This window comes from Lathyrus oleraceus, chromosome 5, assembly GCF_024323335.1.
Source record: "Lathyrus oleraceus cultivar Zhongwan6 chromosome 5, CAAS_Psat_ZW6_1.0, whole genome shotgun sequence".
NCBI classification, from domain to species: domain Eukaryota; kingdom Viridiplantae; phylum Streptophyta; class Magnoliopsida; order Fabales; family Fabaceae; genus Lathyrus; species Lathyrus oleraceus.
Window position 1 is genome coordinate 321,567,632 of NC_066583.1, and position 72,089 is coordinate 321,639,720.

At 36.5% G+C, this 72,089-nt stretch overlaps 4 protein-coding genes and 1 non-coding gene across 5 annotated transcripts; 2 read left to right on the forward strand and 3 right to left on the reverse strand.

Moving 5' to 3' along the window:
• Positions 1-1,237: 1,237 nt before the first annotated feature.
• LOC127090256 (small nucleolar RNA R71) lies at positions 1,238-1,344 on the reverse strand. Its single transcript, XR_007791782.1, has one exon. It is a non-coding gene; the product is annotated as a small nucleolar RNA R71 (small nucleolar RNA).
• A 23,407-nt stretch (positions 1,345-24,751) lies between these two features.
• On the reverse strand, positions 24,752-25,901 carry LOC127084328 (NDR1/HIN1-like protein 6). Its single transcript, XM_051024753.1, has one exon. The coding sequence runs from the start codon at positions 25,741-25,743 to the stop codon at positions 24,994-24,996; it is 750 nt and encodes a 249-aa protein (XP_050880710.1). The 5' UTR covers positions 25,744-25,901; the 3' UTR covers positions 24,752-24,993.
• Positions 25,902-34,592: 8,691 nt separating this feature from the next.
• Positions 34,593-35,752, forward strand: LOC127084329 (NDR1/HIN1-like protein 6). Its single transcript, XM_051024754.1, has one exon. It carries the CDS (start codon positions 34,863-34,865, stop codon positions 35,634-35,636), a length of 774 nt encoding a protein of 257 aa, XP_050880711.1. The 5' UTR covers positions 34,593-34,862; the 3' UTR covers positions 35,637-35,752.
• Positions 35,753-42,541: 6,789 nt separating this feature from the next.
• On the forward strand, positions 42,542-46,609 carry LOC127084334 (WAT1-related protein At3g02690, chloroplastic). Its single transcript, XM_051024759.1, has 7 exons — positions 42,542-43,223; positions 43,314-43,361; positions 43,833-43,955; positions 44,226-44,375; positions 44,869-45,040; positions 45,307-45,367; positions 46,093-46,609. The coding sequence occupies exons 1-7, from the start codon at positions 42,660-42,662 to the stop codon at positions 46,193-46,195; spliced, it is 1,221 nt and encodes a 406-aa protein (XP_050880716.1). The 5' UTR covers positions 42,542-42,659; the 3' UTR covers positions 46,196-46,609.
• Positions 46,610-46,867: 258 nt separating this feature from the next.
• On the reverse strand, positions 46,868-52,538 carry LOC127084333 (protein ROOT PRIMORDIUM DEFECTIVE 1). The gene is made up of 2 exons (XM_051024757.1): positions 50,296-52,538; positions 46,868-50,202 (listed from the first exon to the last, which is right to left on the reverse strand). The coding sequence occupies exon 1, from the start codon at positions 52,214-52,216 to the stop codon at positions 50,942-50,944; it is 1,275 nt and encodes a 424-aa protein (XP_050880714.1). The 5' UTR covers positions 52,217-52,538; the 3' UTR covers positions 46,868-50,202; positions 50,296-50,941.
• Between the last annotated feature and the right edge of the window lie 19,551 nt (positions 52,539-72,089).

Genomic DNA, 72,089 nt, shown 5'->3' on the forward strand with positions numbered 1-72,089 from the left:
TTAATTAAATTCTAATTATTTTCAAAAATTATTTTTAAAAGTTAAATGTGAGGACGAGAGTTAAGCATTTAAGTTTAATCATATAATCTAAGTCAACAGAGCGAGAGTTTGAGACGAGGGCGTTTAAACGGTTAGTATTTTCTCAAAAGGAGTTTCTATAGATTCTATTATTTTCAAAAGTGATTTTAGACTTAACGAAATAGTGAGAGCGTACGTTAAAATATAAAGTCATAGTCTGATTCAACAAAGCGAGAGTTTGAGGAAAAGACTTTTAATTAATAGTGTCTACTGAAAAGACTTATTTTAAAATTAAGAAAAAGACCAACGAAGATTTGATTCCCCAAATACGACGAACTACATACTGATATCCATATTATTTGATATTTTATCTAGATCCAAATTTAGTTTTATTTGCCCCCCCCCCCTAATCATTAAAGTATCATCCGCCTTAGCTTTACGCAGTAACCCTAGAAAAAACGGTAGATCGATTCATTAAGTCCCTGTGGGATCGATATCTTTTAAAACTACGCGATTAGACTGTGCACTTGCAGTTAGTACCCCGATAGACTCATAAAGTCGCGATCAAGTTTTTGGCGCCGTTGCCGGGGACTTTTATTTAGTCGATATCGTAACTCTTCTGTTACGCTGTAGAGACTAAGGCAATTTTTATTTTTTCCCTTTTTCGTTGATTTGTATGCCACACACTCGCTCACAAGGCGAGCCGTATTACTTACGAATCAACGACGTCGAACGATATCTCCGATTATTACGACGAATTCGGGAGTATCGTGCTAGAAACAATCTTCCTCCAATTTAAGTTCCTGATCTCAAAAATTTCCTTCCTTTAACGATACCAGCGATGGCCGAACCAGCTCGTGCTCTTCGAGATTACGCTGCTCCATCGCAGGATGAGCCGCATTCGAGTATTGCTCCACCCGCAATCGAAGTGAACAACTTCGAACTTAAACCTTCGCTGTTGCAGGCAGTGCAACAGAATCAATTTTCTGGAAATCCTACCGAGGATCCAAACCTTCATTTATCCGTATTTGTCCAATACGCTGACACTGTTAAAGCTAATGGTGTCACTTCAGAGGCAATTCGACTTCATCTCTTTCCTTTCTCGTTAAGAGATAAAGCTAGAAGATGGCTTCAGTCTCTTCCTTCCAACTCAGTCACCACATGGAATGAGTTGAAGAAAGTCTTTCTTGCCCGATATTTTCCTCCAAGCAAAACAGCTATGTTGAGAGCCCAGATAAATGGATTTAAGCAAAAAGATAACGAATCTCTTTTCGAAGCATGGGAAAGATACAAGGACATGATGAGACTTTGCCCACACCATGGTTTAGAGGACTGGTTAGTAATTCACACCTTCTACAATGGTCTCTTGTACAACACAAGGTTAACAATAGACGCCGCCGCCGGTGGTGCGCTTATGGATAAACCTTACTCCGACGCTTATCAACTTATCGAGAGCATGGCCCAAAATCATTATCAGTGGGGAAGCGACCGAACAGTGGTAGACAAACCTCAAACAAAAGGTGGCATGTACGAGATAAGTAGCCTTGATCATGTTAATGCAAAAGTGGATGCTCTTGCCCAGAAAATTGAAATTTTAAATGTATCACCTCCAGCCACCGTGGTTGCCGTAACTCAAAATTGCGAGGTCTGTGGAATTCAAGGTCACACTCCTACAAATTGTCAACTCCTAACAGGAATTCAAACAGAACAGGTGAACTATGCTCAAGGAAATCCTTACTCGAATACCTATAACTCAAACTGGAAGAACCATCCTAATTTCTCGTATAAAAGTAACAACGCTTTATACGCACCAGGTCAAGCTCTCAGTCAAGCTCCAACTGTACCACCTGGATATCAAAAGCCGACCCCATCTACACCTAACAATAACGTTCCTAGGAAATCCAACTTGGAAATCATGATGGAGAACTTCATAGCTTCTCAACAGCAAACCAATAAAGAGTTCTTAAACCAGAATGTACACACTAGCGAACAAATTAAACAACTAGCAAGTAAAGTAGATGCCCTGGCTACCCATAACAAAATGCTTGAAACACAAATCTCGCAAGTAGCTCAACAACAAGCGTCTACTGCTGCCCCAACTGGTACATTTCCTGGACAGCCACAACCTAATCCGAAGGGCCACGCTCATGCAATTATATTACGAAGTGGTACAGAGGTAGAAGGACCATCTGACCCAAGGATTGAGAACCAAAACTCTAAAAAGTCAACTGAGGAAGAAGGTAAACCTAAGGAAAAGGAAGAGTGCAATGAGGAAACCGTAGAAAAAAAAGAACCTTATGTACCTCCACCACCTTACAAACCACCTATCCCTTATCCTCAAAGGCTAATTAAAACAAAAAACGCGGGTCAATTTAAAAAATTTGACCTACTGAAACAATTAAACATCACAATTCCTTTTACAGAAGCTATTACACAAATGCCCTCATATGCTAAGTTCTTAAAAGAAATTTTATCTAATAAAAAGAAACTTGAAGATAACGAAACCGTTACACTCACTGCTGAGTGTAGCGCAATAATCCAAAATATGCCTCCTAAACTTAAAGATCCTGGTAGTTTTTCTATACCCTGTCATATAGGAAAATTTGTCATAGACAAAGCTTTATGCGATTTAGGAGCCGGTATCAGTGTTATGCCCTTGTCCATATGCAAGAAACTTGAAATGGGAGAAGTAAGACCAACTAAAATGTTTGTGCAATTAGCAGATCGTTCCGTTAAATATCCCGTAGGAATTCTTGAAAACGTTCCCGTACTCATAGGTCAATTCTACATTCCCACCAATTTTATAATTATGGACATAAGAGAAGATGAAGTTACCCCCATTATATTGGGAAGACCCTTCTTAGCAACTGCCGGTGCTATCATTGACGTAAAACGAGGATGACTCACTTTCGAAGTAGGAGAAGAGAAAATTGAGTTTATTCTTTCCCAATTTTTGAAAGCACCTGCGATAGAAGAAACAAAATTCAAAAATGACGATTTATGCGACTATCGTGTAGAAGACAGACTGAACCAATGTTTAGCAATAACATCAGATCCTACGCAATGCCTTAAGAAACCAACCCTCGACCTGAAAACACTTCCCAAAAATCTGAGATATGAATTCCTAGACTTAGAACTTGAACGACCAGTAATAGTCAATGCAGACCTAGGAAAACTTGAAACCGAAAAACTCCTACATATCTTAAGAAAATATCCAACCGCATTAGGATAAAACATCACCGATCTTAAAGGGATAAGTCCTTCTATTTGTATGCACCGCATCATGCTAGAAGAAGACTGTAAGACTTCTAGGGAACATCAGAGGAGACTAAACCCGATCATGAGTGAGGTAGTGAAGAAGGAAGTAACGAAGTTATTAGAGGCAAGTATAATATATCCTATATCCGATAGCAAATGGGTTAGTCCTGTACACGTAGTACCAAAGAAAGGAGGTATAACAGTGATCGAAAATGAAAAAGGAGAAACTATAACCAAACGAATTGAATCGGGATGGAGAATGTGCATCGATTATAGAAAGCTAAACAAAGCAACCCGAAAAGATCATTTTCCTTTACCATTCATAGACCAGATGTTAGAACGACTAGCCAAGCATTCTTATTTCTGCTATCTGGACGGTTACTCAGGTTTCTTTCAAATACCAATTCATCCTGATGACCAAGAAAAGACAACGTTCACATGTCCTTTTGGTACCTTCGCTTATCGACGAATGCCGTTTGACTTGTGCAATGCTCCTGCAACTTTTCAAAGGTGCATGATGGCAATATTTGCCGATTTTCTCAAAAACATCATGGAAGTCTTTATGGATGACTTTTCCGTATGCGGGCAAAGTTTCGAAGAATGTCTCGAAAACCTAGAAAGAGTTCTAGAACGATGTGTAAAAGTAAACCTAGTACTTAATTGGGAAAAATGTCACTTTATGGTACAAGAAGGAATTGTTTTAGGACACATCATATCAAATAGAGGAATTGAAGTAGACAAAACCAAAATAGAAGTAATCGAAAACCTTCAACCTCCGAAAACCGTGAGGGAAATACGAAGCTTCTTAGGACATGCCGGTTTTTACCGACGATTCATTAAAGATTTCTCTAAAATAACTAAACCTTTAACCTAATTATTAATGAAAGACGCTGAATTCATCTTAGAAGCATTTCAAACACTTAAACAAGCATTGATCTCCGCGTCCATAATGCAGACCCCGGATTGGAATGAACCTTTCGAAATAATGTGTGACGCAAGTGACTACGCCGTAGGCGCTGTTCTAGGACAACGAAAGGATAAAAAACTTCACGTCATATATTATGCGAGTAGAACTCTAGATGAAGCGCAAATGAATTACGCCACGACCGAGAAAGAACTTTTAGCAGTAGTATTTGCACTAGATAAATTTCGTTCCTACTTGGTCGGAGCTAAAATAATCGTTTACACTGATCACGCTGCCATTAAGTACCTCTTAACAAAAAAGGACGCTAAACCTAGACTCCTAAGGTGGATCTTGTTACTACAAGAATTTGATTTGGAAATCAAAGATAAAAAAGGAACTGAAAACGTAGTAGCAAATCACCTCTCTAGACTCGAAAACCTGGAACCGGAAAGAACATCGATCAACGATGATTTCTCGTACGATAAACTTATAGTTAATTTGGAAGAAAATAGAGCTGACAAACAGGTAGAGACCACCTTGGCTGTATGCGTTACACCATGGTACGCTGATTTTGTCAATTATTTAGCCGCCGGAGTGGTTCCACTTGATTTATCCTACCAACAAAAGAAACGATTCTTCCATGACATAAAACATTATTACTGGGACGACCCTTTACTTTTCAAAAGAGGATCCGATGGTATTTTCCATCGCTGTATACCTGAAGAAGAGGTAGAAAGTATAATCCAACATTGTCATTCCGCTCCTTATGGTGGACATGCAAGTACATCCAAAACCTGCTCTAAAATCCTACAAGTCGGTCTTTATTGGCCAAACATATGGAAGGATGTACATACCGCTGTCAAGAAATGCGATAGGTGTCAACGCACAGGAAACATATCTAGACGTGACGAAATGCCACAAAAAGGCATTTTGGAAGTAGAAATTTTCGATGTGTGGGGAATAGATTTCATGGGACCTTTTCCACCTTCTTTTGGTAACAAGTACATACTCGTAGCGGTTGACTACGTATCAAAATGGATTGAGGCTATAGCTTCTCCAACAAACGACACACGAGTAGTAATTAAACTCTTTAAGAATATAATCTTTCCAAGATTTGGTGTCCCAAGAATAGTCATCAGTGACGGTGGATCTCATTTCATATCTAAAATACTCGAAAAATTATTGTTTAAGTATGGTGTAAAACATCGAGTAGCAACACCTTACCATCCTCAAACTAGTGGACAAGTGGAAGTGTCTAATAGAGAAATTAAACAGATATTGGAAAAAACTGCCGCTACATCGAGGAAAGACTGGTCATCAAAATTACCCGAAGCTTTATGGGCATATCGAACCGCTTACAAAACTCCCATAGGAACAACCCCATTTAAGCTTATTTATGGTAAATCGTGTCACCTCCCAGTGGAGTTAGAACATAGGGCCTATTGGGCTATTAAAAATTTAAATTTAAACTATAAGGCCGCCGGTGAAAAGCGAATTCTAGATATAAACGAATTAGAGGAACTTAGACAAGATGCATACGAAAATGCTAAAATCTACAAGGAAAGAACGAAAAAAATGGCATGATAAACGTATATCAAGGAAAACTTTCAAACAAGGCGATGTAGTCCTATTGTTTAACTCTAGACTTAAGTTATTCCCAGGAAAACTACGCTCTAGGTGGTCTGGCCCTTTCAAAGTCACTAATGTCTTTTCTAGTGGGGCTGTAGAAATTAAAGGAAAATCTATTGAATCATTTATCGTAAACGGGCATCGTCTTAAATATTATCATTATGCTGAAAACAATGAAGACTCGCAAGTCCTGCACTTAGACGTATTGTCTCCAAAATTAATAGATTAACATTTAATAGTTTTCTGTCGAGCTTGCGACATTAAACAAAGCGCTTCGTGGGAGACAACCCACAAATTTTTTATTTTTCTTTGATTATTCTTTTGATTTTATTCAGTTCTCATTCTTCATTTTCTTTATTTTATTAAATTTTTCTTCTTTTCTTCTTTCGGCATCTGGCCAAATCCTGACTAAAATTCTTGTTTTTCTTTTCTTTAGATAACACTGACCTGATGGCACATATTGATCACATGGGTATTAATTTCCGAGGGAGAGCTTGTTGGTGTAAGCCCTAGAGGCCAATACTTTTGGTACTTGTATCGAATTATTTAAAGGCATTTTCTTTATTATGGTTGATTAATAAAGTCCCTAGAATAGATAGTCCGTTTAATGTATTAAGTGTGACTTAATCATGAGAACCCATTAAACATAAGGGCACTATTCTTAAAGTATCCGTAGTCGAGCTTTAATGTGAAGTGGGATAACGTTAAAGCATTAAGACTATTATGTTTGTAGACTGATGATCACATCTCATGGATCATGGATAAAGAGTTATCAAGTCTTAAACATAGGTATGAATATTAGGAGTAATATTTATACCGGATTGACCCGCTATGAGAATACTATATAGAAAGTTATGCAAAGTGTCATAAGTTATTCTCATGGTGATAATAGTGTATACCACTCTTCGACCTGAAACCACTATGGATCCTAGATGTAGAGTTGAGTGCCTTATTACTGATCCAACGTTATCCGTAACTGGATGACCATAAAGACAGTTAATGAGTACTCCACGAAGCATGCTGAGGGACATGAGTGTCCTAGATGGAATTTGCCAATCCTGCGTAATAGAATAAATGTCTATGGGCCCAATATTGAACTGGACAAGGGTGACACGGTCTATACCTTGTGTTCAATATAGACATAAGGGCAAAGGGGTAATTATACACATAATTATTATCACAGGAGGTTTTGTCAGATCACATGACATTTTCGTGACTTGGGTAGCAGTGATGTGTTGCTAGATACCGCTCACTGTTTATTATGTTAAATGTGTGATTTAATATAATTGCCAACGTCGCGAAAACCTATAGGGTCACACACAAAGGATGGATTGATGAGAGATAGAATAATTAAGGAACATCGTAAGGTACGGTGCACTTAAGTGGAAACGAAATATGGTAAGGTACCAAATACTTAAGTGATTTTGGCATATTATGAGATATGGGCAAAATACACTTAAGTGGGCTTTTTGGCTTGAAGCCCACACAAGTGGTTCTATAAATAGAACCCCTTGGGTAGAAGCATGGTTACTCCACAAAGACAGAAATTCAAGTAGAGACTTGGAATTTTGTTTCCCTCTTTCTCTCACTCAAAGCCTTCATTCATAACAGCTAGCACTGCGATTGAAGGAATCCGTTCGTGTGGACTGAGTAGAGACGTTGTCATCGTTCAACGTTCGTGATCGCCCCGTGGATCTGTATCAAAGGTTTGATCATTATCAGAGATCTGCACCAAAGGTTTGAATCGCCACAAGAGGTAACGATTCTATCACTGATCATGCCCATTCGTAAGGATCACTAAATGGAGAAATTTTTAAATTCTGCTGCGCCTTGGATGGCTATTCTCCAACAGTGGTATCAGAGCCACTTACGAAACCATGAATCTGATAGCTATTTTTGTTCTGTAATAATATGATTAAAACAGAATGAATCAAAGGTTAAATTGAGATCGATCAAGTTACATATATGTGATATATGTAACCCTGATGCAAAATACATTATATATGATATAATGTTCCTGTTTCGTTCATTCAAAACCTCGATGATTGTTTTCCTTTGAGCGATCAATGGTCGTTTGCTTCTTGATCCGACATTAGTATGGTGAAGCAATGACGTGTTGATCAATCATACTGAATTAACAATCGAGACGTGTTTGACGGTCTGAAATTGGTGCATTAGGGTTAGTGACGGCACAAGGGTTGTGTTGTCAGAGAGTTATGCGATTGGGGTTTGAACGCACAAGAGTTGTGCTTCCTAAACACTTTTTGGAACAGTGTTAACCGGTTAACGCGTATGGTTAACCGGTTAACGGAATGCGAAATAAAATTTTTGAGATTTTTAACAGTGTTAACCGGTTAACGCATATGGTTAACCGGTTAACGCAAGGCGGAAAACAGTTTTCCAAGACATTTTCAAACAGTGTTAACCGGTTAACGCATTTGGTTAACCGGTTAACGCAAGGCAGAAAACAATTTTTCAGATTTCAAAACAGTGTTAATCGGTTAACGCATATGGTTAACCGGTTAACGCAAGGAAATTTTCGCCCATTCGGCTAACTCAGTGCTTTAAAAGTGTCAAGTGTTGATACGAAAAGCGACATCGATTTTAAATGAATTGTTCATTAAAATGTGATGATCGGTCATCGAAATTTAATTTGATTTTAATTAATTAAAGGAATTAATTATAATAATAATAAAGTGTTTATTATTGTCTTGTGGTGATCGGTTATGACCTTAGTTTTCCTTTGTTTTGTTTTGGGTTTTTAAAATACGACCTGCGTGTCGTGCCTCTCTCTTAATCTCCCAAATGTAACTTCTTTTCTCATCTCACTCCCTCGTATGTAAAACGAGTTTCCTTCATGTAATGTAATGATATGAAGAAAGCAAAGAAGTCAGTGCCAAAGGAGGACAACCTTGAAGATCTTGCTTGGAGAAGCTTAGATCGTTGTAGGTTAGCTTAAGTTCTCTCATTGGCTTGGGAGAACAATTGCGCTAGGGGCCATAACTGTTTCATTTTGTATGTATGTATGTTGATGCATGTGAATGTATGTTGATGCATGTGAGAGACAGTTTATATGATAAACAAGCCGGTGAGATCAGAAAAATTGCAATTCCCTCAAAACTAAATATTAAGTTTTAAGCTTTCCAAGTTTTAACACTCATCAAGACTAGTATCGAATAATGTAGGTTTCGCCTACGCGAGGTGCATGTTCTATATTAGTAAGGTGCGATGGGATAATTGTAATATCCAACTATTAAAACAATGGGTCAAACTTAACTAAACAAATTATAATAAGATTATATATATGTTTAGAAGCAAGAGTTGGGAATGATCCATATGATGGATTAGAATAAGGAGTTATTCACCCAACTGAAATTTTCGAGAGTTGTATGAGATACAATTGGAAGGAGTTCCTACCTAAATAACCTAGTTTTGTGTAATCCGCCTACGTGGACTTAGAACGAAGTGAAATATGGATCTCGACCCACTAGAAAATCTTCCAACGGGATTTTTCGAATCAGATGATGAGGGTCATTTGTTTTGAGTAAAATAGTGGGAGCATATTTAATTAAAGGCCTAATTAAATATGTCAATGATACTTATATTTTCATTAATTCTTGTGTAGATTACCATGACAACAAACACCTCTAACAACATATTGCGATCACACCTTGACAAAGAAAAATTGTCTGGGACAAATTTTCTGGATTGGTACCGAGACATGAGGATTGTCCTCAAACATAATAAAGGGAAAGGCAAGGAAGTTGCCAAACCCAAACCCACTAGTGCTGCCTTGAAGCCTAGTGGAAGCATAGAAAAGGAAGGCACCTGCTTCCATTGCGGTAAGACCGCACACTGGAAGAGGAACTGCCCAAAGTACCTGGAAGATAGGAAGAAAGGAGTAGAGACTCCAACTTCAAGTATTTTTGTTATTGAAATTAATTTATCTACTTCTGCATCATGGGTATTAGATACTGGATGCGGTTCTCACATTTTTACAAATGTGCATGGACTGAAAAGGAGTAGAGATTTGGCAAAAGGTGAAGTCGACCTACGAGTTGGCAATGGAGCAAAGGTTGCTGCCTTAGCCGTAGGAACTTATGAATTGACTTTACCTAGTGGTTTAATAATTCAGTTAGAGAACTGTTATTATGTACCAGCAATTAGCAGGAATATTATTTTCGTTTCTTGTTTGGACAAGTTCAGTTTTTCATTCATAATAAAGAACAATTGTTGTTCAATTTATTTGAATGATATATTCTATGCTACTGCTCAAATGAACAATGGATTATATGTCCTTGATCTTGAAGTGCCAATTTATAACATTAATACTAAAAGGATGAAACCTAATGAAGTTAAATCCAACTTACCTTTGGCATTGTCGATTAGGCCACATAAATGAGAAACGCATTTCCAAACTCCATAAAGATGGATTGTTGGACTCTTTTGATTATGAATCATATGAGACATGCAGATCTTGTTTAATTGGAAAGATGACAAAATCTCCATTCACAGGAAAAGGTGAAAGAGCTAATGATCTTTTGGCCCTCATACATACTGATGTATGTGGACCACTGAACATACCAGCCAGAGGAGGTTTTCAGTACTTCATCACATTCACTGATGATTTCAGTAGATATGGTTATGTGTATTTAATGAGACACAAATCAGAGTCCTTTGAAAAGTTCAAGGAATTCAAGAATGAAGTACAAAACCAACTGGGTAAGAATATTAAAACTCTTCGATCAGATCGAGGTGGTGAGTATTTAAGCCTAGAGTTTGATGACCATCTGAAAGAGTGTGGGATCCTATCCCAACTCACTCCTCCTGGAACACCCCAATGGAATGGTGTGTCTGAGAGAAGAAATCGAACCCTGTTGGACATGGTCCGATCCATGATGAGTCAAGCCGATCTTCCAAACTCCTTTTGGGGACATGCGTTGTTGACCGCAGCTTACACACTTAACCGTGTTCCATCCAAAAAGGTTGATAAGACACCATATGAGATATGGAGTGGTAAGAGACCACATATGTCTTACATGAAGATTTGGGGTTGCGAAGTTTATGTGAAACGACAAATTTCAACTAAGCTTGAGCCCAAATCTGACCAATGCTTATTTGTGGGGTATCCTAAAGAAACAAGAGGATATTACTTCTACAATCCTTCTGAGGGCAAAGTGTTTGTCGCTCGAACTGAAGTTTTCCTAGAAAAGGATTTTATTTCCAAAGGAACCAGTGGGAGGAAAGTAGAGCTTGAAGAAATTCAAGAATCACAAAGCATCAATACACCTATGGAGGAATTAGAGCAGGAAACACAAATGGTTGTGGAAGAGCAACCTGCTCAAGTAGAACAAGACCAGCGTAGGTCAGGCAGGATACGTCACCTACCTGAGAGATATGGATATCTCATAACAGATCAAGGTGATGTATTACTCATGGATCAAGATGAGCCTGTGACCTACCAAGAGGCCATAACTGGTCCCGAGTCTGAGAAGTGGCTAGAGGCCATGAAATCCGAAATAGATTCCATGTACACTAACCAAGTTTGGAACTTGGTAGAGCCTCCTGTAGGAGTTAATCCTATAGGATGCAAGTGGGTCTTCAAAAAGAAGACTGACATGGATGGTAAGGTACATACCTATAAAGCAAGACTGGTTGCAAAAGGATATAAACAAATTCATGAGGTTGACTATGATGAAACCTTTTCACCAGTTGCAATGCTTAAATCTGTTCGGATTTTACTTGCTATTGCTGCATATCATGATTATGAAATATGGCAGATGGATGTCAAAACTGCTTTCCTTAACGGGAATCTTCTTGAGGATGTGTACATGACACAGCCTGAAGGATTTGACATACCAGAAGAAGCCCATAATATATGTAAGCTACAAAGATCAATCTATGGATTGAAGTATGCTTCCAGAAGCTGGAATCTTCGTTTTGATGAAACAGTAAAACAATATGGATTCATCAAGAACGAAGATGAGCCTTGTGTCTACAAGAAGGTTAGTGGGAGCATGATCGTGTTCCTGGTGTTATATGTAGATGACATATTACTCATTGGAAACGATATCCCTACCCTGCAACAGGTAAAGACTTGGTTGGGGAAATGCTTTTCTATGAAGGACCTGGGTGAAGCAGCCTATCAGAATCTATAGAGATAGATCATGAAATGCTTGGCCTAAGTCAGAGTACATAGACAAAGTGCTGAGACGCTTTAATATGAATGATTCCAATCTGGTTATGTGTTTTGCTTAAATGGTGGCACTGTGAGCTTGAAAAGTTCAACGCAAGATGCAGTTGCTGATTCTACAACTGAGGCCGAGTATATTGCTGCCTTAAGTGCAGCAAAGGAAGCTGTTTGGATCAATAAACTTGGCATAGTCCCTAGCATTGTGGATCCCATTGGTCTCTATTATGATAACAATGGTGTTATCGCACAAGCTAAGGAGCCTAGATCTCACCAATGATCCAAACACATACTTAGGCGTTGTGCGAAAATATGTAAAGTACCTACACTTGACAATATAGTTGACCCACTGACAAAGCCTCTTGCGCAGCAGAAGCATGATGGCCATACTAGATCAATGGGCATACGGGGTATACCTGATTGGCTCTAGTGCTAGTGGGAGATTGTTGGTGTAAGCCCTAGAGGCCAATACTTTTGGTACTTGTATCGAATTATTTAAAGGCATTTTCTTTATTATGGTTGATTAATAAAGTCCCTAGAATAGATAGTCCGTTTAATGTATTAAGTGTGACTTAATCATGAGAACCCATTAAACATAAGGGCACTATTCTTAAAGTATCCGTAGTCGAGCTTTAATGTGAAGTGGGATAACGTTAAAGCATTAAGACTATTATGTTTGTAGACTGATGATCACATCTCATGGATCATGGATAAAGAGTTATCAAGTCTTAAACATAGGTATGAATATTAGGAGTAATATTTATACCGGATTGACCCGCTATGAGAATACTATATAGAAAGTTATGCAAAGTGTCATAAGTTATTCTCATGGTGATAATAGTGTATACCACTCTTCGACCTGAAACCACTATGGATCCTAGATGTAGAGTTGAGTGCCTTATTACTGATCCAACGTTATCCGTAACTGGATGACCATAAAGACAGTTAATGAGTACTCCACGAAGCATGCTGAGGGACATGAGTGTCCTAGATGGAATTTGCCAATCCTGCGTAATAGAATAAATGTCTATGGGCCCAATATTGAATTGGACAAGGGTGACACGGTCTATACCTTGTGTTCAATATAGACATAAGGGCAAAGGGGTAATTATACACATAATTATTATCACAGGAGGTTTTGTCAGATCACATGACATTTTCGTGACTTGGGTAGCAGTGATGTGTTGCTAGATACCGCTCACTGTTTATTATGTTAAATGTGTGATTTAATATAATTGCCAACGTCGCGAAAACCTATAGGGTCACACACAAAGGATGGATTGATGAGAGATAGAATAATTAAGGAACATCGTAAGGTACGGTGCACTTAAGTGGAAACGAAATATGGTAAGGTACCAAATACTTAAGTGATTTTGGCATATTATGAGATATGGGCAAAATACACTTAAGTGGGCTTTTTGGCTTGAAGCCCACACAAGTGGTTCTATAAATAGAACCCCTTGGGTAGAAGCATGTTTACTCCACAAAGACAGAAATTCAAGTAGAGACTTGGAATTTTGTTTCCCTCTTTCTCTCACTCAAAGCCTTCATTCATAACAGCTAGCACTGCGATTGAAGGAACCCGTTCGTGTGGACTGAGTAGAGACGTTGTCATCGTTCAACGTTCGTGATCGCCCCGTGGATCTGTATCAAAGGTTTGATCATTATCAGAGATCTGCACCAAAGGTTTGAATCGCCACAAGAGGTAACGATTCTATCACTGATCATGCCCATTCGTAAGGATCACTAAATGGAGAAATTTTTAAATTCCGCTGCGCCTTGGATGACTATTCTCCAACAGAGCTCAGAGACAAAAATTTGAAGAACTTGCTGAGAGAGAGATGCACCCAAATTTTTATGCTGATGATTGTCCAATGACCGTACTTGGGCTAAGAGATAGTGTCCTATATCTGCTGAATCAAATAGGGTGGGAAACCACTCCTATTCGGAGACAATTTGTTACTTACCAGAGGCTAACTCTAGAATTCCTTAGCTCCCTGATTTATTTACCAAACCATGGAAAAGGAATAAACCGAGGTTTCATTCAATTCAGGATGTTCAATATGGAGTATCAGTATAACATTAGAGAATTTACTAACCTCTTAGGGTTCCCTACTTCTTTTGACACATTCACCATGAACCAAGAGGACCTCTTTGAATATCGAGAGCTTGAGTATTTTTGGGGAAGTTTGACGGGAAATGACGAACCTGAGGAACATGAGTTTCTTTCTGGAAACATACATAACCCATCTTTTTGTTATTTCCACAAGATCCTAGCACACACTCTTTTTGGGAAAAGTTCAAACATTACCACAGTATCACGTGATGAACTTTTCATAATATTTTGTGCTTCCCATAATCGTCCAGTGAATGGTGCCACTTATATGTTGGCAAATTTTGACCTCCTTATTCAAGATGACCGTGCACCGATTCAAATAGGGGGATTGATAACTATGATTGCTAATGCTATTGGATTGCGCCAACCCATGCTTGATTTGAACCCTTTTTGCGGTATTCAACCTATGAATATAAATTACCTTTTCAACACTATGTTTATAGGAAACCTTGGACCTGAAGAGTTTGAACTATTAATTAACAACCAAGCTTTTTACCTATTTACCATGCCTAGCCCGATGACTAATGTGCATAACCGAAATAATTGGCTCTACAACCTGGATGGAATGTCTTCTCCTGTTAGATCTGTTGAAACCATCCAAGATTATGAGATTCTTGACAGCCAGATTCCTAATGTTGAGTCTGATCCGCAGACACCAACTGGTTACCATGATGCTGCCTCTCCATCTCATCCTATCCCGTCCGCAGAATCGGCAGTACCTGATTTTAGACATCATATGCCCGGAACTGATTATAATACCACTATTCAAGATTTGATGTCAGAACAAGATGCCATTAGAGAAGAGTTAACTATGATGGGACATGAATTTATGAAACACATGAGTAGAATGACAAATCAATTTCACGAGTTGCTACACCGTGTCAAGTCCTTTGCTCCTCCGACGAGAGATTCTACAAGTGGCTAGAAGAATTGCAGTTAACTAGTTTTAGTCTTAGGAAATTTATAGTTTCGTTTGACAATATTTTTAATCTTAGGATTTTCTTTCGCATGTTTTATTTTATCTTCAGTCAAATATTACATTATGTTTATTTTTATGAAGCTACTGACATTATTGGTTAAATTAAATTTCATTTTGATTTATGCACTGTCTAAAATTACCAATGCTGATATATATTGTATGCTACTACTTACATGCTAAATAAAATATAATAATAATAAAACAAAACTTGCCACCCTGCATCGTGACGAACGTTTTGACCGTTGCAAACTCAGAGGTGTGACGAGCGTCACGCATGCTGTCACGGTCGCAACACCCCCATGACGCTCGTCACGCATGCTGTCACGAACGTGACAACTTGCTTTCTCGTAAATGCTTTTGACCGTTATGCTGTCACGAACGTGACACAATGCTGTCACGAACGTGACACACTGCTGCCTCATAACCGTGTCATGACCGTTACCCCCATTCAATTCACCTCTTTATCCCCCATTATTTTTTTTTCTCACCAACTTCTCCTCCCAATTTCAAATCTCTTTCTTTAAATACCTTCACCATATTTTTCTTCCTACACCACATCATTCCGAAAACCACTTTATACAAAAAAATTTCATCCCCTTTTCCTTTCTCCTTTTTTTTCTACCTACCAATCAAAATGGCGGAGAACCAACATCAAGAAATGCAATTTGGAAATATTATTTTCCGAACTGAAGATAGTAACTATCAACGGGAGCAGTTTGTTCGTTTCCAGCAACGCGATGTCACATCTACCAGATACCCCGATTTCAATTGCTTACAAGAATTGGGATTACATCAAGGAGTGCAATGGCTTCTTAGGCTATCCGATTTAACTTTTTTGTGCACACAAAATCACCCAACATACCCATCACTAACCTTGGAGTTTTTAAGCTCTTATTCATACACCACTCCAACCGGTGAGGACGAGTACTTAACCGGTGTCGCAAAATTCCGTATGTTCAACACTGAGTACGCACTATCTCAAGAACAGTTGAGTGCCATGCTACGTTTTCCTGAAGGAGACGACGTCCACCCAAGAATCCTCCAAACTCAGAGTGGAACACGATCGCATTCGAACTTTTTGGAAAAATATCCGGTGTGGTAACCACCAATTGGGATGCATTACTTGCTTCACACATACACAACCCCATTATCCGGTATTTTATCCTTATTTTGCAAAACACCATCTTTGGAAGAGCCAACAACAGCAAAGTTAACGCGAAAGAATTATTCTTCCTACACTGCATCTTTTCAGCAAATACAAGGGTCAACGCCGCCTCTTTCTTACTTCACCATATCCGTACCCTTTGTGCTCGAGGCAATCAACCTTTTGTGATTGGAGGCTTAATAACCACCATTGCACTCGGTTTAACTTTGGGGGACCGACTTCATAATTTGCAATCTTTGCCACCCCTGTTTATGGATATCGGCTACTGTCGCTCCTGCCGCTTAATAAAAAATAGGGTAGGCGGGAATTATTATCTTATGGTGAATAACCAAGAAATCCCAAACGTCGTTTTGCCCAACATTGCACTCACCGATGTTACTAACCCCAACAGATTCATTTACGATTTGAATGCTCCCGAACCTACCATGCCTACACAAGCAAACCCGCCCCCAAACGAGTTTGATGAAATGGAGCAAGGTGATCAAGATCTTGAACAACATTCTGTCCCACATAATCCTTCCGATAATGTAGCTGGTCCATCCTCCCGACGTCGTCGAAGAAGAAGGCCTGCAATAAATGATGACATCATGGATGCTATTGAACATCAAGGCCAACGGCTTGATGCCATGCATGCGCATAATAACGAAGTAATGCAACTGATACGCCAGATGCAACAACAACAGCAAGAGAGGAATGCAATAACCGACCAGAGGTTCACTGACTTTCTTAACAGGTTTGATGATTTGGCAGTACGTGAACGATCACGGGGTCCGAGAACAAGAGGACGCAGGCAGAATTGAGTTTACGTATCATCTTTTCCTTTTCTTTTTTTCGCTTTTTTGAAACATTGGGGACAATGTTTCATTTAAGTGTAGGGGGGATAACTTTGTTTCATTCATGTTAAGATTTCCTATCAGTATGTTTATTTCCCTTTCAAGTATGTTATTTCCCTTTCAATAATAAAATTTTTCTTCTTAAGTCAAGTCCCTAGTGTGAAAATTTTTATTATCTATTCCCCTCAATTTTCTTGAGCCATAACAAAATTCAACACACTCAATAAGTATAAAGGTTACTTATTTTATAAAACTTGAGTGAAATTAAGACAAAATTATTACCACCCAAACACTCTAAAAACCTCAGCATGTTAGATCAGTTTAAGTACCTATTATACCAATTCCTTGAACTTTTAGTTTTATAGTAACCCCGAGTAGTTTATACGAGAAGTCGGCACCATCTTAATAGCAAACTACGTGGAGAGTCGATGAATACAAGTGAGTGATTCCCAAAACAACATATTAAAAATCAGGAAATGCACTAATTAAGTTAGGTGATCCTTACTCGATCATTTAATCCAAAGGTTGCGGACCCTACAAAAACATGGTATGAACGATCCATTGTGAGTTGGTTCAGCGGTTTCTGGTGCTGAACTTGGTAGGGCGGACTACGGTCCGATCCCCCGCAATTTGCAATAGACTAAATAAAGAAGTTATCCAACTTATGTACCAGAACTTCTAACTAAAAGGGGATCAGAATCGCTAACCGGTTACTCCACTATGTGCGCGAAAAGATAAAGGGCTTAATATGATTTCGCTCGAATGAAAACGGGTGAAATAAGAGTAAAAGAACTAGGCTGAGCAATAATAGCATGACTCGAACTGGTTTGCATAAGGTGGGGTTATCTAGTGTTGTTACGGTAGTTTTTGATGTTAAGATTAAACTCAGGTTATTTCTAACGAGATTTACTTGCAACCTATTACGAATTGATGTGTGTTTGGAAATTTCATCTGGCTAATATTTAAAAAAAAAAATCGATTTCTACATTGTTTCTTGCTTGAGGACAAGCAAAAGTCTAAGTGTGGGGGAGTTTGATAACATGAAACTATATCACATTTTTAGACTTGATTTAATTAAATTATATCGTTATTTGATTCAATTTATTTTATATTATTCGATATTACTCCGCATTTTCTTATTATTTATTTCAGGTATCATTATTTAAAGCACATGTGAAAAAGAAAGAAAAGGGGTGCAAAAAGAAGATTTTCTAGGAAAAGCAGCAAGCTGAAGCACCAAAGCCCAGCCCACGTTTGGAACAAAGAAAATTGCTGTCACGACCGCAACAAGCACGTGCCGATCGCCACGTCCTAAGACCTAGTGTTACGACCGTAACACATAGTGTGACGGACGTCACACATTCCACTCCTATATTTTGGGCTTTACGTGCGTAACGGAGTGGACGGTTTCCCCTAAATTCTCTCATGCACTCGGAGACGCTTTGAACGATACTGAAGGCAAATTCTAGGAGACGGTTATCTTGGGAGGTTAATATAAATAAACCTCACAAAAGCCAATTGAAGCTCTCTCTTCTCCGTACAATTTTTCCAGCACTCTAATTTTGCAAGCAATTTATTTCTTTCTTTTTTCTAGTTTAATTTCTGAAGCATACAATTTACTTTCTCACGACAGTTTCTACACCGGAAACTATTGTGTAATTTTTACTGGATCTAACCTTACGTTAGATCATAGTATTTTATTTTCTTGTTTTTACTTTCCTATCTGATCGAGAATTGTGAAGAACAAATCCAACCGACTTGTGGTGGAGTGTTCGAGCATCGAAGCGTAGGAGATAAAATCCAGATTACTAGTATTTTTCCAGGTTCATTAATTAATTGATTTATCGTTTTAATTTACATATGCTTTGTTCCGCTGTTTATATATGTTGTTTTTTTGATATGGCCGTATTTATGCATGATTATTGTTTATGCATGTTCATCATGTCTGGCTAATTAATTTAGATATCGGTATGTAAAGTAAGCGGAATAAAGGAATCAAAGTTGAGTTGGTTTAAATTTATTTCAGAATATAGTCACTCTTTTTCTGGTCTCAATTTACAAAGTTAATACCAAGGTTTTTGTACGAGAGTAAAAGACATAAAGAAGTTAAAATCAATAGAACAACGATTTGAGTTTTTAACTGGACAGTGTAAATTGAACATTAACTTTAAATTAGGGCGAAAGCAATTTTTAAGGTTAATTAAATTCTAATTATTTTCAAAAATTATTTTTAAAAGTTAAATGTGAGGACGAGAGTTAAGCATTTAAGTTTAATCATATAATCTAAGTCAACAGAGCGAGAGTTTGAGACGAGGGCGTTTAAACGGTTAGTATTTTCTCAAAAGGAGTTTCTATAGATTCTATTATTTTCAAAAGTGATTTTAGACTTAACGAAATAGTGAGAGCGTACGTTAAAATATAAAGTCATAGTCTGATTCAACTGAGCGAGAGTTTGAGGAAAAGACTTTTAATTAATAGTGTCTACTGAAAAGACTTATTTTAAAATTAAGAAAAAGACCAACGAAGATTTGATTCCCCAAATACGACGAACTACATACTGATATCCATATTATTTGATATTTTATCTAGATCCAAATTTAGTTTTATTCCCCCCCCCCCCCCTAATCATTAAAGTATCATCCGCCTTAGCTTTACGCAGTAACCCTAGAAAAAACGGTAGATCGATTCATTAAGTCCCTGTGGGATCGATATCTTTTAAAACTATGCGATTAGACTGTGCACTTGCAGTTAGTACCCCGATAGACTCATAAAGTCGCGATCAAGAGGATTATCCAGTCTTTAGAGGATTTGTTGAGAGCTTGTGTTTTGGAGCAATGGGATAACTGGGTCAGTTACTTACCGTTGGTTGAGTTCATTTACAACAACAACTTCCATTCAAGTATTGGAATGACACCGTTTGAGGCTTTGTATGGTAGAAGATGTATGACACCTTTGTGTTAGTATGAATCTGGAGAAAGTGTTCTGATTGGACCTGAGATTGTTCAGCAGATTATGGAGAAAATCAAGATGATCCAGAAAAGATGAAGGCTTCACAAAGTTTCCATAAGAGTTATCATGACAAGCAAAGGAAAGCACTTGAATTCCAATAGTGAGACCATGTGTTTTTTAGAGTTACTCCAGTAACTGGTGTTGGTCGAGCCTTGAAGTCCCAAAAGCTCACCCCGTATTTTATTGATCTTTATCAGATTATGAAACGAGTAGGAGAAGGGGCCTACAGAGTTGCATTGTCGCTGCTTCTTTCTAATCTTCATGATGTGTTTCATGTGTCCCAACTGAGGAAGTATATTCCTAATCCACCTCATGTGATTCAAGTGAACGATGTGTAAGTTAGAGAGAACTTGACCGTTAAGACATCTCCCTTGAGAGTAGAGGACCACGAAGTGAAACACCTGAGAGGTAAGAAGATTGCATTGGTGAAAGTAGTGTGAAGAGGACCTGCTGGTGGAAGTATGACGTGGGAGCTAGAGAGTCATATGAGAAAGTCATATCTGACTCTATTTCCTTCATGTAATTTTCTAGGGCAAAAATTCTCTAAGTGGGGGAGAGTTGTAATACCCCTAAATTTGAGTAGTCTATTTAATCAAATTATTTGTGTTTTTATTTAATTATTTAGTATGTGGTGCATTTTTAATTAAATATATTATAAGTTGTACGTGTATGTGATGTATGGTGAGGTGTAGTGAGAATATTGATGGATTGATAGAATGATTAAAATAATTAGAATTCATAATTATTTTTAATTAATTAAAATAAAATAGAAATATAGGTTTTTGGTGGAAAATATGGACTAAAAAGGAATAAGGGAACTGATGAGAATTACAAGAAAAGTTGGGCCAACGTGTAGTTAATAAAATATTAAATTAGGTTTTAAAGGTAAAAAAAGGATTAGTGGAGCTTTTAAGAGAGAATATATAAAGTGAGAGCTTTCGGAGGAAAAGATGCCAGGGTTGAAGAGGGAAGAATTTAAACCATCAACCTTGATCAAATTCTGAATATTGTTATTAGGAATCTAAGGTAAATATGGGAGGTGCTTTTATATTATTGTTTTGCATGAAATGGTATAAGAGGGACCCTTAGTCTCTTTAGGAGTTATGTGAAATCCATTTTGAGTTGTTGTTGTGGTATGATAATTTGAGAATTGATGATTGATGTGTTGTTATCTGATTTTTGTGACTAAACTCATATGTGTGAAAATCTGTTTTATGCCTATGTGATATATGCCATTGTCGAGGTTTTGGAGCTTTGAACATAAACATGTATTTCATGAAATTAAGGAATAAAAGTGTGTAAATATGTGATTTAGCATGTTGTAATGATAATATTATATGTAGTATATTTTTGTGGACGTGTTGGGATGGTTGAGAGTCAAAATTAGAGTTTCAAGAGAACTCCACATGGCCAATTCGCATTTTTGCATTCTGGTGCAGGGTGACGAGCATCACCTAGATGACACGTTGACCATCACACACCTTAAGATGCCGACGGGCGTCAGCGCAATGACGGGGAGACCATCATGGTCTTTAGGCTTGGTTTTTCACGATGGTCGTCATTGGAATGACGGGTTGGGAGCTTTAACGGGGTGACGGGCGTCACCCTGGTGACGAGCTACCCATCATGTTGTTAGAAGGGGCGTCTTTATTCCAGTTTATGTATATCGAGCTCTCGGTTCGAATTTTTGATGTTGTTTTTCAATTTGGTCCATAATTGGCTATTGTTTGGCCGTGTTGGTGTTGTTAATTAATTATGGAGTTGGTTTAGAAGCGGGGACCCGGTTCCTGAGAGAACCAAATGTTGAGTTAGTACCACATGCATAGTGTCACGTTGTGCCGTGAATCTCATTGCATATATGTGTATATTATTATGGAATGAGTGTGAGATTATGATTATATTAATTGTGTATTGAATATATAATATGTTGTGTGTTTATCTATCCTTGCATTCTTTACACTGTTTTATATTGATGTTTATTTCTCACCCCTTTGTTTAATATTGTCTATCATGATCATCTTGTAGATAATCAGGAGTAAAGTTGTTGATGTGTGTGAAATGTGCCTTGTTGGAGTTATTCTTCATTTACTTATTATTTTATCGCAATTTAGTGGTTTTAGTGCTCTGATCTTGTAACATTGAGAAGAATGCGTATTTGCTATATTTTGAGTTAATGTTGAACTATTTGGCTTAAAGTCGAATGCTTTATTTGCGAAGTTTACTTTTGAAGTTGTTATGATATGATTTTCCACTGTCTGTTGCCAAATGTATTGATGAGTTTTTGAATGATTGTTTTAGTGACACCTTAAATTATCGATTAAATATTTTTATATAAGTTTTAGGATTTAAGGTGTTACAAGTATCATCAATGGTTCTTTTGATGCTGAAATTAGGCATGTGAACAGGGTGGACGGGGACGAGTTATACCTTCCATGTACCCAAACCCAAAACTCAGTTAAATACTCGTTCCCCTTCCCAAACCCAAATATCAATTAAATACTTGTTCCCAAACCCAAACAATGATAAGTAATTAAACCAAAAACTCACCCTAAATGAGTTCGAGTATCCCCACCCGTCCCATCCCCGCATCTAAATCAATTTTTTCTAAAATTTAAATAGTTCATTTCCGCAAACTGATAATATATCCCGAAGACTAAAAAACATTAGAAATAATAAATTAAACAATCTTTAAAAAAATTCAAGCGTACATTTCAAATAATTCAAATACTAAACTACAAATCAAATACCAATGTATTAATCAAACAATTAATATTATAAATTATCAACAGGGCGCGTTCGAGAACATGTTTGAGGAGAGTACTGGAATCCTCATTACCCATCCCATATTCATATTTTGATATTGGAAAAAACTCAAATTCAAACCCAAACTCATTCAAAGCGGATTTTTCCCGTCAAACTCAGAGTCAGTTTGAGCAGGTACCCTCAAGTACGAGTATAGTTGACATGCCTAGTTAAAACACCATACCATCACAAATGATGTTTCCAGAGTTGATGCCAATTTGGAAGCACCTTACACCTATTTTATCACGTTATTGGAGAAATACCATGAAATTAAGGAAGATAATTTCTTAGATGTATCAAGTATGAATTTGATTGATCTGGATGTTCGTTTAGAAATACGACCCATTAACGATGACGAAGAAGATGACGAACACTTCCTTTAGAGGTACGAAGAAGATGATGAACACTTCCCTTACTGCCATGGCATTCTCCTCGTTGTCAGACTCATTGTTGGTTAGAGTTGCTACCTTCTTGTTCACCATGATGGATAGAGGAGTTGAACGCATGGATATTAATCTATCTAAATGTTGTAATAATGACCCATGTCAGTTTTACTGGACCTGCGGTGAGCATCAATTGTGCTTGCTAAAAGTACAATGCGTGATAACTCCTCAGGTGTAGGGCCATCAGAGATTTTTTTTGGAGTTGTGGTGGTGTTAGAACAAACTCACGTAAGGATAGTGAAAAACTTTATATGTGGTGTTTTGCGTAATGAATGGGATGATCCCCATGGCATGGGTCTCGGATCCCATAAAGACAAATTCCACACCTCACATTCTCTCAGGAGAGTGGAAATAGGGTAATTATTTCCCTCGTTACTTTGGGGAACATGACTACCTCCATATGACTCCCTCTACTATACCGTTATGAGCTAGGACATGTCACCTCCGTGTTCTTACACAAAGGCGAGCGATATGCGAAATGGACATCATAACCAAATGAGATACACTTGTTCCAATAATGGACCGCTAGGAAGATAGCGTAGGCGACATGTTATATCGTCTCTCCTTAGTAAACCTTCTAGACCTTCTCATGTTCTAGACCTTCTCTTGCGGATCTATTACAAATATATCAATGCACAAACTAAAGTAACTAGATTATTTTTATTGATTGGGACTTATTCTCTCAAAAACGTAACCAAAACAATCATTTACACTTAGTAGCATAGCATAGCACATCAGCAAAAGTAACAAGTTCATCCTTATAACTTATTTATTAGATTTTACATAAATTGACGGCGGTGCTTCAACGTATCAATATCCTTGTCTTTCAAAACTTGCTACACTTTCCAAGCCATTCATGATCATTCATTGTATCCCACCAACCCTTTTGCATAGAAACAGTGACATTTCCAAACTTGTTGGGCTGTATGCTTCGTATGGATGAAGCACACTACCTGTTTGATCAAATGACTAAGACGGATATACTTGCATTTTCATGGATATGCCCAGTTGGGCCTTTATGATGGTGCCGTTGCACTTTACTTCCAAATGGTGGAACTTGGAAGATGGTGTTGATGCTGGCCTGTTCACCTTCCCTAGGTTAGGTCATTCATCACACATGTACAATCATGCGCGTGTTTCTTGAATCATTCAGTTTATGGTTTGTACCACATGTTTCTTGTTAGAGCTGTTCAACTAGTATTTTAATAGAATTATATTTATGCCTAGTTGCTTACACCAATCAATTTACTTGGGTACGTATGAAATTCAAGTTTGAGATTGAAGTGCCGTGGACAAAGTCAATGATTTTTTATACTAAAGTCAATGATATATTGTTGAAGAATACATTAGGTGAAAAGAACAAACACATAAATCTAAAGTGCAGAAAATGCTAATAATTCTTTGGAGTGAACATAGTATATATCATATAGCTATACATAGTATGAGCAAGAAGGGGCTCAAAGAATAGAATCAAAGTACAAGAAGAACTGTATGTGTTTCAAAGAGCTGATGGAATGGAACACCTAATCCTCCATCCCTTTATTATTCAAAATCTAAATTATCATAAGGAAACCATAAAAGAGCAAAACAAGTATTAATATTACAACTATGACACATCCTCTACTAATTAACATAGTACTAATGAATTCATAGCCTGAGCTTGAACTTACAACTACTGTCTGAAATGCTAATATCATTATCAGCACCAATGCTATCCACCACAACCTCACACCTAACACGAAACTTTACTCTAAACAGCTTCAACTTACCAATCTTAACCCTCACATTCTGATTCACCTTAATATTAAGGGGTAACTTACCTTCCTCTTGCAGCTGCTGCTGCAGAGTATTTACTAAACCAGATGCATCCTGTGTTTGACCCGTTAAAGGCAGATTAAGAACGGTTATATTCCGATGACCCTGATAGAAATTCGGCAAAGTCCCTTCACACAATTCTGTTTCTTTATACCAAGCACTTATATTGCTTCCACTTACATAGTATATTCCAATCTTCTTGTTTGGGTTTCTAGCAATTACTGTTACATCGAAGGTAACAAAAAGATTGTTATTATCAGAAAGATTGAACTGAGTTATTCTCAATCTGTCTACTGAGTATTTAGGAAGCTTTGGCCTAAAAGCAAGGTAAAGTGTTCCAATGGTGATGGATATTGCAATAACAAGAATCAGCAATATGGTGAAGGTACAGCACAGGAGCCTGCAGCAGCAACTTCTTTTCTTCTTTGGTGGCTGGGAGTGCCTCACTGGAAAGTGACGTTTCGGAATAGGTGGATCACGTCTATCGGATTTTGAAGTGTTTCGAGGATACAAAGGAATAGTTGGTTTGGTTTGCGACTCCAAATCATTAGCAGGGTGAATTCTCTGATGATCTGTCATCATATTTTTTTATCAGAAAAGTTGGCTCAAGAAAAAGTATGTGTGATCAATGCAAAGGTTTGACAGAGTTTGTTGTTATATAGGTAAATTAGTATTCAATAGTGTGTAGCAACAAAGTGGGTGGGAACATGAATACGTATAGAATAGAAGGAAGGAGCAGGTCATTGCATATATGGAGGCTTGAAGCTTTCTCATGTTTGACTTTAATGGTTAAGAGGGTCACTATCAAGTTCTATATTGTATGATAAAAGGTATGATTTTCAATCAATTGTGCCAAATATATTTTAAAGTTAATTGTTTATAATTCTAATGAAAATGTCGAATTCTATCCAAATAACTGTATTCAACTATTTTTAGCTTGGAATTGAAATACTAGTAATTATATTCCTTACATATCATTGATGCATTTTCTGTGGAAAACATTTATCTATTCTATGAAGAATAGATTTTTGAAACATTTGAATAAAGTGTTAAGTGCAAGTCTTGGATAGTGAATTGAAAGAATTTTTTAATTTTCACATAGTAGATGTTTCACCTGTTTCAATTGTTTATAGAGTGAAGGTAGTTTTATTGGAATGTGTCCCAAGAGTATAGAAATTTGTACAAACTGAAGAAGAGGCTATGTCAATAATTAACACCAAGTCTGAGTTGAACAATAGAATATCTGAGTTATTTTATCTTAGGTACTTCCTGAGATTTTTACTTAGCACCCCTATAGTTGTATCTCCCACCCCTACTTTTTTTTCTTCATTATTCTTTCTTTACTTTACTCGTATCATAATTTACATTTCAAATGTTATACACACTCAAATTCTCTTTTTGATCCCAAAAATCTAGTACAAGGCATAAATATGCAATAGAAGAAATTGTGAACTGCATACTGCATATGATAGGTTAAAGAAAAATGTGGTAGCATTTTTTCTGTATATTCCATATTAATGGAAGATGCAGTATATACCGTATTTCGTCACACCTATATTAATAGAAGATGCAGTATATACCGTATTTCCCTTTATTTGATTTTAAATTTACTGAGAGTATTTGAAGACCAAAATAAAAAATCTCGATCAAGAGGGTATTTGAAGACCAAAATAAAAAATCTCGATCAAGAGGTTAAAACAATGTTTAATATATTTCACTGTACTATACTAAAGGTCTAATCAAGGTGGATGTGATACTTACAAGATCAACAAACAATATTCTTAAAATGATGAAAAAGAATCCATCTATTACACTTGCTTCTCATAAAATTATGAATGGTATATAATTATCTATATATTGTCTATGTTAAGAAATTATGTTTATGTTGTTTATGTCTATATTGAGAAATAATAAAATAGAAGTTGTTACAATACATTAATAGAACATTCATACATCATAAGTCATAAAGACAACATCATGTCATAAAACAACTAGTAATGAAACTACAAGGCATATATTAAACTGGCCCACCACGTGCAAGATGTTTAATCTTCGCTATGTTTGTATATGCTTTGATCATGTGGATTTATGTGCTTGCAGGTATAATCAAGAAGTGATCTAAGATGATGAAACTTATGGACGGGTAGTCAATCTATAGTTGTTTAGATTTGATGATGACATGGTTTTGATGATGACAATACTTAAAGTTAAGCAAAGGCTTAAGTTAGCTCAAACAGTCAAAGATGCACATGATTTGATGATGACATGGTTGATGTATCTATCCTCTCGAATCAAGATAAAGAAATTTGTTCTAAGTCAACACTGTAGTCCAACTACTCTCAAATGAAGACTTAAGATTTACGATCACTGGTGGTTTAAACTTTCAACATCTCAGATGATGGTAAATAACATGGAAAAATATCAAGCCTCGTCAAGAAGACCCAAGGTGCTTGTGTGATGCTAAAATCGAAGATAATGATACCAAGACTTGAAACTTTAGAGTGTGAATAGAGAAATTGTGAAAGCTCGTTTGATCATGTTCGTCTGAGTGATAAGTGTATTGTAATGACTCGAGGGCATTTCTGGAAGTATTATAACTAAATCACACACACTTAAAACATTTCACTTTTTAATTAAAATTACCAAAAAAAATTTGGAGCTTAGACAGTTGATTAGGGGGTTGTTTGCTCGATTAAGAAAACCTTTTTTAAAAGGTTTAATCGATTATATTATATGCCTAATCTATTAGATGATGCATAATCGTGTCTTTAACGGATTATGACAATCTCCTAATGATTGGTAACAACTATCTATCTAAACCTTTAATTTTGGAAAAAAGCAGTCAATTATTTGCATTGCCTAATCGATTAAGTTATTTATTTGCCTTATGAATTGTTTCCAAATTTTCAGAATTTCTTAGCCTATAAATAGAGAGATTTTCCATCATTTTAAAACATCCAAAAAACGTGAAAAAACTAAATTTTTATTTCTCGCATTGCCTCTCTAAATCATTCTTGTTTTCTCACACATTTTAGCCATAGTGGTTTAAGAATGTTCTTGAGTCTCATTAAGGATATTATTCTGATTGAAGGTATAATTATAAAATTACCAAGAGTATATTTTTTTCTCTAGATTAAATTATTATTCCTTAGGAAGTTATTATTTTGGTTGGGAGCTAAGCCACTTACAAAACTCTTATTTGTATTTGGGGAATTAGTATTAGTCTCAGCTTACTTTGTGAGCTCCGCCATTGAATTTGATTCGTGGAAATTAGCCACTGAAAATCTCCACAATAGTTCTTGAGCTTGCCCTATTAAAAGCTCTATTGGTTTGATATTAACCTAGTGGTAAAATTTCTCTTGGTTTTTGAGTTCATCCCGATGTAAGAACTCGGTAGGTTTGAGATTGTCCATGTATAAATCTCGGTTCGGTTCGTGGTTAGCTCATGTAAAATCTCGATTCAGTTTGGAGGATATCCAAATAAAAAATCCATCTTGATTCAAGACTAGCCTGTGCAAAATCTTTGGTTGGTGTGAAAACTAGCTATTTCAAGCCTATTTGTTGTTTGGTTTGGAGACTAACCACTTCAAGCCTTGTTCGTTGTTTGGTTTGAAGTTATCGTAAACAAATTATTTCCTTGTATAACGAGGTTCATGGCTTAACCTTCTAAAATATCTCAAGTAATAGTGGATACTCTCAAGATTAATTATTGGTGAAAGGAGTAGGCCACTTCTTTAGACCAAACATCTATAATTCTCTTGTGTTGTTTCTCTTCCCTTATCTCTTTTATTTTTTACATAATTTCTTTAATTTGAGTTTCCGTTGCATATTTATTCAAACGTTCTACAAGATATTTTCAAACTCTGATTTCTAAGATGATTTTGATTTAAATAAAATATTTTCAAACCTCCAGAATTCAGCCACCCTATTGTGTATGGAGTCGCATGTCCAAAAAATCACACCTAACATCTTGTATGCAAGAAGGTATATGAATTGTATTCTCTGGTTATTAGTAATACCAGGTGGTGGAGAGGGTGAGGATATAGAAGGCCAAGAAAAATATAAGGTCCAACAACAATGCACCTACATGGATGATGTGAGGATGTGATATCTTATCATACCACACTAGGTAGCCCTCCAAGAAATGGCTAGAAAGCGATACATACACTGCATTTTCTTGAACATCAGTGACAAAAATGAATACGTGATGTAGAAACAAGAAGCCAATGTTGGGTGGTCGATTAGGCACTGCTCGTTGGATTCCCTATACATAACCAAAATTTCGGAGACATCTCCCAAGAAGGTATGGTGTAATGAATGACTTATAATATAGATAGCATGAGTATAATGTTGTGCATCAAAACCGCGGTGTACACGACAATTAATGTATAATGTCTAGATGGCATCATCGTATGTAAGCACGTTGATCATTTGCATATACTTTTGAATACCACTAGAAGCGGTGAGAATCAGTGACTCGTCCTTCCAAATGGCGGGTCGAAAAGGTTAGTCTCCTTTCCACAAGAATCATGGAGCAGTTAGTCTTCAAGCTTCAAAGAAACTTTAGGTGCTTTTAACATCGAGATGAGTTCTAAAACCTAAACTTTGGTTTTATATCGGGCTAACCAATAACCTATGAGATTTTATCACTGGAGTGATCTCGAACCGAAACAAGTTTTTAACATCGAACTGATCTTTAACCTAAACTTGGATTTATCATGAGCTAACCAAGAATCTATGAGATTTTATCACGTTTTGAATTCGAACCTAAACAAGAGACTTGATCACACAAATCCCAAACCTAATATTTTTATAGGTGTAACTTTGAACCCAAACAAACAATCCCTAATTGGATAAAATGTCCAACCAAGATATAAAAAAAAACTTCCTTGGTGAACTTACAAATTTACCCCTCCATAGTTACAACTTCCTCACACACAAAATGACTTTCTCGAAAAATACTTCAACTAAATTCTTAATGAGAGAAAGTAAACAAAAAATTTTTTAGAGAGAGAGTGGAAAGTGAGAAATGAACTGACATTTCTAGATGATTTTGAAAGTGGTAAGGGACCTATATTTATAGGCTAGAGGTTGGCATAAAAAAGGAAAAAAAATTATGACCTTTTATGACTTACGAATCGATTGGCAATATACACCAATTGATTGACTGCCTTTAAATTAGTTGATTACTAGGTTAAAATTGGAAAGTAAATATTTAGTCGTTACACCCTATTAAAATGTTGTTTTAATTACATAGGGCGCATTTTTTACTGACCCAATTGATTGAGTCAAAGTGCCAATCGATTGACAAAGACAAAAAAAATCCCAGAGCTTTTTCGATAGCTCTTAACTCATCTGACACGACTTCAAGATATTTTTGAAAATGTTTTCCTGATAAAAATAAGTTTGAAAGAAAGTTTATATGTGTGTATGATTTAGTCATGCATTTTTACGAGAATGTCTTTATGTTTTACAACGTATTCTCTCAAACTAATAGAGGTAGGGCTTTATTATGTTTTAATATTTGTCAGATGCTTCATCCTTATAGACACTTGCTTTAGTTTACTTTAAGATGAAGTTTGAGTTATATTTCATTTGGTTGTCATCATCAAATAGTCAAGTCTTATCAAACCTTAATATCTTGGTTTGCATCTTTAATCGCTTAATCGTTTTATACTTAACTTTATTTGTTATCACTATCTAGGGCGTGATCATCTTTAATAGTTATCATCATCAAAAGCATGTTCAATGACCTGTAAAACAAGGTTCCACATTCTCCCTTTTTTTTATGATGACAACACATCTCTCTAGGATGTGGTAAAAGAAATAACAAATAATTGTATGGAGTAATTAAGCTCCCTCTCAATTGAGTAGAGAGTATACTTTACTCTCCTTGAGAGCATACTTCTCCCCTTTGTCGAAATAAAAAAAGCAGGTAAAGATGCATTGCAATAATTTAAATATCTAGGCATATGCAATTAAACATTTAGTAAAGGAAAACTTTGTTTGATTCATTGCGTTCTTGCTAAAAATACTAAAAATTTGACTTCCCTGATGTAAGTCAGTGAGAGCCTTAAATAATTGGTTAAGTGGCTGCAGATGTTCTTCCCAGATCATTCTTGTATCTCCTCTTCCTCTTGGAGGAAGTCTCCTTTTATACCCCCCTCAACCATCAATGGCCCTTTAAATGGATGTTTCTTCATATTCTTCATTAAGGGAACTTGGAAAAATGTTTGTCGCTATCCATAACCATCTTATAACTCATTTTCCCTAAGCTTATGTAACTCCTTGCCATTATGGAGACGTTTCATAATCATCCATTGTGACTGTTCATATGATTTCCTAGCACTGACATCAGATCCGACTTTGTTCTCCAGTGATTTTATGAGGTCAGCTCTGACGTGCTTACCTTGTGCCTAATTGAACCCTAACTGGGTACCGACTTGTGTAAGGCTATGGATACTCGTCCTTCTTGTCTCTTCGTACTCGGCTCTCAATAGCTCAACCTCAAGGAACTCCAGAATGTACATGAGCCCCCGATCACGAGGTCTTATTGGATTGAAGTGTTCGGTCCAGATAATCCTGGAATTGCCTCTTCCCTAAGTCGACCTCATACTTGGAAAATCACTAAGGTGTCAATCATTTTAATGATGATAAATCTTCCTTTTTCCTCGTCATGATGGTTATATGGGAATCTCACTTTTCATCATTTCCCTTTTTTGATGTGAATTCTAGATAGTTACAAACTTGTTTCTAAAAGGACCTTATTTTTTCATTTTGTTTACTACCAAAACTATTGATCTTCTCCCCAAGTGTTTACGGATAGATTTTTTTTCTACATCTCTCATTCGATTCATCTGCTATCATAAGCCCCAAGTATCATTTTCTTTTCCCTCTTCGCTTTTTTTATTCTTTTATTATGTCTTCAATATGAAGCTATAGTAATTTGTAAGAACGTTCGATTTCCCTTACTACTAGTGATAGAAATAGGATTTGGAATGCTTGCATGCAGGAGTGTGAGAGTTATTTGAGTCGAATAGATTTTGATAAGATTATTAGAGAAGTTTATGGTGAAATCCCTTCACCTTTTAGTAACACTGACTCGGAGTCTTCGTACCCAAGTTTTTTTGGACACTCAAATGGAAGCTACAAGATCCTTGATATATAAAGAAGTTCTAAGCTACAACCATGGTATCATTAAAGAAAGCTACATATTGAAGCTTCGTTCTGATACCTTAGTCTCTTCAACTGGAAATGAAGAAGATGTTATACTAGCACCTTTTGTAGATGGTGAGAGTGTCTTCCTTACTCGATCCAAAGGAGTGTATGATGAATACTTCTATTTCTATTCAGGAGTGATCGATGACTTCAAAATTCGCACCCCGTTTACTGATTTTGAATCTGACCTCCTAAAACCCCTAAATATAGCCCCTTCTCGGATTTGGGACAAGTCACCAATCCACCATACTCGGGTTGCAACTTGTCTATTTCATCAACAACAATGACATAATGATGCATGTCAATAAACATCAATGCAACAACATAATTTTTAAAAGGCTCCTCCTGGAAATAAACAAAACTTGTATTGACTCAACGATAATAATTCTAATCCCGAACTATTATCCCATAATAACATCACATAATACATTAATATAATTTATGCTAATACGGTAGCATGTCAACATCACAACTTACACATTCAACACAACATCATCATCAATTATTCACAGTCACACAATATCATAATCAATAGGATTAACACTCAACATTATCAAATAACACCATTGATTCATGATTATTTCACCTTTATAATGACAATATATCACACGTATTCATACAAATTCATCTCCATTCATCATACACACATAATTAAACTCCTAAACCATCACCATGAGATAGTACTTCACTTTAGCTTTTTAACTCTTCAAACTGCACCTCAAGTCTCGAAACTCAAGTTACGCTCGAAAACGTATCGCCTGGTATAAAATCCAGAGAGCTGCTACGGCCGCCTGTAACAATTTTTATGGCCCGTAGTGATACTCAGAACTGAAAAATGTTATTTTGCAAATTTTGAGCAATTCTGGAGCTCCGATTTCGATTCTGTAAAAACTAGAACACTTGGAATTCAACATACTACAATTATTCAATGATTAAAACATCAAATTCACAATATATCACATATTGGCATCAACAAAACCATCACTTTTCAAGGTTTTCAGGTTATGTTTTCAAAGCTTTTTCAACACAACAATGAAAGAATTTTACTACAATCATAAACATAATTTTATCATCACATAACATCAATTCATCACCAAATTACATAATTCAATCAAAAATTCAACAATCCTATTGGAGGTCAAAGACTCTTCATTCTACCTTTCATGCATTATATCCATTTATGAAGAAACTTATCCCCTTACCTGATTATCCTAGCGGCGGTGACAAAATCTGATTTTGATTCTCTAAATTTCTTCAAGTTCCTAACTTTACTCTTGCACCTTCTCTCGCCTCCTCTCTATTTCCAAATTCTGATTTTACATATGATAGAAACTCTTTAAACTAAGTTATCTCCTAATTTATATGATTAGAGTAATCTAGTTAAAATTATAAACTCATTTCTTACTTACTAACATTCTCACTCCTTCCTCTCCTCTATTTTTCATAATTCTCAATTCACCTCCAAAATCTCTATTTTCCATTTAATTAATTAAAATAAAATAAAATTAATTATTTTAGTTAATAAAATAATTCCTAATAATTCTAACCAACTTCTATGGTTCTCTAATTACTCCTACGCTCTCATTTTGAGGTCACACATCCCTATCACCCAAATTAATTCAATTATCACACCTAATAATTAAATTAATTAAAATAATAACTCAAAAACTAGGGTGTTATAGATACTCTCAAGGACAATTCTTAGAGACAAGAGTATATTTTCTTAGTCGAATCTTATAATTCTCTGATTTTATTTCTCTTCTCTTAACTCTTTATATTTTACTATTTTTCTTTCCTAACGTATTTATTCAAAATATTTTAAAATTATTGTTTTACAAAATAATTTTATTTTAAACCTCCATAATTTTCCCCTTTGTGTATGGAGTTACTTCCTTGACTTCCTCTTTATATATATTCTTTGGTTTTCAAAGGAATTTTGTTTTCCAATATATATACTACTTACTCTTTTTTTCCCTTTTGTCAAACGGTCATAGTCATGACTTTGTCTCTAGACGGAGGCCTTATTGTTATTAGCATATGGTAGTAGTTGTATATATGGAGTTGAAGAAGCAAGCATCCGTGTAAGTTGATATGTTTTATTGTATAGTTCTTTTTTGTTTTTGTTTTTATATTTTCATCCATTGTAAACAAGTTTTTATTATAGAAACAATATAACAATGATGTTAGAAACAACTTGGAAATATTTAGCACAATTGATTGATGATGATCCTTTCTTTTATCATACAATATAGAACTTGATGGTGACCCTTTTAACCATTCAAGTCAAAACATGGGAAAGCTTCAAAGCCTTCATATATGCAATCACCTGCTCCTTTCTTCTATCCTATACGTATTCATGTTCCCACCCACTTTGTTGCTACAAACTATTGAAGACTAATTCACCTATTTAACAACAAACCATGTCAAACATTTGCATTGATCACACATAGTTCTTCTTGAGCCAAATTTTCTGATACCAAAAAATGATGACAGATCATCAGAGAATTCATCCTGATAATGATTTGGAGTCACAAACCAAACCAACTATTCCTTTGTATCCTCGAAACATTTCAAAGTCCGATAGACGCGATCCTTTGCAATATGATTATTTCAATCCACCTCTTCCGAAACGTAAGTTTCAAGTGAGGCACTCTCCGCCACCAAAGAAGAAAAGAAGTTGCTGCTGCAGGCTCCTGTGCTGTACCTTCACCATATTGCTGATTCTTGTTATTGCAATATCCATCACCATTGGAACACTCTACCTTGCTTTTAGGCCAAAGCTTCCTAAATACTCAGTAGACAGATTGAGAATAACTCAGTTCAATCTTTCTGATAATAACAATCTTTTTGTTACCTTCGATGTAACAGTAATTGCTAGAAACCCAAACAAGAAGATTGGAATATACTATGTAAGTGGAAGCAATATAAGTGCTTGGTATAAAGAAACAGAATTATGCGAAGGGCCTTTGCCGAATTTCTATCAGGGTCATCGGAATATAACCGTGCTTAATCTGCCTTTAACGGGTCAAACGCAGGATGCAACTGGTTTAGTAAATACTTTGCAGCAGCAGCTGCAAGAGGAAGGTAAGTTACCCCTTAATATTAAGGTGAATCAGAATGTGAGGGTTAAGATTGGTAAGTTGAAGCTGTTTAGAGTAAAGTTTCATGTTAGGTGTGAGGTTGTGGTGGATAGCATTGGTGCTGATAATGATATTAGCATTTCAGACAGTAGTTGTAAGTTCAAGCTCAGGCTATGAATTCATTAGTACTATGTTAATTAGTAGAGGATGTGTCTTAGTTGTAATATTAATACTTGTTTTGTTCTTTGGATGATTTTGATTTTGAATAATAAAGGTATGGAGGATTAGGTGTTCCATTCCATCAGCTCTTTGAAACACATACAGTTCTTCTTGTACTTTCATTCTATTCTTTGACCCCCTTCTTGCTCATACTATGAGCCCCTTCTTGACCAAAATGAACATTTATAAAAGTTATGGTTTCAATATGAAACTCGAGTAAAAAATAATGAAAAAAATTAAATAATAAATCTATCCAAATTCATTCTTCCATCTTTGGATTTTAGTTCAAGCATTTTTAATATTTGATTATTAAAGATTATCTATACTGATCAAAGTTTTTTCGTGAGTCACTTTTTTAAAGTGGAATAAGTCCATCTTATGACATTTTTGGAGTTCTATTTTTCTTTAGCTTATCATTTGGTAGAGGTGCCTTGTATATTTGGTTGGTTATGTGCTCAAAAAAATATTTTGTGGTAAAGTTCAAACCTAAAATAAGGGTTAAATGATTTTGATTGATTGTATGTATTACATCTTATAAAAGTAATATGCGAGATAATATTGTGAAACATAATAATGTAAAACATCACAAGCAACTAATTAAATAATATTTATTGAATGAAAAGTATTAAAAGATATATTACAAGAAGTAGGGATCAATGTACTAACTAACTCATAGCAACAAAACCAATTGGTAACTAGCCTAAACATTAACAAACTAATGTTCTTGAAATTCTATTCAAGCACTGACAGATGTCGGATCAAATGTCCGAAACATAGAAAAAAATCAGTTTGTAAGATAGATAGTAAATAATAATTAAAATAATAAATAATACTGGGGAATTGTTAACTCAATTCGGTGCAATCTCGCCTACATCAGAGAGCTTCCAACCTAAGAAAAAAATTCACTATTTTAATTTAGTACAATTAGTATTATAGGAAGAATAGGTTGTTCAATGCTTCTTCATAATCCTATATCTTTTATTTTTGTAGTTTGCAAATTATCGATTGCATTGATCATTTGATCAACATTATTTGGATCATAATTTGAATGCATTTTGAATTTTGTGTTATTGTGTAGATCACAAACCATTTGGTTGTGATTGGATTTCTAAGAACAACAAACCCTACATAATGTTCCAAACATTGTTGATCACACACTAAATGTTTGACAAATTGCTTGACTTAAGTTTTTGTGTATTTTGATCATTGGAGATAAACTTTTCCTATTGTATTGTATTTAACTAGTTGTGATTAGTTGTTGTTGATTGACTTGTGGATTATTATCATTGCATTGACACTTCTACGCATATCCGAGTTTTTTAATTGAAGGTTCGGTTAGACAATTTTTGATCCGAGAAGTTTTTGAAACTTGCTTATGCGCTATAAACTTTTTCAAAACCAATTTTGGTTCAAATTTTTAACTTGTGATCTATTCATCCCCCCTATAGATCTTAACCTATCGTCAAACACACTTTTCATTTATATTGATCTAACAAAGTTATATTTTACAATGTGGAAAGTGTTAAGTACATCAAATGTTACAAAATGCATCAAAGTGCTACAAGATGTACAAAGTCTTTCTAAAAGATTGCTTGAATCCTAAGAAAGTCCTACGCCTAAGGTGTTACAAGCCATTAGAGTCTTCTCTTCTTCATGCCAAGCTTCCCTCAAATTTACTACATTTCTCCACCTTGGATCTTTCTAACATCACAAGCAATGCATCCAAATTTTTAACACTTGTTTCAGAATGAAATGAAACATTATCCATGTGAGTAAATGAGACATTCACAAGAATTCTCTTACCACTAACTTTTCTCTTTACAGTGTGCATAATGTCCAAAACATCTTCTTCATCATCTGTTTTAGAGACACTTGTTTGAACAAGTTTCTATTCACCTTAGAATTAAGAAGGGCAACTTGCTCATCCTTCATCTGAGTTGGAAACTCAGTCACCAACATGTCATACAAGTTGTCTGACACATCCTGTTTGACATCTTCATTACCATCTTTAGTGACATCTTTGAGCACTTTGTTACTCTACAACAGTTGAGTGCAACTACTTTCAGCATATATACTTTGGGAATTAAAGGTGCAGTCCTTCATTTGCTTCACTTGAAAATAGGGAAAGTAGGTAAAATCTCCTACCATTCTCAACTCAATTTTTAGCTTTCCTTTGTTGAGAAAAATGTGAAGGTACAAGAAACACAAGAAATAAGGGAAGAGTTGAATTGGGTTTCTGATATGACAACTTTTTATCAAATCAATGATACGAACAACAAAGATGAAAATACACAAGAATTTTATATTGGTTCACTGTTAACTAAGTTAGTCCAGTCCACTCGTCAGAGTGGTTTCTCCTTTGCACAAGGTCTTAATCCACTAATGAATCATATTACAACCTCAAAGACCAATTATCAATGAATTCTCAAAGCTATTGAGTAATATTAGTCTCTCAAGGAAAAACTCAAAGACCAAATGTCAATGACTTCTTGAGGCTATATACTATACTTAGTTCGTCAAGGAAAAACTCAAAGACCAACTACCAATGACTTCCTGAGGCTACATATTACACTTAGTCCCTCAAGGAATTTACACAAAGTTATAATACAAATATACGTGTTTACAAGAATTCTTCTTAACAAGTAGATACACACAATGAAATTCAGATTTTACACTTTAGAAAATATACAAATGAAAAGCTCTAAGTGTAATAAAATTCAGATTTTTCTTCTTCTTGTTGTACGTCGCTTATTTCGTCTATATCTATTTTCAAAATTCATTTTTCCTCTTTAAATAAAATATGAATAATATCGTTGGAGGATAGAATTGGAAACATCTTCAATTCTACAACTGTAATAGTGGTACGAGGTTTATCTGTAAAACGTAAAGTATCGTTGGTGGTACATTCCTTAATAATTCCAACACATTTGTCCTTTAAAGAAATATTTGATTTTTCCAGTTGAATGCACGATTATCAGGAATATTCTTTCAATTGTTGTTCTCAAAATCAACGACTTCATATTTGAGATGTTTTAAAGCTTGATCAGAGTTCAGAGCCTTGAAGATTAGACTTCAGAGTCTAGTGAACATTAGGCTTGAATTTATAGGAGTAAGTATGAATTGGTTGCTTCAGAAGTGTTGACTAGGATACCTAGAGCTAACTTTTAGTTAAGCACTTTTTTGTATTTAACTTTGGTTCAGAATCTGACAATGTCCAGAGTTTAGAGTCTGATGAAGTCGAGAGTCCAGAGTCTGACGAAATCTAGAGTCCAGAGTCTGATGAAGTCCAGAGTTTCTTTATCCAGAGTCTCTTTATCCAGAGTCCAGATCCTATTTTATCCAGATTTGCTTAGCGTCTGGATTGTTCATTGACTTGCCGCAACTCTCAAATATGTCACACTTACGAAAATTTCTAGTTTTGCTTCTCCCTTTTGACTCGGTAACTAGAGTTTCAGAGTGATTAGAAGTAACAATCAAACCATGCCCTTTTCTTTTAACTTCTCCATTAAGGCGGATGTGTGTAGGTAGTCAGGAAAAGTGAAGTCAATGACGATAATAGGTAAAGTTGTGTTCCATAGAAACAAACCCGGGAATAAAATCCATATGACGGAAATAGGTAAAAACTTTAGTAAGTAACAGAACTAAAATGTACATTACAGGACAAAACAACAAAGGTTTCTTATTCATTAAATTTACATATGTCGGGTACAAGCACACTAGTCTAAAAAAATAAGAAAAATAAACATGGTTATTCCACCAAGGAAACCACCTTCCCGTTTTCAATGGTTTAGCCAAGACATATTTCCTTTGAGATATCGGCCTAGTAGGATAAAAATACTCCACTTATTTCAAGGCACTTTGAAAAGAGTCATGGCTGATAAATTAACTTTCTCCAACAATTTGGCTAACTCCTTTGACAGATCAAGGTTTTCAAGACGCATCTCGTGAAGGCCGTCCTCGACTTTCTTATTTATGTATGTCTTGAGACTCCTTCAAAGACTTTTCAAGTTCTTCTATCCTTTTTCGGGCAGGATATAATGACCAGCTTGCTTCATCAAAAGTGACTACTACTCTGGATAGATATGTCTGAGCAGAAGTCAAAGCCTCTGTTTTCTTTGTCACTTCCTAGGAGAGAAACTTTACCTTCTTGATCGCAGTGATGAGATATTAAAAAGGATCAACAGTGGCTTCCATATCCAGAAATGAGTCTAACATTTCCCGAATTTCTTCCAGACACCGATTACGCTTAGGGGTGAGGGCACCAACTCATTCTTTAAGTATATCCATCTCCTTTTGAAGGTGGTCATGCAAGAAAACTCCCCCCCCCCCCCCCCATGTCCAAAATCCCCAAAAGCCAAGATGGTAGATGCCCGACGAGTGTGATAAGCCAATTTTGACAATTCTCACTAACGAGTTTCTTTAAAGTTATTTGAGAAATAGGAGTAATCTCCATCGGAGATGGATGACTGAAACTCCTTATTCGTTCTTGGGATAGGACGAGCTAGCAACACATGAGGTAACCCTGTTGAAACTAAAGCATGCTCCTTAGTGGATATAAGTCGAGGACGCTTTATAAGTGGCTTCTTAACCCAAAGTTCTTCAAGGTTATTACTAAAATTCAATCCTAGATCGCCCTCTAGTTATGGTGGAGGCAAAATAACATCTACCACAATCTACTCATGCATAACCTAGACTTCCATTTTTTTAAGGGATGGGTGATCTGAATAGTCGGTATGGTCATTGTACCCAAAGTATAAGCTCCTCTAGTAGACAGTGCATTTGGAATACGCACAAGAAGATAGGTAGCTCAAGATCATTTTTTATCTGCCAATTGCTTCCACACTCTTCATCGCATTTGCATGGCTAATAAGTAAAGCATTAGGGAAAATATTATTTAAGCAAGCATTGAGAGGATAAGATATTTATGTCACTTACCAAAGATAACTTTTCTCTCCTTCTTAGTTATACCATCCACCAGCCAACGAGTCTCAATGAACCTTTTCAATCGTCTGCTTGACGTTGCTTCATAAGAAAAGAAACCTTTGACATAACCAAGCTCCAGGTAGATGACCACAAATTGTCTCTTCAAGTATAAATCTTCTTGGTCAGGTCATCATCCTTGTAAACGTAAGATCTAGTCCCCATCAAGAAACGAATATGATACTAGAACTTGCGAAATAAATTCATACACACAGGTGAAAGCCCAGATTCAAGTTTATATATCTTTGTATGAGCCTATTCGTTAAAGGCATTAAGCAAAAAGAAACTATCCTTGAAATGCTTAAAGTTGTCAGAATTGGTTTCAAAGAATTTGGAGTTTTTCCTCAAAGAAATAAAACATAAACTACATGCGTGATTAATCGCACTATTTTGATTCTTGATTCTTGAAAATGTGGAAAAACGAAGACCTATGAGAGAAAATAAGCACTCGTGAAAGGGGATGATCCACCTGACATATTGGTTGTACACCCTTTTATCTCCATCTGGTGGAAACACTCCCCAGTCAGACAATGGACACATATCAATCAAAGCATGGTTTAAACCACCCTTGCGGGCAAAAGTGAGGATGACCCCCAATATTTTCGGGTCCACCTAGTTGCTTGAGATATCTTTATTTGCCTTCCTAGTCATAGTTGGTACCATCTCCACAATCATAACCACAACGAAGAATAGTTTGGTACAATTAAGATGAAATAAGCAAGTAAGTTCAGACATAGATGCTCATATCAGAAAGTGCCAGTAGTGGAAGAAATTTTTATTAACCAAAAACAAAGGTATCAAAAAACTCCCTACCTAACCCTAGAAAACGAGGTAAAAACAAGAAAAATATGTTGGTTTTATCTAAAAGAAAATGGATCGATTGATCATGCATGCCAAAGTGCCAACGAACGAAGATCTCGTATAAGCTTGACTAAAGTTGGAACAAGAAAAGTTACTAGAAAAAATTACAATAAATGGAGAAAGGAATTCTCTTGCAAGTCACTAATGGCAGAAAAAGGGAAAATGACGCTTTAAAGGCCTCTTATAGGCAACTCCTCCATTAAAGGGCATGCACAAATAGTTGAGATTTCATTGAAAAACGTTCAAAGTACTCAAGTTCTCTAAAGAAGATGAAACATCGTCATCAACTAGAGCAGGGGCATTCATCATTTATTCCCAGCAAAACATTACCTGTTACGAGAATGGCGTTGAATAAGCTTCGTGGGGACAACTATTATGGATCGTTCACAAGGCTCAAAATGAAAGACCCAATGATATCACAGAAGTAGTCTAGCGTGCAGAACATATACACTTTTTCATCCTTGCAAATAGATTATTCTACCCACAAGAGTTTTAATAATCGTTCAGATCAATCTAACGGGTGATCGCGATCCACACTTTACTCCATGCTTTTAGTTGTCAGCCATTTTTCCTATTTAAGAGGAAAGACGCTTCATTTTTTAAGTGTTCAAATTCATTCTCACTTACACATCTCTTCCGCCCTCTTACTCAATTAAATATTAGAATGCTAACCTTGTAGAACAATCTCAATTCCATTGTATCAAAAATTTAAATCTACCGTAACAAACTATATTGTTAAGTTCATCAACCCCTACTAATTCTACTACAAAATAATAATTCTACTACAAAATAACATGAAGTAGAATAATTACATAATTTAAAATAGAATAAATAAAGAAAAATTAATAAAAATAATAACAAATACTATATCAATAATAAATAATTTAATATAAATAAAAATAATAAAGAAAACATCTATAATGGAGTATAAAAATTCAGGCTAGAATTTTACTTTTGGATGGACCATTTCTTTAATAAAAATAAAAAAATAAAACTTTCGTATTAAAAATATATTTTCTCGTGTCATGAAGGTACTATGCTTAGTTGAGATTAGCTGAATCAGCATGTGCAATTAATCACTTGGCAGTTATAACAGCCAGAATTTATTAGTATCAGAAGCCACTCACTTCAGTCGTGGCCATGGCGTCGTCGTCGTGGTGCTTCTCTCCCGTCACCGCCACCACCACCACTACCCGCCGCTACTCTATAACCTCTCAAACTCCTAAGTTTCTCATCAACCAACTCCCCTCCTCTTCTTCTCGCTTTTCCACCACTCCGTCTTCCCTTCGATTTAGGGTTCCATGCTCCAACCACAAAACCGATAAATTAACGGAATCCACCGAACTCGATGTTCTAGATTGCGTTGGAACAGGGCAAGACGTGGAGTGCTTCCTAAGTGAAGAAGAAGAAAATGGAAAAGCAGAGAAAAAAGATGAATCATCGCCGAAGATACTTTGCCTAGCGGAAGGGTTATGGGAAGGTGCTGTTTTAATATCGCCGTTTTTCTTCTGGGGCACTGCCATGGTGGCGATGAAAGAAGTGCTTCCTAAATACGGTCCTTTCTTCGTTTCGTCTTTTCGTCTCATTCCAGCTGGGTTCCTTCTCGTTGCTTTTGCTGCTTCCAAAGGAAGACCTTTTCCCTCTGGCTTTAATGCTTGGCTTTCCATTTCGCTCTTTGCTCTCATAGATGCTGCCTGCTTTCAGGTTTCTTTTTTCACTGAATGTATCTTTGTTTACTCATTTTCAATTATGTAATTGCTGATTGATTGGTTTGTTTCTTTTGTAATGAATCAGGGATTTCTCGCAGAAGGGTTGGAGAAGACTTCAGCTGGTTTGGGCAGTGTATGTTTGCACTTAATTTCTTAGTCAATTTTACTGTTACTAGTTTACTGCTACTACTATTACTCTATGAGTAATTACTTTTTGTGTATGACTAAACGAAGTTGTCATTTGTGTATAGGTGTATCCAACTATAGAATTTTAAACATGACTTATATTTAGAGACATTTTTTTTAAATGAGGCTTATATTTACGGACAGCTTATATTGTTGTTGCTGTTTTGATTAGGTGTTTATGTCTAGTTCATATATCTTTGCTAGAGAGTACAGTGTAGTCCTCATTTTGTGCATATTGAATGTCTGAGTTGTATGTTGAGACGGGTGAAATTACTTTGTAAGATGTTGTATGTGTGTCATATTGATAGAATTGGATGACAGGAAAAATTGATTTGACTTTGTGTTGATTTTGATTTTAGATTGCAGTGAGAGCATGAATTGTTGCTTGTTTTGACTATCTAGCTTGGATATATGGCAGGTTATTATTGATTCACAACCTTTGACAGTGGCTGTACTTGCAGCTTTGTTGTTTGGTGAGTCCATTGGAATTATTGGAGCTGCTGGGCTTGTACTTGGTGTCGTAGGACTTGTGTTACTGGAGGTATTTTAATTTTGGTTTTAACCAAAAGGAAGTGTCTTAATTCTCATACCCTTTAAGCTCAACCCAAAGTTGGCAATCAAAATCTTTTACATATAATGTGGATTATGGAAGGATATTAACTATTAAGCATATGTTTTGCTATAGTTAGTGCTGTCCACAAAATACAATTACCTAATTGATTTTGTAATTTTGAATATACAATTTCTCTTGGAACATCCATTACCTTTTATGTAATATTTAGTAAAGCAAATACTACTGTTTTTATTGCAGTTACCTGCCTTATCATTTGATGGGAGCGACTTCTCACTGTGGGGAAGTGGGGAGTTGTGGATGCTTCTTGCAGCTCAGAGCATGGCAGTTGGCACTGTTATGGTTCGTTGGGTATCCAAGTACTCTGATCCTATCATGGCAACTGGATGGGTGCGCTTCAAATCTCATTTTAACTCGATTTTGTTGACAATTTTATGTTATGAAACTTAACTTAATGATTACTATTCCTTTTTTCAAATTCAAAAGTAACATACATTTATTCAGATGTACAGTATTTATAGCTATTTTTTCGTTATATTTATTTTTATGCTGTTTGGACATGTCATCAATCCTCTTTGTATTACAGTTTCAAACCAGAAAAGATATCAAATTAACATAAGTGTGAATTTGGATATGCTGGACTCTACTTATAGATCCTGTTTATAGTTGCAGAATATTTATTTCAGCAGATGTGTTAACAATAAGTTTGTATACTGAAAGTAGTGAAATGGTGATTATATAGGTATTACATTCATATATTATAGTTTTTACAAAAATATCTATTTGTTTACGAAAAGAGGAAAGGGCTTCTGAATGTCTTGTCGTTGTTTAAGAATCCTCTAGAAGGTTGGTTAAAAACTTTACTATCCTGTTTCTTTTGCAGCATATGGTTATTGGCGGCCTCCCCCTTGTGGCATTCGCAATTCTTAATAATGACCCTGCTGTAAGTGGGAGTCTTAAAGAGTACAGTTCAAGTGATATATTGTCACTTCTCTACACATCCATTTTTGGAAGTGCTGTTAGCTATGGTGTGTTCTTTTACAGTGCAACTAAAGGTCTGTATATCTTGATTACTATATCTCTTTTCCTCTCAGTGATTTTTCTTTTATTATCATTAAAATATTTGAGTTTAAGCATCAATGTGAAATCCAAAATGGTTCATATCTTCTTCTTCTTCTTCCACATTGTAATCACTTTGTGATTGATGCATCTTTAGCCAATTTTTACTCTTGTAGATTTCAAGTTTATTTTTGTTTTTCAAATCCATATCAACCCATGAAGAATATTAATATCAACGATGTGTTTGTGACATGCACTGCAGGTAGCTTGACCAAGCTCAGTTCACTTACATTTCTAACCCCAATGTTTGCCTCAATTTTCGGGTAAGACTGCCTAATAATGGAAAATAGTAGCTGGAGTTTGAAGTTATGTTTTTGGAATTACTCCCTCAGGAATGAATTAGTATAAGCAAATCAACTCAGGTTTTCGAATGAAATTTAAGAAGTATCAAAATTTATCTTTTATTAAATGATATTGTCGCTAAAATACACCTTCATTTAATTTAATCATGGAGGATAACTTGTGATTGCACATATTAAATGGGATGAACTACATTTCTTAATACATGTAATTTAACTCATTTTGTTTGTATTTTATTTGGGAAGGAGTATGTCGTAGTGAGAATAAAAAACATAAATAACAACTGATGGTGATATAACACTTCTTTACTTGTAAGGTCATTAATAAGTAGAAAAAAGTGACCATCTTTTACAACTAAGAATGTGAGAATAAAAAACATAAATAACAACTGATGGTGATATAGCACTTTACCTGTAAAGTCATTAATAAGTAGAAAAATGTGACCATCTTTTACAACTAAGAATGTTTTTAACAGTATAACATCCCAGTGCTTCATAATATATTCAAGTATTGTGCCTGCAAGACCATAATTTTCTTTGCACCATTTGCCACTGGTTCTTCCTCTAGCAATTCACATGTTTTCTGTTAACTTTCAGGTTTATGCATAGCTATTTTATTTTTTGTATGTATCAAGTTTATGCATCTCTATGAGCACCTTTGTATCCACATTTTTTCTTTGATGTTTCAGGTTTCTGTATCTTGGTGAGACCTTCTCACCTGTACAGCTTGTTGGGGCCAGTGTAACTGTAGCTGCAATATACATGGTTAACTTCAGAAACTCCTTAGAGTGAATTATGTAGTCAGTTTTCTACTGGTTCTTTCACGTAACCCAACGGAAAAATTGCCACGAACAAGTTGGGAATGCTTGTGCTTTTGGACATGGAGAGGAGAGGAGAGAAGTTTGAGTAACATGTGATCTTAAGCACTTGCTATCATGCTTTACAGAGTATATACAATTTTGATTAGTTGTTAATATTGGCCTCGAGCCCCTTCCTACATAATATATAGCAGAAAATTGTAAGTTATTAGAGGTGAATACAAGCCTTATATACAAGGGAAATATTGTTTCCATAGCTTACTGTTGCACTAGGACAGAATAAGAATGTATATATTATGACTTTTGTATGGCAAGTTTTTGTATATGATGAATTGTTGATCACACAAATGAAATATAAATCTCGGGGTAGAGCTGAATTTGTGATGTATGATGGATTTTGGACATATTATTCCAATCTGTAATTAGCCGAATTTTCCTTTTGTCCAAGCCAATTGCTTCTTAATTTATGTTGCCTTTTTTATGGATTTCTGATATACATCAAGAAGAGTAATGAGCGGTATAAGGTAGTATGGGTACCATACTGTTTTGTTATCTTTCCATTCCCTTCCTCTTCTTATGTGTCTGTAAGTCGAGCTGAAAATAACTGATACTCTATGCATATCTAATATTACCAGTAAAACCGGAGGAAAAAAGAGTGTTTACATAAACCTTAGTTGCACCAACCAGGAGGAATGTCAAACTAACAAATTTATTAATGATAGAAGATTAAGTGGAACTATTTATGTGATGCAGCTGCGGTGACAACAGGTTTCATGTGAAGAACAATATTGGAACCAAGCATGCCATGCCCCACCTCACTGTCATGCTGATGATCACATTCTCTCCTTCAGGTAGAAAAATAGAGCGGCTTTTTTGTAGAGGACACAATGTCACTATTAGGGGTGGCAAAATGGGTCCGGTCCGCGGGCCATGCCCGTTTTACCCGTCATTTTTGGCGGGCCGGGCCTGGATTTTGTACCTGCGTATTTATGTATGTTTGCCCTGCCCCGCCCCACAAAAAAATGGGGCGGGCCTAGGGCGGTCGCGGTCGGCCCGCAGGTGGGTATAAGTTAAGAACAAATAATCTTAGGCCCATCCATACCAAAATTAGGGTTACAGTGATGGTGATAGCAGAATTTCGGTTATTGGTTGGTTGAGAAACGGTTAGAGGTGAAGAATTCAAGTTATGGGATTTATGGGATTTGTTAGCAGGGAAGTTAGTTAATGTTGGTTGAAGAGTTGGTTCAATCTTTTTTCTTTGAGAATCAGTTTTTTCATTATGATTTTGTTGAAGTTGGAGGTTCATTTTCTACTGACTCTGTTTTGTTATGCAGGGTGTAGAGGGTTCGAAGAAGAGGTTAGAGGAAAGTTTGGGATTTGGTTCTATGGGGTGTTCTGTTAAAGGTAACAGGTTGGAGAGAAATTAGAGATTCTATTATGGTTGAGGAAGATTGGAAGAGAACTCATTCTGTTCATTTGCGGTTCAGCTTTTGAAGAGAGTTTTGTGCCGGGTTTTTTTGTTCATTTTTCAATTTCATTTTCGGTTATAACAGTTGGGAGATTAAGAGGTTAGTTATCGATTCAGTTGCGGTTCAGTTACAAGGGTTGTTATCACAGTTGAGGGTTTTTGACAGTTGGGATTCAGTTAACTATATGGTGATTCTGTTACGACAGTTGCTAAGTCCAGGTAGCTTAAGAAGTCCTTCTAAGTATCGAGTTGTTTTTGATTTTGTGTTGCTAAGTCCAGGTAGCTTAAGAAGTCCTTCTAAGATCTGCAACAGGTAGCTTGACAGGTAGCTTAAAGGTAGTTTAAAGGCAAAATCAAAAACAAAATATAAACACCAAAATAGTAGAATATCATTACTTCATCTGCAACGGGTAGCTTAGGTAAAACATTATAAAACATCATCTTCAATTCTTCTTAGTTCATTTACGCCTTGAATTGTTTTATTCTCTAAATCAACCACATTCACTTCATCTACAATTTCATTACCAACGGTTTCTGAATCCATTTCATTTATCACCTATGTATCCAAATAATAGAAATTAAAATAACATTATAAAACATGCAATCTTAATCTTCCAATTATAAATGCACCAAACAAACCCAAACAACCAAAATAATAGAAACTTTATATCAACATTATGAACTTTATTTCAACATTATGTATAGTTAGTTTATTTTGATTCAAATAATAGAAACTGGACTGAAAATTAATGATACCGGAAAACATTCTATATCATAAATGTATAGTTAATTTTTTTACCTGTATTAAGCACAACAGAAAATTCATTTTAGAGAGGTCAGAAAGATTTATGTCCTTTGCAATGGTTTTGATAAATTCTCTTTTTTCTTTTACATAATCCCTGCACATTACCTATCCAAATTCCCACATTCTATCACACTCTGCCTTCACTAATTTCAAAACTATAGTCTAGTTAGTTTGAATTTCCAAAATGAACATATCTAATGCAACCATTACATAGAGGACAAGGTTTTAAAAAAAAACACAAAAACTGTTGCAGAAAACACTATTGAATGTTGCGATTGCGGTTTCAGGTTCAACCATGTGCATTGGGAAGCCTTTAAGCTACCTGTTAAGCTACTTGTTAGTTTGAAACATCAAAAGCTACCTGTTGCGATTGCGGTTTCAGCCATGTGCATTGGGAAGTCTAGTTAGTTTGATTGGAAAGCCTTTAAGCTACCTGTTGCAGATGAAGTAATGATATTCTACTGTTTTGGTGTTTATATTTTGTTTTTGATTTTGCCTTTAAGCTACCTGTTAAGCTACCTGTTGCAGATCTTAGAAGGACTTCTTAAGCTACCTGGACTTAGCAACACAAAATCAAAAACAACTCGATACTTAGAAAGACTTCTTAAGCTACCTGACAACTCGATACTTCTTAAACTACCTGGACTTAGCAACTGTCGTAACAGAATCACCATATAGTTAACTGAATCCCAACTGTCAAAAACCCTCAACTGTGATAACAACCCTTGTAACTGAACCGCAACTGAATCGATAACTAACCTCTTAATCTCCCAACTGTTATAACCGAAAATGAAATTGAAAAATGAACAAAAAAACCCGGCACAAAACTCTCTTCAAAAGCTGAACCGCAAATGAACAGAATGAGTTCTCTTCCAATCTTCCTCAACCATAATAGAATCTCTATTTTCTCTCCAACCTGTTACCTTTAACAGAACACCCCATAGAACCAAATCCCAAACTTTCCTCTAACCTCTTCTTCGAACCCTCTACACCCTGCATAACAAAACAGAGCCCGTAGAAAATGAACCTCCAACTTCAACAAAATCATAATGAAAAAACTGATTCTCAAAGAAAAAAGATTGAACCAACTCTTCAACCAACATTAACTAACGTCACTCCAACTTCCCTGCTAACAAACCCCATAACTTGAATTCTTCACCTCTAACCGTTTCTCAACCAACCAATAACCGAAATTCTGCTATCACCACCACTGGACCCCAATCCGCCATTATACTTTTGTAGTAGTTATTTTCTTTAATTTATTTTATCAAAAACAAAATTCAGAAATTTCATCTATGTGGTCGACGAAGAGAAAGCTGAAAATTACCTGAACCGTGTGACCGACAAAGAGAGAGGCCATATCGACGAAGAGAGAGGTGAGACTGGAGAGTGAAACCGTTTGTGAGGCTGATGAAGAGATAGATGTAATTTCCAGAGAATAATTCAGTTTGACGAAGAGATGAGAGATCAATGTAACCCTAATTTTGGTATGGATGGGCCTAAGATTATTTGTTCTTAACTTATACCCGCCCGCGGGCTGACCGCGACCGCCCTAGGCCCGCCCCATTTTTTGTGGGGCGGGGCGGGACGAACATACATAAATACGCGGGTACAAAATCCAGGCACGGCCCGCCAAAAATGACGGGTAAACCCATTTTACCACCCCTACTTGCAATAAAGTGGAGCTCATCTTCAATCTTGTAGCTACCTGCACACAAAAAAACCTTAAAATCTTTAAGATGTGGAGAGAAATAACTCAACATCAGTGCATATAAAAACAAGTTTTGACTATGGTTCTCACTTCTCAGGAATGAAAATAGGGCAGAAATCCCAGCACCAACACCAATCCAAAAGAACAGTGACCCTCTAGAAATAAAGGAAACAAATAAATCAGAATGAGAATATATATATAACCAAAATTAGTACACAGAATCAAATAAATAAAATATTTATTTAAAACTGTCTTCCTACCAAGTAGTTAACAATCATATAACCCAGTATAAAACATCTACACAACCAAAGGTAGAGGTGGTGATAGCTGGGAGCTAACTCCAACTGATGTTTCTTGACTATTTTTGAAGGCGAAATGCCAGCATAACATTCATGTCTTGCACTGTCAGCTTCCCCTGTACTGTATTCTCAGCATATATTACTTATGCCTATTCAGAGATGAGTGTAATAAAATATTGAAATACATTCTATTTGAACAGAAATGTTCATTGATCACAAAATTAGAAAAGGGGGAATGATATACATTATACAAGACAAATAGCTTTAGAAAAAATAAACACATATAATGCATTTTAAACTCAAAATGAAATCAACTTCAAGCAAACTTGTTCTGAAATTCACAATACACCTCTTTAGTCTTTACAGTGACACTACACACCAGCTGAATTGTATTGTTGTACAACTAATAGCAAAAATGTTATCATGATTCATGAAAACTAGTCAAATGATGATAAAATATCACGGCTTTGCATGTTATCCCCTTGTTCAACCTCGTTGCTACTGCTTTTGTCCTGCAACTTGGAATTAACAGCAGGTAAACCCCGACGTTCTAAAGCAACAAGATCAAGTAGCTTTCTCCTTGCATCATAAACAGGATTTGGCTGTCTCAAACACCCTCGTTCATAAGCTTCCCTCAGGAAAACAGTGTGCCTTTTACCCTTAGTTGACAAATAGAAGATTCCCGGGTGATCCAAGAACAGATCCCTTATATTTAAATCAATCCCAAACCATTTTCTAAATTGGCTTATCTTCTCAACTTCCACCATCTTCTCCACTGTCAAACTCAGAAACTCGTGAACAATGGAGACCGCTCGTTTCTCCATCGCCATCATTCCAGCCTTTGACGTCTTCTTCTTCTCACTAACCATCTCATAAGGCCCCATATAAGGCAAACTCTGCCATTCCTTCACTTTGGCTCTGAAGTTCTTGCTCAACCTCATCCCTGGAGGATACGCATGTTTGAAACTATACTGCATTTCTATGCTATTAACATTGCACTCCTCTTTACAACACTCAACAACCCTCCAATCTTCAACAGAAGCTCTAAAACCATTGCTGGGAACATCACCAACCAGCTTCAACAAATGAGTATTTAGTTCATCTGCATCACAAAGCTGAAAAACACTAGGATTCCCAGCTATAACCGAGTCCTCAAAATCATCAGGAAGACCAAGCTCCCTCCATACCTTGAAAATAGCTCTAAGAGGAACAGTTTTGGAAGCAGACATGGACAATATCCGAACAAGTCTTTCAACAACAAGAGGCAAAGAAGCATTAATAGCCTCAGCTTCAAGGCGTGAGACATCAAGAGCAGCATCCGTTAACCTGCAAAATGGCTGCAACTTGGAAGGTTCATAGTAAATGTGGAAGATATGAGGAAACTTGCGAAGGAAGGCAGTGGCGCCGCGGTTGAGGTGGAGCTTCTGGGAGAGATTGGAGAGGAAATCAACAGAAACCGATTGATTTTTGGGGTTAGCAAGGATAAGGTCTTGAATGGCAATGACTTTGAGAAGATTCTTATACTTTTCCATGAATTTCTCAAAAGTGGGGTCTCTATATCGCGATTCTACATATTGGATAGATGTTGTTTTTGATCTAACGGAAATGAGTACACAGAGTGCTTGTTGTTGCTTTTGTTTGGTTAGAAAGTTTACAAAGCGAGTGCCCATTAGAGTCAGAAACCCCTTTTTCATGAAAACTCGGTTTGACATTTCGTCGAACACCTGAGGGTCGGTTGTTATTGGTGGAATGAAACAGATGGATCGGTTGTCGTAGCATTAGGCGTGAGACAACAGCAGAGTAAAGTAGTCGAAGGCAAGTTTAGAAAACCAAATCCTTCAATAAAAACTTCGCAGCGGCGCTAATTTATAAGAAACAATTGAGCGAAAACATTTTATATGAAAAAGTTGTAGAGGGATTCTCAATCTTGCTTGTTTGTTTCTCAAAAATCTCGTAATAAGTCTTTTTAAAAGAATTTATCCGAACTTTTTTCCCCAAAAGGATCTTCCGATATACATATAATCAAAACTTTAAATGCTTTTCAACTTTCTATCTCATATATTTTTTTCTTCAAATATAGTGTTTTAGCATAGTGTTTAATTTATCGATGTCTAATAAATAATCACGAGTTTTAATTCACTTGTATGATCAACTTCAAAAAGTGTTAAAAGATATTTTGTGTTAAACGTTTGAGAAAATATATTGATATTAAAAGATTTTTCAATGTAAAGATTCGACGAAGTTCTTGCTCAACCTCATCCATAGAGGATACGCATGTTTGAAACTATACTGCATTTCTATGCTATTGGAATGCATACGTACACTCTCAACTATTTTCTCAATCATACAGATACTTTGAGTTATGTAGAATTTGTATATAATTGCGGGGCCCTAAAACTCAAAGTGAATGTTACTTATATACTAATCCTAAGTTAACCGTCTACAATGGTCGACTAAGTAGAGTATTCCACGTCTTCATCCCCGTGCAGCCTTCGTCTTCAACAGGCTTTCATGTGTCCCTTAATAATTGTTTGATCTTATTTATTCACACCTCATTCGACTACGTAGAGAATGTCTTGGAAACTCTATAATTCACTAAGTCTCAAAACACCTTGGTCTTTGTCTGACTACAATCTTGATCATAGTGAAAATCATTTGTTGACAAATCGAATTCGTCGATATCCTAATGGCCATCATTAACCATTTTGACTTTTTAAACCATTATTACATGATTCTTATCACATATTTATATTTTTAATGTTAATGTCAAAAATCTGAGATAACAGCTACGACAATTTTATAATTTCTTTTTTATTTCTATTATTTTTAATATGTTTTTCAAGTTTATTTTAATGTTGCTCTTATTTTATTTTCGTCATTTATTTTTTAAATAAATAGTAATTTAACATTTTTTTTCACTATAGAGATAATAACTTGAGCCACGAGATGTCGTTTGACGTGTTCTAATATGTGTTGAAAAGCTAAGAGGAAGAGCTACAAGTTTCAGGTTGAGCCCAAAAGCCAATTCAGAGTACAAAAGAGTCAATTTATTGAATCTTGTTCAAGACATAAGAAAATAATTAGTTTGTTAGGATGAATATATGTTTTTCGGGTCGGGAATTCTTAGATCCCGATTTCTTGTACTATTTAAAATGAAACACAGTGCTACTGATAGATATTCAATTTTAATGTAAATTAGAATAGACCGTCACTGAGAATTCCATAAAGAGTTAAACTCCATGCAATTGATCTATTGAATCGTGTTTCCATAAAGACTTTTAGGATTTTACCTTTATCAATGCAATTTATTTTGCTTTTCAACTCTATTTTGTGAATTTCGTTTGCTTAATTCAAAATGTCATAGATTAGTTTTAATTCGATTCGATTGATTCACGTTCCTTAATCATAATCGCGTTTAAACATAGTTTTTTCATTAATTTGTGTAATCTTTAGTTGTTTGCTTAATTCGGAAAATAGGAGTGTAAGTCATACATTATCGATTGCACTTGTTCAATCGATATTGTAATCGAATAGGGATCAGACCCGCTTAGGGAATTGGTAAGGTAGTAACATAAGTCGGAAACAGGCACAATAGATTATCTTGTTAATATTATTCGTAATTAAATTATTTTAATCATAATGATAATCTATAACCTAAACCTCTATTTGGTTCAATCGGTTGGTTAAAATAATTCAAAAGTCCCTGCGATACGACTCGAGTTTCGCTTCTTTATACTACCCTTTAGTAACTCGTTTTTGACCCATGTACAACAGCAGATCAAATTGGTGTCGTTTTCAGGAACTCTTGTAGATTTTAACAAATATTAAAGTTGTAGGTATTGTGTTCTTGCATTATGGCCCTTGCGTTCTTGCTGTTTTGGCCAATTTGCAATCTGACGTCAAAACTCAGTTTTCTGAAAAATCAGGTAACAATCGAAATTTTTACATTCCATTTTAGAGGGAAAAATCAGGGTTCAAAATCCTATGTTTTGGAACAAAATCTAAAACACCCCCTTAAAAATCTCAAATTCCTTATTTTTCTATTATTTAGATTTATTTTTCGTTTTCATATTTTCGGAAAAATCCAAAAAAATTTGTGGAGTCTTATTTAGATTTTATTTTATCTTTAGTGATATTTCCAAATTATATTTCATTTTAATCGTTTTTCATTTTTTCAATTGTTTTTCTCATTATGGACATTGTTGGTTTTTTCATATTTGTTGCATTGTTGACTCATGGTGCATGACTACTAGGTATGGTTGTTCAGATTTGTTTGATTTTGATCTTGAAGTAGAAAGAACTTTTCACGCACGTCGTAGAGTCAATCATGCTAGTACTGGTGCACTCCTTAGCGATAGTGATTCTGATTCTGTGTTCTACCATAATTTGTTTGATTCTGATTTTGAGTTTAATTATCATAACATGGATGACCAAAGAACTCTATGAGAATTTATTGCACCATATGTGAATTATAATGCACTTCATATTGAGTATCCTAAAGTTGTTGCACCTTTTGAATTGAAATATGATTTAATACACTTGTTATCAAGGTTTAGTGGTCTTGCAGGTGAGGATCCGCATAAGTATATGAAAGAATTCCAAGTTATGTATTCTACACTATTGAGGCCTCAAGGGATCACTGAAGATCATGTCAAGCTCATAGCCTTTCCATTCTCATTGCAAGGTTTTGTGAAAGACTGGTCGTTGTTAGACGAAAGCAACGATCTATAGGGGGTTGAATAGATCACAATAAAATTTTCTATGATTAAAGTTTATGTTTTGTAAATATTTACTATGGCAAGCGGAAGCAATTCCTGATCGACATTTGTCTATCTCAAACCATTATCGAAAGAATCGGATATGCGTTTAAACCCTAACGAAATGTATACTAATGATGAGAAAGTAAATCAATATGTTCTATAAAATACGTTTGAACTAAATCACACAATGATAATAAATTTCCAATGAAATAGAAAATGAAAAATAACAAAGACAATTTATCGAACACTTAGTGTTCAAACAGTTTATCAAACACTTGGTGTGCAATAAATACCAAACTTATTTCCCTTTATATTGATAGTATGAAAATCCAATTACAATTTTTTAGATTGCAATTGTCTTACAAATCCAATTTGAGAAACTTCAACACAGCCATAATTTTTCAACTAAACAAATTGCACACTATATGTATTATCAAAATGGAGAGAGAGAGAGAGAGAGAGAGAGAGAGAGAACACAAATATTTGTTTAGGTAGTTCCTCAATTGTCCTCACTATGGGTACGTCTTCCCTCAATTCCAAATAGAATTGAGATATGTGTAATAACCTTTGCAAGAGTTGTTTACAAGAGAAAAAGTAGCAACCCAAACCTTATATTTTATGTTGATCCTAACTTCTTCTCTCCCATTGATCTTAAGCAAGATCAAGTGAACCAAGATTTTCAAGTAGATCCTCCGGTTACCGTTATTCCTTTGACAAAACCCTCATTCTTCAAAGCCTTCACTCGACTGAATCCTTGTTGCAAAATCTTGTACAAAACCCCTAAATCAATCCTTGACCTTGGAGGAAAAATCCTGAATGGTTTTATCAAAGAAACTCCCAAAGAATACTCAACCCAATTATGATTACAACAATCCTAAATTGGACCTTATCAATTTATTCTAAATGACAATCAACAAAAATGATTATGTATAATTGTTGAATATTTGAAGAAGAAGGTTGAAGATGAAGAGAAAACTATAAGTCTGTTCTTGGTTTCCATTTTGAGAAATGGTGCATGAATACATATTTATATCTATGTGTGCGCGAAAAGAGACAATAAATAAAACAAGTTTTTAGCCAAAAAATTACAAGTTGTAAAATAGAACAGAATGTATTGACTACAAATTCGAATGAGTCAATATATAAGGCCTGAGAGTCGATACATTTATTCAATGAGTCAATACATTGAAGGCATGAAGTTTTGCTTGAATAAATGCTTCAGTATGAGTCGACTCCAAACACATGAGAGTCGACTCATACTTGTTATATATCGACCCACAACCATAATGTATCGATACATTTAGGACATGACCATTTTGCTTTAAAACACTTCAGTTGGAGTCGACTCCAAACACGAATAAGTCGACTCATTCGCATTGTGTATCGACTTTTACCCCCATATATCGATACCTTTTAGTCATAACTATTTTCTTTCAAAACTCATTCAGTATGTATTGATACATACCTATAATGTATTGACTCATTCACCTGTTTTTCATAAAAAAAATCATAGTTTTTACTTGTAATGGCTTATCTAATCTGATTTTAAATGTCATATGATGATGATACACATCTAGACATAGACAATAAAATCAAATCTACACAAAATACTAAGTTTCCTCATTTTTACATTATTCAAGACATATCTAATATGACAGTGCACTCACATACTCCCTCTTTTTTATGATGGATAAATTTACAAAGCATTTGGTGTCTTTATCAAATACCCCTCTGAATATGTGCATCATTGGTGTCTTTATCAAAGACCCCCCCCCCCTAAATATGTGCATCATTAGTGTCTTTATCAAAGACCCCCCCCCCCTAAATATGTGCATCATAGAACGTGTGCATCATAGAACCTTGTACTCCTCCCCCTTTGACAACATCAAAAAAAGACAAAGATGGAAAATGTGAGAAGTATCATCGAAAATAGACAACAACATATAAATCACTCAGAGGAATTGTAAAGAGTAAAATATTTAACTAAAACGGGCACTCACTTAGAATTACATCAAAGTGAACTAAAACATAAACATAAATAGACAACCAATCAGACAAAATAGATGAAATTCATAACATAATTGTCAGAAGGTTACAATAGAATAACATAATAAACATAAAGAAATGAAAACATAAATAAATTCACAAGAAACATTATCCATAAGAAAGCCCATCTAATGACCACGACCTTGACCTCTACATCGACCTTTACTCCAGAACCATGTTGCACCTTCGCCTTCATACTCATAATCCTATATATTACACATCTGCTGGTAAAAGGAAAGATAGTGATGATGATTGTCATTTTGATCATGAATCATGTTACAGATGCCAGTTTGAGTTTCAGCGTGGTTGGAAGCCATGTTTTGACGAATCTCATTAAATTGCTCCATAGCATATGAGGAAAAAATGTTAAAATTGTTGTCATGAGTTGTTAGATGTTCATGAACCTCTATGAAACGCTCCGCTTGAGCAACCTCAAACTCTTCACGTCTATGTGACTCCTATTCGTGGCGCTCGTGTTGCTTAACACGCATGTTCTCTAGCAAGGTAAGAATAGATTATTCTTCACCACTTGAGCTAACATCATAGTAGTTTCTGTAAGTAGTGCCATGTTGGGTCCACGAATTATGTTGCCACTCACCCCATCCTTCTGGCCCTTCATGTTCAGCTGTAACACGTTGTCAATCATTATCATCATCATGGTGGGTATCAACCATGTCTGCCATCCATATTGTAAGCTTGTTCTTCTACTTGTTGTTCATCAATACCAAATTCATCCAGATCATCATAATTATAGATGATCTTACCAAATCCCTTCATCTTATAGTAGTAAACCTTAAGATCATCATCCCAATGATATCCCATGTGTTTCATTATGCTCGAGTTAAGTTCTTGAGCTTGTCCAGGAGATATGTTCTAAAGGTTTGGCACGCCAATGCATAAGTGTTTTAGTATCTTTGCAATCATCGAGACATAACATAAGGAGTACACTTTGTTACACTATTTAACATCAAACATTCTCGAGACAAAGTAGTTTAGCCAATTAAGTGGAACTTTATGTTGAAGAAGATACATTAAATGAACATAAGTTATGTCAAATTGAGAGTGACCACTCTTTCTCTGGCGTAACACGTGAGTCACAATCCAACGAAGGCTGCGAAAATTACTCTTCAAGCAGCCCATTGATACTTTAGCCAAGTTGTCTTCTAGCCTAGGGGCTTTGAGACAAGAATTTAGGTAACCTCTCAAATAAAAACCAGGAAAGACCAAATACTTTTCTCCATGTGTCTTCCATAAAATGATAGGAGTGTTTTCCCATCTTAAAATGAAAAATGCATCCTTCTCTTGACTGTAACCCGACATAAAAGATTCAAATTAAGTCTTCATTATAATTAGTGAAGACTTTCAAACAATTATTGATCTCTTGAAATTCCATCAGATCAACAATCTCAGGAATATGTAACTCAACAGCAATCGCGGGATCATACACATGTTTCTTTACCACAATTCTATGTCTGAAGTATTTTTCAAAATCAGCAGCACAAGATGGAGGTAATAGTGAAAGAGCACCAACGGGTGTTGATGAAGATATGCCAGCAACATTTTTCCCTTTGTTCAATTTAGGAGCCATGATTTTCAGGTTTAAAGGTGTGCACACAAGGTGTTTGAGAAAATGTGTGAATGAAAATGGCTAGATTTGAAGTGAGATTGAATCACCCAACTATCCAACTTTAAAGAAATAGTTCCTAATCACACCAATCAGAAGATAATAGATGAAGATGATTGATTTTTGAAAGTAAAAGTAATGAGATTTTATGGGGATTTTTGAAATGATGAAAAGTGAAAGAGGTTTTCTAGGAAAGGAGAAAAGTTAACCTAGGTTGGCTTGGGAAAAGAGGAGAAGTTGGAAAAATGAGTAAATGAGGGATTACGAATTGCATAAAAGGTCTGACGCGTGGAAAGAGAGAAGAAAAGTGACTTTTGATAGCGCATGGGGCGACCCATGGGCCTCGGAGTTGACTTCAGTAGTTAAAAAAATATAATGCCACAAATGTATCGACTCATCCGTGATTGGAGTCGATACATACTGAAGAGAAAAATGTTAATTGCGAATGTATTGACTCATCCGTGATTGGTGTCGATACATACTGAACAAGGAGGAAAAAATTTGAACTATAAGCAATGTATTGACTCGTACCATAATGGAGTCGATACAAACTCCAAATGTATTGACTCTAAACCTCTGTGTATCAATACCAAGTGACCAGAACCAAAAACTTGAAGAATTTAAGACATTTTGTATAACTAAGATGAATCTAGTCAAGGCTTACATTGTGGACTTTGTAGAATTTATTTAAAAATAACATTTTTCATGAGAGAATAAGTAAACAACATGCTCAACCACAAATATCATTAAAATATTTAAAATGTTAAAAATTAATGACATGAAATATATATGATGAATAAATCAAACATGACGTCTGTCATACCCCAAAATTTGCCCATTAATATTTTAAGACATTTTTCAGGGCACTCCGACTCATTTTTATGACACTGATCTTAAGGGAACGAAGGCCTAGCTCACGAATGGCCCAATCCAGAAAATGGCCCAAACTGGCCTGTTCGCTACGCGTTCGCTACACGCTCGCCTAGCGAACGTTCGCTACGCGTTCGCTACCAGCTCGCCTAGCGAAGCTGACAGACAACAGAAAATTCCGGGCTTCATTCTGAGCCCATTAGGTCACAAAGAAGAGCATTATAAATACCAGCACTTCAGTAATGAACCAGGGGAACGAAAAAACAGAGAGGAAGACGGACGGAAACCCTGGCATAGAAACCCGGGAGATTAACTCAGAGCATTCCGAGTAAAGAAACCCTGAAGGCCGCTCATCTGCTCCGAAGCTACCGCCGCCCAACTCCATTCGATACCAAGCTCAGTTACAAACAGGTTTGCCTATCACTAATGTTTTATGCTTCTAATCGATAATCTTTACATATATAAGGCATCATGATTAAAATTTCGGATATGTAATATGATTTCATGTATGAATTTAAGTATGCCTGAATACCCTGAATATTTGACCATGCTATTTCTGTAATTGAATGCCATAAGCCATGCAGCAGGTTGAGATTGTATTGTTCTGAAATTCAAAACCCGTGGCCGCTCGCTAGCACATCGCTAAGCGAGCCTAAAGCGAGCACTCGCTAAGCCCTCGCTAGGCGAAGCAGGGGCGAACGAGACAGTGGCTGTTTTGTTTCTTTTATGTTCTGCCTTATGTTTATCTAACCAAGATTTGTTACAGTTCTGCATTATTTGGCCTAATTTTTATGACTGTTGTGTTTATTTTGTGGTGCAATTTTCAATTGCACTTTATTTCGGTATTTTAACCCGTTTGCTGAATTTTGTAAGGATTCACATATTCCCGAAGAAACGGCCGGCTAGGTATTCCACTTTATTTGTGGGATACCCTTGTGGATTTTCACCCTAAATTACCTAATTAATTTTAAATAATTAATTTTAATGTATTAATTTTAATGTATTAATTTTAATGTATTATTTTTAATGTATAGATTTTAATGTGGAGATTCACCCTAATTACCTAATTAACTTTAAAACATGGCCTCTAAATATGTGATCTTGGACCTCTCTTCGCTGCCCTACGGTATTACGGTATAACGGTCATGTCCCGCGAATGTAGGGATACACTTAGCAAAGACCCTTCGATTAAATCATCATGTCCCTTTAAAATAAATCATAGTCCCTCGGATGTTGCCTTCGAATATATGATTTTGTCCCTCGATGACCCTTCGGTGTAGCCTACGGTTAAATGATGATCGTCCCTTCGAATGCTAAGGTATCCTTACAACTGTTGCCTTCAATGACCTATCGATGACCCTACGATGACCCTTAAACATCCAAAGGGTAAAATTACTTACTTCTCAATAGTAAGGACAGTTTTACCCCCATAAGGATAGGAAACATTCATAACGACCTCAGGAAGGTATAACTCTCAATTACTGGATCATAACCTAAAACATTTTCCACCCCTCACACTTTACACTTTACAAATCCTAGAAAATCACCACTTGGTATACATTCATACTAGAATCATTACCGAGTTATATTTTTCTAAACCATTTTCAAAATCAAACGAGATAAATACTTTGTATACATTCATACGAGAATCATTACAAAGTTAAACTCTCTTTTCGAAACATTTTTTAAACAATTCACGAACACTTTTCAGATAAAAATATAAGTGATCCAGCAATTAAGAGCCCATGGATAACCATGGATACAAAGGGTGCTAATACCTTCCCTTTGTATAATGTACCTCCCGAACCCAAAATCTATTGAGGTCTTTCCTGTTCTTTTCCACCTTTCCTTATTGGATAAAAGAAAAGTCGGTGGCGACTCTTGCTATCCGCGACATTGCAATAAAAAGCAAAACACCCCAAGTCAGTTCACTGTATGACAGAACTGGCGACTCTGCTGGGGACGATTACAAGAGAGGTTACCTTAAAAAACAAGATCACTTATTTAAAATTGTCTGATTTACTCACTACGCCAAAAACTGGAATAGACAGCGCCCCTTAGAGGGCGCTTTATTACAAAAGCGCACTCTAAAGTAAAGAGAAAAAATAAGGAGCATACTATTGGAATAGACAGCGCACTTTAGAGGGCGCTTTTGTAACAAAGCGCACTCTAAAGTGAAGCGAAAAAATAATGAGGAAATGGAGGGACACCAATAGAGGACGCTTTATTGAAAGCGCCCTCTAAGGGTAACCTTAGAGGGCGCTTCTAAAAAAACGCTCTCTATGTCCATGTACATTTCCAGTTTATAAGGCGCTTTTGGAAAGCCTTAGAGAGCGCTTTTAGAAGCGCCCTCTTAGGCCCCCTTTAGAGGGCGCTTTTGTAACTAAGCGCCCTCTAAAGTGAAGCCAAAAAAAAAATGGAGGGACAACAATAGAGGGCGCTTTTGTGAAAGCGCCCTCTAAGGTTACCCTTAGAGGGCGCTTTTGAAAAAGCGCTCTCTAAGTCCATGTACATTTCCAGTTTAGAAGGCGCTTTTGGAAAGCCTTAGAGAGCGCTTTCAGAAGCGCCCTCTTAGGCCCCCTTTAGAGGGCGCTTTTTTTAAAAAGCGCCCTCTAAGGTCCCCTTTAGTAAACATTAAAATTATAACATATACTGCATGTCTCTTTATTTTCCCTCTCTATAAGCTATTTCGTTTACGTAACTGGGTTTTCTCTCAACTGCGATTACTCTCTACTGCGATTACTCTCGTCCTCCGTTCGTTCTCCCTCCCTCACCGTCATCGTCGCCGTTCGTTCTCCCTCCCTCACCGTTCACGTTCACTGCGTTAACCTCTTCCACCGTCACTGTTCACTTTCTTCTCCATCGTTACCGTCACCTTTAAGGTATTTCTCTTCTCCATCGTTACCGTTCACTTTCTTCATGTGTTTGATTAGGGCATTTTCTAAACTTAGTTTTTCATTTTGTGCATTATGTTGATTAATGTTGTTTAGGGCAAACTGAGTTTTTTATTTCTGATTGAAAACTGATATATTTGAAGTGTGTTTGAGCTTGTGCTTGGAAGTTTGATGATTATGGATGCAAGTTTGTTCATGTTCCAAACACCATAAGTTTGCATTGGTCTTTTGCATGCAGTAGGTGTGTGTGAGTAAATGTGTATGCAGTAAGTTTGTGCATGCAGTAAATGTGTTCACGTATTGAATCATTGTCTTACTTGGGTCTTATTGAATCATTTCTATATTACAGATAAAATGGCTAACCAAGACGATACCCATGCCGCGAATGAATCACGTAATAATGTTGAAAAAGAAATCAAACGAGGATTGACTGTTATGAAGTCAATCATTCGTGCAAGAGACAAGGGTGTAAAATTTGAAGTACATTGGAGTGCTGAAGACCAACTAATTGAGCCTAACGGTTCAATGTTGGCAAGTTACATTGGTTTCCTTGTTCGCCAACATATTCCGATTACATGTGATAATTGGAGAAGTCCGGACTTGAAGGTTGGCAAGGAAAAAATATGGTCGGAGATACAGGTACTTACCATATATTGTTATATGTTTTTTTTGTTGACTATTTGTTAACCATATATTGTTATAATATTACTTTATAATAACACACTCCATTTGTATGTTTTTTAGAGATCCTTTCACATCGATGAAAGCCGGCAAAAATATTGTATTCAATTGGCCGGAAAAAGACTCCGAGGATTTCGATCCTTTTTGTGCAACAAATTTCTCAAGGATGAGGAAGGAAAATTTGTTGAAGGAGAACGGCCAATGAAGTATGCCGAGATTATTTCAGCCGATGAATGGGATAACTTTGTCGCCAAACGAAGAAACGAAAAATTCCATGTAATGTCTATTAATTATGGTATTATACAATTGTTAAGTTACTTGGTTCTAATATGCCTTAAACTTTTTTATCCAGGAAGTAAGCGACATAAATAGGAAAAGGGCATCAAAACCCGCGTATCCGTACAAAAAAGGGCGTACGGGTTATGCACGGTTACAACAAAGAATTGTGAGTATATTCAAATGCTATGAGCTTATACATTGTCACAATATGTTATAATTGATGATCTTATAATCTAATTCAATGTGTAGCTAGCCGAGGAGAAAAGTGACGCAACATCTCTTCCGGACCACGTATTATGGAAGGCTGCTCGGGTTGGGAAGGATGGGGCTGTCGTTGAAGCGGTCCAAAATGTTTATGACGAATGTGTAAGTATATGTAACATTATTTCTTTAATTATATCGAAAATTTTGTTAGACATATAATTCATTTTTAATCTCCTCTAATAATATTTCAGGAGACTTTATCCCAAACCGTACCTTCAACCGAGGTCCAGGATTGCAGGAGCGTACTTAGTCGAGTACTAAATGTTCCTGAGTATTCCGGTCGTGTGAGGGGTAAGGGTTTTGGTGTGACTCCGTCGTCATTTTATAAAAAAACAAAAACAAAAAATCCTACCAACAAAGAGGTGATGGAGACCTTGGCGGAGTTAAGGGCACAAGTACTCCAACTGCAAAACGAGAATGCAAGGTATAGAGAGGAAAGGTGCGCTTCCGAGGCAAAAGATACTAGTGACCGAGCTAGTATCAATCATCAACCGAAATTTCCCGAGGTAATTATATATGTTATTATGAAATTAAAATAGCACTTTTTTACTTGACACATATACAAGTTAACAATAACATTTATTATTGGTTTAGGGCATTTCACCTTGTCAGTTGTATCTATCGTCACCAACTTATCGCATGGTTGGCAAGGGAAAAATGCACAATACTTCGGGTGAATTACTTCACCATAATCCCCTCCCGGTGGGATTTATGAAAGTTTCGGTTGACCTCGTATTAGATACGGACGCCCGTCTACCATTACCCGACGTTGTTTCAGAGACAACGTTGATGCGAGATGCAGTCGGATCCTTTGTTGGTTGGCCGTCAGATCTAATTTTCCCTGATGCCGAGGTATATATGTTCTAAATGATTATGAATATTTAGAATTCACATTTCAATTCAGCTACAATTATGATATTTAATCAATCCTTATTACATGGTAATGTTAGACTCCTACAAGACCCACCCCTAAAGCTGGTAAAGGGATTTCAAGACGCATCGAGTCGGTTGCATCTCAAAAAGAGGTACAAATATATATACCCATTGAATTATATACACAACGATTCTTTTGCATCACAAAAAGTAATGATTTATTTTATATGAATTTTTAGGTTCCCGGTCGAAAGTTGAAAAGCGATGGTAAGGATATTCCAACGAAGGATATTCCAACGAAGGATATTCCAACGACGGCCGGGACAAAATCTCAAATTATGATGCGTCTTGAGAAAATGGTGGAAGAGTCCGATATTATGGACGGGTCCATTCGTAGTATAGATTTTGATGAAGGTGTTTTCGGAAAAGCTCATTTCGAAATAATTGGAAAGGAGGACATGCAACAACTTTTTGAGCACGACGAATTGGGCATCGCTATCATTCATACATACATATGGTACTCCGATCAATCTATAATTTACTTAGTTGAACAATTTATTTACACATTTCAATGAGTAGTCTAATATTTATTATGTTTCTATTTAAGGTATATGTATGACAAATTGATGCGGGGAACTGAATTGTGTAACCGTTTCAATTTTATTGCTGCTTCCCGTGTCAACGCAACGTTAATATCGAAAAATCCAACATCCGTAAAGAATGATCTAGTCGATAGATTCATGGCGGCCGGCGATAATACTACACGCAGTTTGTATTTTTTACCGTTTAATTCTGGCAACGGGTTAGATTTTCTTTCTAATAATTTCATTCTAATCTATGTATATCTTTTACGTAGAAAATTTTCATTCATCTAAATTTTTGTTTTATTTTACAGTGGCCACTGGGTGTTGGTTGCTATGGATCTTTCGAGACTAATAGTGTATTATCTCGATTCGTTATCGGGTGATTGGAGTAAATATCCGGGTTTGAAGAAGACGGTTGACACGTAAGTGAAATTCCCCTAAATATTCGTGTGTATTTCTATATTTAATTATGTCTGTCAGATTGATCTCAATATACGTTTTTATTTTGTTAGGGCAATAATAAAATTTAGATCGAAAAAGAATTACCGCATTAGGAAGGACATTACCTGGGTCAGAGTTCAGGTATATATTAAGTATCTTATTTTTGCTTATAATAGTGTTTGTTTTTTTGCTTATAATAGTGTTTGTAAGAAATTAACTATATATATATTGTTTGTTTTTCTGTGTAGTGTCCTCAGCAAAATAATTCGGTCGATTGCGGATTTTTTGTATTGAAATTTATGAGAGATATCATTGCATTGAATCGTATAGACATCCCAAAAATGGTATGGAATAATAACTTAGGGTTTATTTTAATATTATCGGATAACTAATCTAATTTGTTACTAAATCATGAATATGTTTTATTCTCTTAATTGTAGTACTTTGAGGAATACAAATCTTACTCAAGAGCTCATTTGGATGAAATGAAGGATGAATTGTGTCAATTCATTGTTGATCAAAGAATCATATAGCTAGGTTGTATATTGTTGTACATATATGTATGGAATGTTGTTGTTGTATGCTGTTGTTGTATATATGTTGTATATTGTTGTTGTACTTTTACTAAATCATGAATATGTTGTTGTATATTGTTGATCAAAGAATCATATATTAATGTTGTATATATGGAGGATTAATGTTGTATATAAATGGATTCATGTTGTATATATCAATGGATTAATGGTGTATAACATTGGATTAAAGGATGAAATCAATATGAATTTTACACTTTTGCAGCATGCGAACAGGTTACCAATTAAATATCCACTGTTTTTCAAACAAATTTTTTTAAAATAACTAACACTTTAGAGGGCGCTTTCTGTAGGAAGCGCCCTCTAAACACTTTACATTGAGAACTTTAGAGGGCGCTTTGTCCAGAAAGCGCCCTCTAAACACTTTACATTGACAACTTTAGAGGGCGCTTTCTGCAGAAAGCGCCCTCTAAAGTGTTAGTTATTTTAAAAAAATAAGCGTCCTCTAAACACTTTACATTGACAACTTTAGAAGGCGTTTTTTCCAGAAAGCGCCCTCTAAACACTTTACATTGACAACTTTAGAGGGCGCTTTTTCCAGAAAGCGCCCTCTAAGGTGTCCCTTTATGGACCACTCCAGAGGGCGCTTTTTTCATAAAGCGCACTATAATGTGGGCCTTTAGACAGCGCTTTCTCCAGGAAAACAAAGCGCTGTCTTTACCTATGCCAGCGCCAGATTAGAGGGCGCTTAAAAGCGCTGTTATAGGCCAAAATAAGCGCCCTCTTTTCCCTTATTTGGCGTAGTGACTTTTAAGGGATTGCTTGGGTATGATATGCTTGAGTGAAAGATCCTACACCCGGATCTAGTGTACCTTAGGTAAGTAGCAAAAGATCATCGCGACTATCCGGCGTATACTGGAATGGTCAAAATGATGGCTACGGTTAATGTGACACTTTGGATGTCCTGATGTTCCTCATGTTTACTTGAGGAAAATTTTGGCATTCGCGTGGTGTCCTCAAAGCATTAACCAGACCTTTAGAACCCTAATTGACTCATCCTAGCCATTAGAAAGTAGTGAGATAACTGACTTCGGTTCCGACTGGGGTTGGTTGAGACTCGATACTACACTCCTTGAGATTGGACTTTAGGGAAGCTTCGGTCAACCACTTGGTGTTGCACTGAAGTGGACTTGAGGGAAGGTCAATGATTGGAGATCCTTTTAGAACCCGGTTACTATTCTAGGACAGGTTGAACCAACTAAACTTCAGTGGGGAGGGTATTTACCTATGGAACTCATGCAAGCCTCAAAACTTAGGAATGATGGTTGTGTGACTTGCTTGTGCTTGTTATTTATTTAACCTCATAACATCATAACATCATAACATCATGACATCATAACATTGTACTAACCATTTCAAGGACTTGGGGATTTAACTTTGCTCTGTTTTGTAAGGCTATGGCTCCCAGGAAGACTATCCGAATTAATCTTGTAGCAATCTCTCCTCAACTCAAGAATTTAGTGTCAGAGCTCTCCGATCATGCGCAATTCATCAAGAAACACGGTTCTCTCCTCAATTTAGTTACCACTGGGTTCAAAGAAGATATGATGAGAGTTTTATTCCAGTTCTTCGACCCTAAACATCATTGCTTCACATTCCCAGATTATCAGTTGGTACCTACACTGGAAGAATTCTCCAGACTGCTTGGGATACCTACCCTTGATCAAATACCTTTCAGTGGTTTAGAAAAGGTTCCGAAGTCTGAAGAAGTTGCCGCAGCTTTACACATGACGAAGTCCGACATTGAAACTAATTGGGTAACAAGGAGTGGAGTTAAGGGTTTACATGCCAAATTCCTGACAAATAAGGCCCGAGAATTCTTAAAAGTTATGAATGTCCGTGCTTTCGAAGACATCTAGGCATTGCTAATCTATGGCTTGGTGTTATTCCCTAATCCAGACCAATTCATAGACATGAATGCTATTAAGATATTTCTCACTCATAACCCTGTACCTACCTTGCTGGGAGACATTTTGCATTCCCTCCACACTCGTACCATGAAGAAGCAAGGGACTCTCATGTGCTGCATACCTTTGTTGTCTAGGTGGTTTATTTCGCACCTTCCTCAATCAGTCTTGAAGAACGAGCAGAATTTGAAATGGTCTCAAAGGATAATGTCGCTCTCCCACCCAGACATCTGTTGGTGTCCTCAGTTCAAGGAAAATGTTACCATCATTGACCGTTGTGGCGAGTTCCCTAATGTACCACTCCTAGGAATAAGAGGAGGTATTACTTATAATCCTGCTTTAGCTCTGCGACAGTTTGGTTGTGCTCGAAGAGATGGTCCACATGAAATGATCATCGAAGGCATTGTGTTCGACTATGACAACGATTCCCAAGGCCTCCGTCAAAGATTTGTACGAGCTTGGGGCATGGTGAAGAGAGGTACGTTAGGACAGAAAAATTCTATTCCTATGGAACCTTATCTCAGATGGGTACGCGCCAGAGCTCGTGAACTTGTCATGCCATATCTTGCAATCGGACCTCAGATTGTCGAACCTGAAGCTGAAGGAGGTGCTCCTCAGATCATTCCTTATCCAGATATGCCTATCAATAATGAGGAACTAAAGAGATCCTGGATCCAGTTGAGAGAAGAAAAGGATACTTTCGAGACTCAGTTCGTCGCAGAAAGGAAGAAAGTGTTAGAACTTACCAATCAGCTTAATGAGGAACGAAGACTCAATGCGTATCTTCGCCCAAAAAGAAGTCGCCCCTGGGAGACTTGAGCTTTCATTGTATTTTTATTATTATTCCTTTTGTAATGAACATTGATCAAAGAAATCAGCAATAAACATGTCTCTCTTGTTGGTGATTTACGCAAAGTTAAATTCCAAAAGTCCTTGAAAACATTTCATGCATTGCATAACATAACATAACACTGCATAACAGGTATTCTACAAGTTCAATGTTCTCACGGTCTTCATTACAAACAGAAAAATGGATCTCGAACAAACTGTCAAAGATCTCCAGACTCAGAATGCTCAATTCAAGGAGATGATGCTAAGCTTATCCAAGGGGCAGGAGGAATGAAGGCTCTTTTGCTCGAAAAGAAGAAAGACAAGAAAGTTGTGAGTTTCATTAACCCGGGAAGAAGGCGTAAAGGACAGGCCGCAGGAGTCAAGTTCGGAATCCCGAATGGTCCAGAAGAGGGGGCGGAGAATGATTCAGAGGAAGAGAATGCTGATTTCTCCAACCCTGAGGATGACGATGAAGATTATGAAAATGAACAGTACTCTCCAAGAGATGATAAGTACAAGTTGCTGGAAGAACGTATGCTAGCTATGGAGGGTCAGAAGGCGCCCGGTCTGGATTTCGAAAGTTTGGGTCTGGTCTCCGATGTGACCATTCCTTGCAAATTCAAAATCCCCACTTTCACTAAGTACGATGGGGCGTCTTGTCCTCAGATGCATCTGAGAGCTTATGTGAGAAAGATTCAGCCGCATACCACCGACAGGAAGCTATGGATCCATTTCTTCCAAGAGAGCCTGTCTGGCACACAGTTGGAATGGTATTATCAGCTCGAGAGCTCTGACATCCGCACCTGGACTGATTTAGCAACAGCTTTCTATAAACAGTACCAGTATAACTCTGAACTAGCACCTACCCGGCTACAGTTGCAGAATATGACTATGGGATCTAAAGAAAGCTTTAAAGAATATGCTCAAAAGTGGAGAGATTTGGCTGGCAGAGTCAAACCCCCTATGACTGACAGAGAATTGGTGGACATGTTCATGGGCACACTGACCAGCCCATTCTACAGCCATCTACTGGGAAGTTCTTCATCCGGTTTCACTGAACTTATATTAACAGGTGAACGTGTTGAAAGCGGCATTCGAAGTGGAAAGATACAAGTGGCTACCTCTGCAAGCACCAAAAGGTCCTATCAGGGGAGGAACGAATCAAATGCTGTGTACGGTCAAAAGGGTCGTAACAAGAAAAACCGTGACCACGACATTGGAGCAGTTACGATTGCAGCACCACCATCTCGAAACTTCCAGCCCAAACAAGACAGGCCACGAAGGCAGTTCACCAGGATCAATATGACCTTGGCACAGGCACTGCAGGGAATGCTAAAGGCAAATTTGATCACCCTTAGAGATCCTCCTACAAATCCCAACACTACCTCTTCTCGTTATAATCCCAATGCCAGGTGTGCATATCACTCCGATAGCCCCGGGCATGATACAAACGATTGCTGGTCATTGAAGAATAAGATTCAGGATATGATCGAAGCTGGAGAAATTGAGTTTGAGCCTCCGGAGACTCCTAATGTCATCACTGCTCCTATGCCTAACCATGACAAGACTGTTAATGCTATGGATGACGATTCTCACATTTCCAATGTGGCGGACTTAACATCTCCTCTTCCGATCATAAAGAGGAATTTATTGCAAGCTGGTTTATTTCCAAGTTGTGCTGAAGATTGCAATCTCTGCATACTCCGGCCCGAGGACTGTTTGAAATTGAAGAATGGTATTCAACGGCTGATGGACGATCGTACAGTTCTCTTCGAAAGGATTCCTAAGGCGGAAAACCCTATTGAAGAAATATCTGTGATTGCTAGGTCCAAAGTTCCAGTGAAGATTACCGCTACCAGGGCGCCTGTGAAGATTACTGCTGAGCCCAGGGTTGCTCCCCTAATCATCACTGCACCTGGCCCGATCCCGTATTCCTCAAGCAAAGCTATTCCGTGGAATTATGGCGGTGATGTTTACGTCCATGGCGTGAAGCAAGTGGATAATACTGCTAATACTAGTGGCATTGTTGGGACTAGTAAAATTACTCGAAGCGGAAGGATCTTCTCTCCAGAAATCTCACCTCCTATCCTTGAAACTCGAGGAAAGGAACCAGTCAATCCTTCTCAGTCAGAGACACCGGTCGAAGTTACTCCCGAAGATGTTGCCAAACAAGAAATGGAAGAAGTGCTGAAAATCATTCGCAAGAGTGATTTTGATGTTGTAGAACAGTTGGGGCATACCCCGTCTAAGATCTCGATGTTATCCTTGCTGTTATCTTCTGAACCTCATGCCAATGCATTGATAAAATTCTTGAAGACCGCTCATGTACCTCAGGAGACATTTGTCGATCAGTTCGAACATTATGTTGCTCACTTGGCTGTTGACAATGGCCTAGGCTTTTCCGACGCTGATCTGACACCAGCAGGAAAGAATCACAATAAAGCTCTGCATATCTCCATTGAGTGTAGGGGAATCACTTTGTCTCATGTGTTGATCGATAATGGCTCTTCCTTGAATGTGCTGCCGACAGCTGTGCTGGATAAGCTGGATTGTAAAAGCATTGAACTGAAACCTAGTGACATTGTGGTACGTGCTTACGATGGTGCGAAGAGTGTTGTCCATGGCGAAGTAGTCCTCCCTATCAAGATAGGACCTCAAGTCTTCAATACTACCTTTCATGTAATGAACATTCGTCCTGCCTATTCCTGCTTGCTGGGACGCCCTTGGATTCATGGGGCAGGCGTTGTAGCCTCGTCTCTCCATCAAAAGTTGAGGTATCCCACAAAGGGCAAAATTGTCACCGTGTGTGGAGAAGAAGAGTACATTGTCAGTAGTGTGCATACCTTCAGATACGTCGAGATGGATGGTGAATTCATTAAGACTCCTTGTCAGTCATTTGAAGTAGTTCCTCCGACCAATCCTGTCCTTAAGCCAACTT

Bases quoted from the DNA above. Each gene is read 5' to 3' on its own strand.
- LOC127084328 (XM_051024753.1), bottom strand. From the start codon at position 25,743: ATGATGACAGATCATCAGAGAATTCACCCTGCTAATGATTTGGAGTCG.
- LOC127084329 (XM_051024754.1), top strand. From the start codon at position 34,863: ATGATGACAGATCATCAGAGAATTCATCCTGATAATGATTTGGAGTCA.
- LOC127084334 (XM_051024759.1), top strand. From the start codon at position 42,660: ATGGCGTCGTCGTCGTGGTGCTTCTCTCCCGTCACCGCCACCACCACC. The intron at 43,224-43,313 runs GTTTCTTTTTTC...GTAATGAATCAG, and splicing joins TAGATGCTGCCTGCTTTCAG to GGATTTCTCGCAGAAGGGTT. The intron at 43,956-44,225 runs GTATTTTAATTT...TTTTTATTGCAG, and splicing joins TAGGACTTGTGTTACTGGAG to TTACCTGCCTTATCATTTGA.
- LOC127084333 (XM_051024757.1), bottom strand. From the start codon at position 52,216: ATGTCAAACCGAGTTTTCATGAAAAAGGGGTTTCTGACTCTAATGGGC.